This window comes from Watersipora subatra, chromosome 7, assembly GCF_963576615.1.
Source record: "Watersipora subatra chromosome 7, tzWatSuba1.1, whole genome shotgun sequence".
Taxonomy (NCBI): Eukaryota; Metazoa; Bryozoa; class Gymnolaemata; order Cheilostomatida; family Watersiporidae; genus Watersipora; species Watersipora subatra.
In genome coordinates, this window is record NC_088714.1 from 55,732,318 (window position 1) to 55,804,406 (window position 72,089).

At 36.0% G+C, this 72,089-nt stretch overlaps 3 protein-coding genes and 1 pseudogene across 4 annotated transcripts in view; 1 reads left to right on the forward strand and 3 right to left on the reverse strand.

The window, feature by feature from the left end:
- The first annotated feature begins 4,866 nt into the window (after positions 1-4,866).
- LOC137399311 (D-aminoacyl-tRNA deacylase-like) lies at positions 4,867-23,311 on the forward strand. 2 transcript variants are annotated; one of them, XM_068085367.1, is made up of 6 exons: positions 4,867-4,989; positions 10,234-10,324; positions 12,435-12,534; positions 13,267-13,399; positions 19,363-19,463; positions 22,967-23,311. In XM_068085367.1, the coding sequence occupies exons 1-6, from the start codon at positions 4,947-4,949 to the stop codon at positions 23,030-23,032; spliced, it is 534 nt and encodes a 177-aa protein (XP_067941468.1). In that variant the 5' UTR covers positions 4,867-4,946; the 3' UTR covers positions 23,033-23,311. The 2 variants fall into 2 exon arrangements, with proteins under 2 accessions (XP_067941468.1, XP_067941469.1); XM_068085368.1 differs by having other exon boundaries at positions 4,970-4,989; positions 12,403-12,534.
- A 645-nt stretch (positions 23,312-23,956) lies between these two features.
- LOC137400909 (serine/threonine-protein phosphatase 6 regulatory ankyrin repeat subunit A-like) lies at positions 23,957-39,688 on the reverse strand (annotated as a pseudogene).
- A 1,834-nt stretch (positions 39,689-41,522) lies between these two features.
- Positions 41,523-65,889, reverse strand: LOC137400910 (putative ankyrin repeat protein RF_0381). The gene is made up of 14 exons (XM_068087250.1): positions 65,692-65,889; positions 63,920-64,044; positions 59,920-60,059; positions 58,129-58,229; positions 57,305-57,500; positions 56,552-56,750; positions 51,804-51,937; positions 49,021-49,187; positions 47,406-47,714; positions 46,361-46,564; positions 44,602-44,791; positions 44,165-44,308; positions 42,877-42,915; positions 41,523-41,821 (listed from the first exon to the last, which is right to left on the reverse strand). The coding sequence occupies exons 1-14, from the start codon at positions 65,887-65,889 to the stop codon at positions 41,736-41,738; spliced, it is 2,232 nt and encodes a 743-aa protein (XP_067943351.1). The 3' UTR covers positions 41,523-41,735.
- A 2,783-nt stretch (positions 65,890-68,672) lies between these two features.
- LOC137399847 (cytosolic Fe-S cluster assembly factor narfl-like) overlaps positions 68,673-72,089 on the reverse strand; it is an 18,935-nt gene continuing 15,518 nt past the window's right edge. The window contains exon 10 of the mRNA XM_068086085.1: positions 68,673-69,177. Coding sequence (XP_067942186.1) covers positions 68,945-69,177 — 233 coding nt within the window. The 3' untranslated portion in view covers positions 68,673-68,944. The remainder of the gene's footprint in view (positions 69,178-72,089) is intronic.

The window sequence follows — 72,089 nt, forward strand, 5'->3', positions numbered from 1 at the left end:
CAAAGTAGAGTAGATAGTTCATAAAAAGCTGCGATAGTCTATGAAACCTCGCTACTAGATGGCTAGAATATTCATCCAGGTACTCCAAAGGTGTCTACTGCCAATACTACATTTATCCAGCAGTTCCTTTTAATTGCTTAAATATGCAGTAAATTGCATGTTGACACCGCACTGTATGTTGACACCGTACTGTATGTTGACACCGTACTGTATGTTGAAACCGTACTGTATGTTACACCATACTGCATATTGACACCGTACTGCATGTTGACACTGCACTGTATGTTCACACTGTACATATGTTTTGCCAATACATGTAATCTTCAATTATAAGCTAATGGAAACCACGTTTTGGGGCTAATTTTTAAGAGGGATGAATTACCTTTAGTTGCATCAGCATGTTGAGCCACAACAAATATCTGCGGCAGAACATACTGATGTATTGGCGACGCATTTCATTGATGTGTAATGAAATGCCATAAGGATTGACTTGAGCCAATTTCTTTGCAATGTAAACAGCGAAGAAAGTGACTGCAAGTTGCTATGTACCAGAAGACATTTAAATATTGCTATGGCCTTTCCTCTGAACAACAAATATGGTCCATGCGTAAATAAATCCAAAAAATACTTATGCGGTAAACAAATTTCAGACATTTATTTTGGATTTTATCGACCTTCTTGATATCTTTTTTTAAATGTGGGTCCCACACCTGGCAAGCATATTCAAGGCCTGATCGTATCAGAGTCATGTACGCCACTAATCTCGTCTTACTGTCAGCTGTTTTAAGAACTCTATGTAACATTCCTACTAGTCTGTTAGCTTTTGATGTAATTTTATCTATGTGCTTTCCCCATTTTAATTTACCACTCGGCTCAACTCCTAAATATGGATTAGAGTCAACATTTATTAACTTTACATTATGTAAATAGTAGTCTTGCTGAGATTTAAGTTCACCGATGGAATGAACTGAACACTTTGAAGGATTAAAAGAAAGTTGCCAGATGCGGGACCATTCCTCGCGAGTCATTAAATCTTCGTTCAAAACTGCACTCTCACTTCTTAAATTGTACACAAGGGCATCATCTGCAAACAGGCGACATTCCGATGTTATTTTGCCTGGCAAGTCATTCACATAAACAAGAAACAGAAGCCAAAACCGATCCCTGAGGGACGGTTTTGGGTCTGCTTCTGACCGATCCCTGAGGGACCCCAGAGAGAACATCGCAAAAATGTGATTCAACCTCTACTGAAAAAAATTGCTTCCTACTAATTAAAAAATTTCTAATCCATGATATAAATATAGGGCGAATGCCAAGGCTTTCTAACTTAAATAGCAATTTCCGATGATTTACTGAATCAAAGGCCTTTGAAAAGTCCAGTATCAAAACATCTGTGATATGATGTTTCTCTTTATTTAAAGCTAAATCATTGAAAGTATGGATCAGTTGTGTCTCACATGATCTGTCTTTACGGAAACCATGCTGAGAGTCACACAATATTTTGTTTTTATCAAAAATTGATGAATGTTGGAAGCTATTATGTGTTCCAGTAACTTGCAAGTAATACAAGTCAATGAGACAGGACTGTAATTGTTTGGTTGCTTTCTATCGCCCTTTTTAAAAATTGGTTTCACCTTGGCAAGCTTCCATATGTCCGGAAGAGAGCTCGAGGTCAGAGAGTACTTAAATATTTCAGGTAATGAACAATACAAGCAGAAAAGTCTTTAGAGGTATGCCAGTTAGATTGCCTTGACCACATGATTTAGCAACTTTAATGTCATTGAGAACTTTCAGAACACCTTCCTTTTTTTATTTCAAAAACAGAATCATCTACATCATCTTTCTCAAATTCAGTTGGCAAAGGTTTATCGTCGTCAACAACAAACACTGACTCAAAAAAGCAGTTGAGCATATTAGCTTTTTCTGTTGATGACTTTGATGTAGATCCATTTAAAGTTAGGTTGGGTATAACATTACAACCGTTGCTCTTTGCTTTTTTAAGGTGTCTGTAAAATGCCTTGCTAGCCCCTGACAGTAACGGTTTTAGATAGGCATGTCTTTCTAGCTTGTAACACGAGCCTTTTGTTATATTTCCGTGTGTTTTTGTACATTGTAACATTATAGTTGGTTTCATGAGTTTTCATTAAACGATAAAAAAGTTTCTGTTTTTTTATAGCATTTGACAAGCGTTTTGTAAACCATGGCTGTTGTTGTGTAGTTTTTCTTGTTCTAACTGGCACACATGTTTGTTTTAATGCCTGCATAACTGCACAGAATATATTGTAAATCTTATTGATGGACTCACTAGCTTTAATACAACTAAGTATATTTGTCTCACACTCCGCAAAGACCTCAAAGCCTTTTACAAGATCAGCCTTGTTGTAGGAAAATACTTGAGTTTCCCTGAAAACCTCCTGAATTTGTTGTGTGAGATCAAGCCTAATAGTTATCAAACTGTGGTCACTATATATAGGGGTAGAGACAATCACATCCTGAACAAAAGACTTGTTGGCAAACACTAGATCCAACGTATTCCCTTTGTTATGGGTAGTTTGGAAGATGTGTTGTTCATAGGAGAGTTCAGCTATTTTTGATAGAAAAGGATTATTGATATTATAGTCTCCATCTGCAACGAAATCTACCCAATCAATATTTGGCATATTAAAGTCACCACAAATCAACAGAGTTTGATTTCTAACCACACTATCAACTTCAGAAAGAAGTGATGGAATAAGCATTGGATATTGATTGCTTGGTGGTCTGTATACTATGAGCAAAAATATAGAGAATATGTTTGTCAAAGAGAATTTTATCAACAAGGATTCAGAAGACTGGAGTGGAATAATATCTGAATGATAGTCATTACGAATATATGCAGCAACTCCTCCATGTTGATTTCTATCATTTCTATGCAACCGAAAGTTTTTAATTTCTAGCTCTCCAGTATGAATATCTGATCCCAAATGGGTTTCAGTTAAGCAAATTGCAAACATATTTGGTGACAGCTAGAGCTCCCATTCTAGAAAATGAACCTTGTTGCGGAGTGAACAAATATTTGTGTACAGAACATGCATGCTAATATCATCATTTCCCCTATTTTTGCTGATGGCTCCTCATTTTGTTTATGTTATTCATTTATCTCAACCAATCTTCCCTTACTGATTTTAACATTTCCCCTTTACCTCTTCGTTCTCTCACCTCCTGTCTAAGTTTGAACTGAACCTCATGCTCTGACTTGGTAAGGCCAGGATTGACAAAAACATATTTCAGTTCGTGATTAGAACCACTTATTCTCCTAGCCTTTCCAATCAGAGCCTACTTTTCACTTTCATTTGTCATTGTTACAATAAAAAATTGCTGTTTTGTCGGAGTGGTTATTTCGGTTATTTTAGTAGGAGATTGGCCTTTTCAATAAACTGATAAAAATTATCTTTATTATCTGTTCCACTGAACACTACATTCATGGAGCGCTTCTCTCTTTCTTTCAGCTCATTTGCAATGTCGGTAACCATAACAGTATTCTTTATAGGAAATTCAATTGGAAAGTTTGGTGCCTGCACACCATCACTACTGTGATGTCTACCAGAAACAAAAGATTCCAGTTTTGCAGTGAGACATTTGACAGCCTCTCCTACTTCATCCACTTTGTTTTCTATAGCAGTGACTCTGCTGTCAACCACTGATATCAGTTCAAACATTTTCTTAGAACTATTGTCACACGACCTGCAATACCAGTGGACTGAACTTTTCTTCCCAGCAGGTGATGTAAGAAAATTTGTGGTAGGCTCATCAGCTCCTGAACATTTCATATCAAACCATCGTTTGCAGAGACTACATTCCACAGACAAGCCTTTTATGACCTTGTTACAGCCCCACAGTTATCCATATTATTAATATGTTGGAAAAACAAAGAAAAAGAGAAAAAGCAACAGAGATGCACAAAAAGTAGGTATAAGTGTGTAGGCTGTGCGAAAAAAGCCTGAAACCTAAAAGAAAAACAACACCGAATTATATTTAGCAACACAAAACAGCTCAACTCAATAACCATTAAGACAAAAGGTAAACAAGACAAATGAAACAATCGGCTACAATGCAATTCGGCAATGAAGAAAACAAATACAACTAGGCCTATTAAGACAAAAACATCCAAACAACAGAAACAAAACCAGAAAAATCTCACAAAGTGGTGCCTAAAATGGCCGACCCACTCGAATTTCACACTATTATTATTGTGTTATTTTAGTTAGTGGCTATATAATGTAGACAGTTTTAGTTGGAGTTATATAATGTAGACAGAAAAAAGATACATATAAGAAAGCAAGAGGTAGTAGTAGCAGTATAACAATCACAAGTAAAGTCAAAAATCTGTAGAAATTTGAGAGCAAAAACATCCACGTCCTACTCCTCTACACATATGCCGAAAGATAATTGATTATAATAACATGTTGATGTGGTGTATAAATAGCTATTGCATAGACAATACAACAAAATATGCAACAAAAATAATTGCATCAAGAGACCATGAGCGAACGATTACTAAAGTTGATGAAACCTAGTTGGCAACAACAGAAGCGTGGAACGCATTACGCTGTCTTGAAACAATTTAAATCAAATACAGATGCAACAACCAATGTGTGTTTCATTTAATATTGTGTAGACTTAACTTTTAAACGTAACAAATATGTTATTACCATAGCTCGTAGTCTGTTCTGACCGCAGTTTTAATGCACGAGGCAGAAAGAGTCTTCCAGCGGCTATTTCAAGCGGAAATGGATACGCTAGTTGAGACGCATGCGGGTTGTCCTTTTCAGTTCTTCTTTTGGCGCTGACGCGCAGTACCGCTGTCGCCCCGCAGGCTATTGTAAGATTTTAGGTTGATCCTGTTCGGACAGCTTATAACAACAAGGTAACTTGAATGACCGAAAACAGAATAATAGTACTACACCATGAAGGCTATTATTCAGCGAGTTACGAAAGCAAGCGTCACAGGTAGTATATGCAATAGCCACAGTGTTTACGCTAATAAATGTGAACCGCTCCACAACTTGGGAATATTAGCTTGATTCGCAATGGACATGTCCTCCATGCTGCATTTTTTGTCTAGCTCTTTCTAATCACCAGTCTTACTGTTGGAAGCTAACAACGTTGCGACTATTTTACATGTCTGTCGATGATTGCATTAGTGTTTACTTAGATTTTTAGCTTACAGTTCTTTTGCCTCCAGAGTAGTATGGCTCTATTATAAGATCATTATTATCAGATTATCACAGATTATCAGATTATTATGATCAGAAAATGCTACTTGAAAGCGGTTGCAAGCCACTCAGGGAAAAATAGCACGATAAAGCAAAACCATGATGCGCACCAGCACGTTGCATATGGGTATATCCATAATCATCATTGTTACAGTTAGAGGAGACATTTAATTATAAAATATTGGTATTGCGTTTAAGATCAATTTAAATGTGATATTCTATCAGAATATAACAATCTCTCTCAAATGATGTATAATATGTAAAGCTAAAGTTAATTTTGGAAAACAGTCCCAACATCGACCAGTCTGAACCTAGACAAGCCCCAATCTCGACAGAGGTTGGTCCGAATCTAGACAAAGGTTAGTCTGAATATCGACAAAGGCTGGTTAAGAAAAAACGGCTAGGAAACGCTTTGTCCAATTGTTTTTGATGTGTGTATGTTTCACAAGGAACTGCAACAAAACAAATTCTAACGTCTTTCATTTTGATGTCAAGGAAAAAGAAGGCAAATTACATTGCGGTAGGTTAATACAAGCAAAAATATAAAGCTCACAATTGGACGCAGAAAACAAGAAAAACTTAGCAAAACTACTTTGTGGTGTTAAAGAAAGAATGCATGACTACAATATAATTGAACTTATTCTATTATTGAACCTATCAGTATGATTAGTAGTGTATGGTGTTTGTGATCAACCCGTTTCGAGATTGGCACTAACCGCTGTCGAGATTGGACCAACCGTTGTCAATATACAAACTTGTCGAGCTTCGGACTATAATCCGTTAATTTTTACTCAGAAAGTTTCTAGTTTGTCACTTGCGTTACTTCGGAGAAATGCGCTATGAAATTCTCTAATTGGTCAGAAGCATTTCAATAAAAACTAATTTGTCTAGTAACACATGCACTAAAAGTCCTACAGATATCTGATGGAAACTGCGAACTGCATGTTTTCAAACTTGACATCGCTGTTACATATGATTGTTACGATCTTATATTCTGTAAACTTGAAAGCATTTACTGCAATGAAATGAATAATGGTATTTAAGGTTGACTTTCAACAAAATTCACATTACAGTTATTTGGTATCAAAATATTCACCATGTCTTACTCTGTTGTGTTGTAAGTGCCAAATATGTGGAAATGGGATTACAAGCTCTTAAAAGCTCAAAAACGAAAAGCGGCCGTAGATTGGAATCTCTTTATTTCGATGACGTAGCCACGAAATTTGGTTATCGTTTTGTCACATATGTTCTCACGTGAATTGAAAGGCCAATACAAAGCTCAATTTAAAACTTATCATAGTACTTGTTTATTACATACACTTCGGGTTTTACCGAAGAACCCCTAATCAAATATAGATGCTCGCTACTTTACAGTTTTGTTTCGGCATTATTCAATCGTCAAGTCGTTCTCTGATCATGTGACCCAATACTTCGCAAATAATTTTTGCAGCACTTTTCAATTATCACAGGTGACCAACAGGCTCGTCATGATTATCAGACAATGATATGTACTCCTTCGAGCTAAGGTTAAAAAGTTTAACGATTTTTTACGGTAAGTTATAAGATATCAGTGCTAAAAGTGACAGCAAATTACAATGACGATAAAACAGACGCCTAAGAACAATAGACATAGTTTCAATGAATGCGTGAAGTATATTTGTGAAAATATTTCGACGAATAAGGTTGCAAGAAAGTGTAAACAGAAATCATATCTCACAACTACATCACATTTGAGCCGTTTTGGAAAGCGAATCCAAACTACGGCGGTCTCGTGTGGCTGTGATTTTCTGTTCGTTTTTGAGCTTTTAAGAGCTTGTAATCACCTTTCCACATATTTTGCACCTACACCACGACAGAGTAAGACATGGTGAATCTTTTGATACCAAATAACTGTAATGTGAATTTTGTTGCAAGTCAACCTTTAAAGCTAATGGTTACAATATATATGGGCAAGCATTAGCTTGAAATGTTTTTATTGTTTTCAAAATGTAAAATATAATTACAATGTATATAATAGTTGTAGTAATAATAAAAAAGTAATAAACATGATTAAGCTTAAACCATAACTGCCTCGAACAAATTTTATCGTATTCATTAGGTAAATCAGACACGCTGATTCCGATTTTGTATTCAAAATAAAGATTAGTCCACTAACCTTCAAAGTCATTTAGGCTTTTTTAAAATGTTTCAATATCCGTTTCGAAAACAACACAATCGGCATTACAAGCTCCGCCCATAAATATGTGACGAAACCTAGCTTTTTCAGGAACGGAAGTTAGGAGTGTTTAGTCCGATTTAGAATAATAGAGATGGGTGTCTTAAAACCCATTATTATCTAAATCCAGCCTGTAAAAGAATTTCAGTTTTTATGAAAGGTATATAAACTATTTAAAATTGCTCGTAGCTTGTTACATGACGTTTAAATGGGCTGAACGCCGAGAAAAATGGGCTCAAAAAGCGCGGTTTTATCACAAGCTAGCGTTGTTATCGCGCTTTTTTAAATATGCAATGCTAAATAGCTTATCTACCTTTCAAAAAAGACTGATATTATTTTTAAGGCTGAATTTAGATATTAATGGATTTTAAAACACCAATCTCTATTATTCTAAATCGGTCTAAACATCCCTACGTAATTTCGGTTCCTAAAAATCTAGGTTACGTCACGTATTTATGGGCGGAGCTTGTTATGCCGATCGTGTTGTTTTTGAGATCGATATTAAAACACTGTGAAAAAGCTTTCATTACTCTGAAAGTTGGTGGACTAATCTTTATTTTGAGTACAAAATCGGAATCAGCGTGTCTGATTTACCTATTAAATACGATAAAAGTTGTTCGTGACAGTTATGGTTTAAATAAGGTAAGATACAAATTACGAGTACTGCCATCTTCTAACAATAATAATAATAATAATGAGAATTTAACTGTCATAGCTAGTTTAAAGATAGCCTGGAGACCTTTCCTTTGGCTCTAGTCAATCTTTTTGCAGCTTCACCTTCAGATTGTCAAATCGGGCAAGTTGCTACAAAAAATGAATTTAAACTTTAATAACACGACTTTCTTCACAAGGTACTTGAGACGCTAACTTTAAACACCTATAATGCATATGGGTAGTTTGCATTATAGGTGTATCACAAATGTAGCAGAACATTAAGTTTAAGAAAGAAAATGTATATACCTGGTAATTTCACTTCCAAAAGTTTTTGCGATCTCTCTATTGCTGAACTCTAATTCTAGCTTTTGCTTGTGTTCCCTGCAATTACTTTTCTGTAAGTTGAGCATTTCTGTTTGCTCTACCTTTTTTATTTTGGTTTATTATTGCTTGTGCAGTCAAATATTGAGCATGTTTTTTTGAATTTTGACATAATTTATTACGGTATTTACATGTCCGCTCTGCAGATGTTGTCTTGCCTATGTTGAAAGCAAAATTGGTTGAAAGCAGAAATGACCGGCATATTTTCTATCTAACAATATTCTGTTTCAAGCACTTGTTTCAAGCTACTTTCATAAGTAGATTGGATTAAATTTTCTACTATACTCCGCATTGGAGTCGCAATTTGGTTAATACATTTGGGAGGAAGCAGCCATTTTATCTACCAAAAATGTTTGCTATGTTCTCTCAATGGCTTAAATCTACAATATAATGATTAACTTGTGAGGGCATCATTGCCCTACTAACTATCTTTAAATGTGAATTTCACTAAAATTAATCCTATAATTATGTGAGTTGAGGGGTGTAACCATGGTGACAGTGTAACAGCAAATACTGAAACACGCACAGCTTTGAGCAAAACTGAAATTAGTTATAGGTACATCATAAAAAGTTAACTTTAATAACAAGTTACTACTAATTTTGAACTAATAATACAAATGTAGCGGAAACCTATTAGTGTTTTCTGTTAACATTGTTACATGAAACATGCCAACGTATAAAAGAGCCCGACACCAATGGATCAGTGCACACAATACCAATTTATGCATTAATGGGCAGCAAAGCCACTGTGAAATCTATTACAATTAGACATTTGTGTTCAAAGGAATATGTATATCATATACAAGCATCTCTATCTTACCATTATTGCAATAAAAATATTTGCACTCATACACTAACTTTAGCAAACTATTAAAACATGATAGAGGAGCACTATTCTCACAATTATTTGTTATTTTAGAGTTTGAGGTGAATACTTCATATAAAAATCATTTTTTTAATGAAACTCTTGTTTTGAAATTTTGCCAAAAAATCCATTTTTTTATGGATATACCCAGATGCTACTTAGATGATCCTATAGAATACATCTTACTTCTGTGGGGCTGGAAACTTGGAGATCTTATGATACTCATGCAGTTTTTCTTTATCAAAACCTAGTCAGTGCTTTTTTGTCTGCACTCCAAATGCATAGAAATGTAATCGTTAGGATTTCTAAATTTACAAAACTAGCAACTAATATATACAAAGACTACCCTCTTTCTTATTTGTCTGTCAACACTGCTTTTTTATGCATTTTATTATTACTCATCTGTTGTTCACGCTACATAAGCTGCAGGCATAGGACATACACAGCTTATTACCTAGATATAGTCTAGCACAACTATACACTGACTGTATCGTAACATCTGCCGGAACCAAACCATTTAAGCAACTGTTATAGATGGAATGCAAGGATACACGTGGTTACATTACAATAAATTATTCTGTGCGGATATTAGTTTGCATGTCAAGACTGTTGCATGTTGAATTAAGTATTTGTATGAGAATACATAGCATTTGGTTTAATTCGTTCTGCAGGTCAAAAATCCAATGATAAATATTCAAGTTAATCACATGTAACACTAACATAAATACACCAGTCGCATGGCATCACTGCGTCTTTGCAAGTAAGATTCTATCTAATTATTTATTAACCTTCTCTGAATGGTTTTAACTAATTGAAACATACATGTAGACATTGAAGGGGTAACTCCAATCAGTTGCTTGTAGTTGGAGATGAGCTGGTGAGCTCTATCGGACCAGGTCTCTGCGTCCTACTGGGTATCAGCAGAGATGACACACAGAAGCAGGTTGAATATATGTGAGTATCAATAAATGTAATATTCTTTCCTACTGTTTATAAGTACGAGTGGTTTATGGCTGGCTAGGTGGAAGGTATCATACGAACATGAAGAAACTTGTAACATGACTAAATACTAACTTATAGCTTCAGCTCAATTCAGATATTTGCTTATTCTGATTTGTTGTGCGATCAACTTGAAGCATGAATTTAATAAACCAACAGCTCAAAGTTAGAAGGTTTTCATCTAAGTTTTTGAAGAATGCTGCCTTAGCTGTTCATATTTGTCTACAATAGTAAAGTTTAATTTTGTGCTAATGCTTTAACCCTTTTGCGGGCAAAGCGACATTTTTGTTGCTTTGCGATACTCCTTCAAATGGGCAGAGCGACATTTTTGTTGCTATAGTAACATATTTTTTTTATTGCGGCTTTTGGTTTGCTAAAAGCTGTTTTTTATTTACTTCTTTGATCGATAGCAAGCTCCGATATATCGGCTTCGGTTAGCCTCTAAAAATTTTTTCTATTTGCACAAAACGATCATTTTTAGCAGCGATAAATAAATAAAAATTGCGAAAAAAATTAGTAAATTTGTTCTAAATAATTTTTAATCATTTATTTCTTTTTGGTTCTGTTTTAGCCGTTATTTACTGAAAGCTTCGAGAGTTTTAATTTAGTTTATCGTCATTACGCCTTCTAAGCGAACTCTCCGTGATTATTCTAATACAGCAAGTGCTAGTACCGGAGTTACTAAGAGAGTCACAGCTGACTGTGACTTTTTAGATTTAGTAGCCAAAAATGACAATGAATCAGGTTCAAATTGTGATTGTAATTATTTTACATCTGGAAGTGACATTGATGAAGAAGCTGGTAGCAGTAATGATGAGGTGATGCCAGTGCCTGGAAGAATATTACCAATATGAAGAGAGATAAATCTCCTACCATTCATCAGTTTGTAGTAGTGACAGGTCCAGTATTTACTCCAGTAGATGCTGTGTGATTGGTACAAAAAGACAAGAATAAGCACATGGTGCAAAGACTGTGATGTAGGCCTTTGTAAAAGAGAATGCTTTTGGATATATTACACAGAAATCGTGCTTATTAAAGTGAACACTTGTATCATAAAAAGATGTACAATATATATATTTATCTTGGTAGATCTACATTTATAAATATTTTTATGTTATACATTTTTATTCATTTATAATATATAGATATATGTACATCTGGACATATACATGTATACATATGCATGTTTATACATAGATATATACACACAATAATATACAAAAGAGTGTATAAACCTTTTAAGAGAAATTTATTTTCCGAAAAATTAATTTGCCCAAGGGGGGGGTCTGATATAGTCCTGAAAATTCGCCTGCAAAAGGGTTAACAATATGTACTACTAATATAGCTTGTGTGTTTAATTGCTAGAAACAAGTTGCTGTTTCTGAAAAACTTCTGCTTTAAATAAATCTAAGTAATATCGCTTGGCAATATCTTGGTTTGTGAGAACTTCAGTATTATGGCACCATGATAAAGTTACTTATTAACACCTATCATATTGCCGATATATGCTACAACAAAGTAACTGCAGTAAGATACCATTTGACAAATAATTATTCAAGTCTATGTAAGCACTTTGGAGTGTCGGTCTCCTCAAACTGCATGGAAAGGTGCCCTAAATACTTCGGAGAAAAAGCAACTCCTGCGAAGGGTGCTTTCAAAGTGTAAAATTATTTAGGTTATCTTAATTTCTTCCTCTTTGGTTCGAAAGCAAAGTAATTCGATGTAGAGACGGTAAGCAGACACCTGCTACACAGTTTTGCGTGGCTCCGTCCTTCAAACAGGGGATGAAGTTAACATCACTCTTTTTCCCCTACTTCAAATTGTTGGAAGCAATTGACTGCCACTATCATTCTCCAGCTTTGTATCAAATGTTGACAGATGCCAGGTTTTACCTCTTGGCTACACAATAGAAGCATTTAGAAGCCGTTGCACTAGCTATGTTTCCTCTCATAGAGTAGTAATATGTTGGTTAGGCCTCATGCCTATTTTCATCGCTTGCTTGAATAGTCTTCCATATTCTTATTTTATATAAGATGAAAGATGGAAACAGCCATGATTGTTCCAGGGTGCGGAAGATCTTAAACTTGAGGGTGTTTGATGAGGATGGTAAAGGATGGGATAAGAATGTGATGGATAAGAATCTAGAGGTACTTTGTGTTAGTCAGGTAATGTCGTTATGCATTTGTTGTTCATTTAGGGTTATTAGTTATGGAAGTGTTAGCATATTCGCAGAAACAATCGAATGTGGGGTGGGGGATGATGCTAGACTTGAAACACAGTTGCGATGAGAACAATACTTACATGTAGCTGAGCAAGGATGTAATATATCTATTATGAATACCTGGTAAATAGTTGCACCCGTAATAAATCTTACCAAGGGAGTAATTTTGAATCGCAATTTCTTACATCAATTTGATACCTTTCTCGTTGCCAATTTGGTTGTTGAGGATCAGGGTGCAGTTTTGTGTAGTTTGGTTTAGCTTGTTTCAAAATATCCAATCAGCTTTCATCAACACAATCCGTATAATAGTACGGATCATAATAACATCGTGATTTATCAAATAGATATGCTTCAGTGATACTTTTAAATTCTAAATAGAAAATGGATTAATAAGATGACAGTTATCTCAAAGTATTTATTTCTGCGACTACATAGCTAAACACGTGCACAGTCTTGTGGAAGGGGAGCATTTTTATAATACTTTTATAGAAGGTGCTTTTATAATAAGACGAAATCATCGCATGCTACAATAATAATATTGCCTGCAGATTGCACTCATGTGAAAGTTTAACTGCAGATCTTAGCATTCTCCCCCTTTATTTTGTTGATTGTTTTTTGTTGTCCAGTAGCAAAATATATTTACGTATGTATGGTAAATATAAAATTATATTTGCAGTTCACCCTTTGCTACATCCTGAAAGGTAACAAACCTGACTTCCATCAAGCAATGGCTGCAGAGCAATCGCAGCTTCTTTATAACTCCTTCCTTGAGCAGATGAGAGACGCCTACTGTTCCGACCGTGTCAAAGGTGCTCTTATTGCTTTCTCTCATAGCATCCCCTCTCTAGCATATTAAACCATGTTTTAGAGTTGTCCTTTCATGAACTTTAGTTAAATTAAATGAAATACAAATAAAAGTAGTTTGGTGCTGACAACTTTAATTTATGTTATTCCTTTAGTACAGTGCACCCTCGAGATACGATGTTGATCCGTTCCAAGGCTGGCATCGTATGGCGAAAAAATTGTGTGTCGGGGTATAAAAACCATTGTAATTATACAGTGAAAAAAAATGGTAAAAATCTTCCAAAAATTTTTTTAAATGCTGTACATTTTGAAAATTGGTAAAAAAATGGTATGTTAACTTTAATAACTATAGTTACCTACAGTAGCTGCATTGTATTAAGTGCACCTAGTGATCATAATCTGCAATACTGTAAAATTGTAATCTGTGTACCAAATGCAGTTCGTACGGTAAGAAGTTCTTACCTTCAAAAGGTACGCCTAACATAAACTTTGAATTCACTTCAAATAAGCTTAGTTTGCCAAACTCACCCTTAAAGCTAAGTTTTAGTGTGTATTTTGAACTATTTTAATGAATTTCAACTTTTTATTGATGAAATTTTATCCTTCATGAGTTTCTATCTTCACTTTCATTATAAAATTTAGCATGTCTGGTTGAAACTTTTTTCAACAAGAATTTGGCCAGAAAAGCTGAGCGATGCAGTTATCGAAAGCGGTCCTGATACACCTGACCATTTAATGGCTACCGAAAAGAGAAATGAAATTATATTTACTATTATACAGGACATACATATCTTTGGAGTACGGTGACTTTAGCTGATACATGTAGTGAATAAAGCAGGGAGAAGGCAAAAACGTATCAATGCTAATTATGTTGCTGTACACTAGAAGATTAATTTAATACGTAAAGAAATGGAATCTTTAGCAGGTTAAAGAAAGTTGTCTAGTCCTGTCCAATTTTTCTTCTGGTTTAAAAGAAAAAAAAATGCTGGTGCAATGCAGAAAACTGCTAGCTAGCTAACGCCTGTAGGATCCAGAGAAGGTGCTACAGTAATTTTTCTTGTATGAATTGTGCACAAGAATCAATGTAACCATACGTACAATGTTTGTACGTATTTATACCCTAGAGGGCAGGGCTTTAGCAAGTTTCAGAAAGTGATGTGAATGCGTCAACTATCTTGAGTAGCTAGTTATATGAGTTACATACATACGATGAATTGTATTCACGTAGGAGATAACAAGCCCACCTGCAAAGACATGGTTAAACCAGAAAATATAACATAAAATGAAAAGTAAACAAATAAAATATGAAAAACATGCCACACAAGAGATATGTAAATAATATATATTATACATACATTGTTTTAATTTACCAGTCCACGTCAGTAAATTAAACACTTGAAATATTTCTGCCAATGTGGGGTTTTCTCTATCTTTTACTTCCTCGCCCTTACCAGGGTCGTATAGTTTCACAGAGTCCCGTGATCAAAGACCGGAAACAAAAACGCTTGATTCCAAACAAACCCGATCGACATACTGATCTCTAATGGAATATTCTTACCTCGCTCTCAACATCTCACTCTTTTGCATTTACTTTACTTTATTACAAAATATCATTTGTAGTTTCTTGTAGGAAATTTTGTCCTTTTTCAAATGGTGTATAATACAACAATCAATTTTGAAGCGACTGCTAACGGGAGTAGTTTTTGTTGATTAATGGTACGGCTTTTCCATTATAACTTATATAAAACTAGTAGGCGTGGCCTGTTTGTTTGGAATCGAGCGAGCTCCCGTATACGCTTCTGTTGGTCGCGGGACTCTGTGAAACTATACGGCTCTGGCCCTTACTAAATGGTTGCTCCTTTTGAATGCTGATCGCATGCATGGCCTTCTAGCTCCTTCAAATCTTCAGTCGTATGCTCCTTCTTGTGTTTGCTTTAATGGAGTTATTTTTTAATAATAATTGCAAATGCTGATTGGTTGCGATCGTATTCGTTGACAATGGTAATAATACGGGTGCCTTCTTCTTATTTACGACATCCAACTTTGTTGACGTAGAAATCATTTTTCCTTTGTGTTGTAACGTTTATATCGGTCTCAGATTCCACAGCTAACGAATTAAATGTAGATACTTGTAGTTATATACGTATACTGACTTGAAAGTTTATAGTAAAATATATTATAACGCTACAAATGAATATTTGCTCTTGTTTGTGTATTTTACACGTATCTTTCCACGCGGAATGCTGACATGAGGGAAGTCGATTATCGTGTTTCTTCTAAACTTTTGAAAATGTTTTCGGCAAACTATATTTCGGTGTCTTTTTTTATTTCGACGTGCGTTATGAGCACACCGACCGCTAAATTTTAACTCGGGCGAAACCTTTTCTCAAATCGTATGGTGAAATAAAATTCGTATAGCGAGGTGAAGATCTCACGATGTTTGACTTCGTAAGGTGAAAAAATCGTATATCAGGGTGATCGTATCTCGAGGGTGCATTGTACCTTCCCTGGTTTTTATTACAAACTCTACAAAATCTTTCTCCACTAGACTCCACAATAGCATTATGGAGAACAAAAGGCAATAGACAGTTTTTAAATCTGCTGTTTCCTATCGTTTTATAATAGTATCCTTTTTTAGTGGTTTTTATTGTATATAGTTTGTAATTTACTGTATATAGTTTGTAATTATACAAATAGTAGTGCAGGTCTAACTGTTATAGCTATCTCCACGGACTACTGAAGCACTCTGGGGAAAATGTTGTTTTTGTCGCTCAAAGATTTGAAGAAATTTGTCTAAGATAGCCTAATAGTTGCTAATATAATAATGGTTGTGTTGTCATTCCACCCTGTACTTCTGATAGGCATTGTTAAAGGATTTAAGTCTATTCTGATCTGCTGTCTATGAATACGAGCGATATCATATTACGATTACAACAAAGTGTAATATTGGTGGAAATTTTTTTGGGTTTTTATCAAGGCTCTTTAAATATTATAAAATAATTCATTCCAAATCTCTAGTTTATTGCAGCACTGAAATACTCACTATTTATACATCTGCTTCTTGAGTATTGCATACTCTGCAATTTAGAATGGTTGCTATATATAGGGACTCTATATATAGCAGGTATTCATACTTGGAAATTAAAGTCTGTGGTTCTCAGTATTTCAATAACCCATAGCGCTAAGGGAGGCAAATATATAGTTGATTTTAGCATAAATTCAACGTGAAATTTATATTAGAATTTAATATCTAATAAAAAATTATTAAATATTCCCATGACACCTCTCCTTGTGATAGAGGAACGGCTTGTGAGACTTAATGTTCTCTCTGAAGTTTTTTGTGTGCCACACATGTTTGTATTTCAGTGCTAACTGACAGCACAAATATTTATTAATAGTAGCAGATAATCCATCATTTTTTTATGTCACCAAGCCGTTTGCACATGCTATATATGCATAACTAGAGGCAGTTGTAAAGGTTGACTTGCAACAAAATTCACATTACAGTTATTTGGTATCAAAAGATTCACCATGTCTTACTCTGCTGTGATGTAGGTGCAAAATGTATACAAATGTGATTACAAGCTCTTGAAAGCTAAAAAACGAACGATTAATCGCAGCCATTACGAAATCGCCCGTAGGCTGGAATATTTTTATTTTGCTGACGTACTCAAGCCAACCTGGTTATTGTTTCGAAAACATGGTGTTATCACGTAAATTGAAAAGCCAATAAAAGGCTCAATATAGAACGTCTCATAGCACTAGTTTATGGCAAACACTTTGGGTTCTACCGGAAAGCCTGTATCAAATATAGATGCTATGTTACAGTTTTGTTTCGGCTTGGTCTAATCATCTAGTCGTAATCTGATCATGTGACCCGTACATCTTGCCAAATAGCGCGAACAATTTCTGCAGCATTTTTCGACTATCACATGTGACCAACAGGCTCGTCATGTTTATCAGAAGGTGACATCCACTCCTTTGAACTAAGGTTAAAAAATTGTACAAATTTTCTCGGTAGGTTTTGAGATATTAGTGCTCAAATTGACAGCATTACAATGATGATGAAATAGACGCGTAAGGACAATAGACATGGTTTTATTGATTGTGTGAAGTATATTTGTGAAAATATTTCAGTGAATGAGGTTGCATGAAAGTGTAAACATAAGCCATCTTGTTCAACTACGTCCTATTTGAGCCGTTTTGGAAATGAATTCCAATCTATGGCGGTCTCGTGTGGCTGCGATTAACTGTTCGTTTTTTAGCTTTTAAGAGCTTGTAATCACATTCCCACATATTTTACACCTACAACACAACAGAGTAAAACATGATGAATCTTTTGATACCCAATATATGCAATGGAAATTTTGTTGCAAGTAAACCTTTAAGATGCTACCAGTCATAAAACAATGATGGAGGTTGAGCTATGTTAGTATTAATTCTTCGTAAATTCACAACAACAATATGTAGAGTTGTAGAGCCAAAATTGCATTTGTGGCCTTAGTCCAACAGTCTATATACATCAGTCGACGTATATAGACAGTATATATACAGTGAAACATGGATAACTCGCCCACGGATAGCTCGAACACATGGTTAATTCGAACGGTTTCTTTGCTTCGTTCCCACGTAATGATAAATTGCTATAGATAACCCGAACTCAACACTGTTAACTCGAACTGTTTTTTCCCAACAGCTACCGAAACGGTTGTTATCGCTTTAGAAAATCACTTTATTCCAAGCCATAGAGGTAAACCTCCACTTTTCGTAATTCATAAGCGTCGTTATTACCACCATCGGCAAAATATTTTTGTCAACGACATTTCTCAAGGTTTGGTGAAATCTGATTTATACCAAACATCCGCTTATATTAGCGATATTATATTAGCGATCACCCTTCGGAAGCAAGGTAAAGTGAGGTAATCTTTGCATAATCTTCAAGAAAAATTGGCAAAATTGATCGTGGGTAAAACACTCAAAAGAAAAAGATGTCTTCTTTTGAGCATTTCAACAACGATCAAGTTTTGCCAATGTCAATCTAAAAAAACGTTCTGGCAATAACGTCACCTCAAACAACAAACCAATCTCAAGTGATAGAAAAATCTCTATACTTTTTGATAAAAACGTTTTAAACTTTACATTTGAAGCATTTCATTTGAAACAAGCCATTTGTGCTTCTGGTTTATATTATAGTTTGTATATGTACATGTATCTACTAATAAATAAGTAAATACATGGACTTGTGACAGTGCTCTGATAACTTGAACGCTCTGATAATTCGAACACTTTCGCTCGGTCCCGTGAAGTTCGAGTTATCCATGTTTGTATATATATATATATATATATATATATGTAGGTTTGGTAGGTTTAATATATATATATATATTAAATTACCACACCATTCGGTGTATGTTTGAGTGTCAGAGTGGCCTCGTTTAACAATCTATATACTTGTGTATGTTTACTATGCCTGTTATATATATATATTAAATTCCTGAATAAATGAATGGGTGCGTAAATAGCAGCCGATAGGTTCCTCTTAATCGTTAGATTAATCAACAGCTTCTGAGCTTTCTGATCATTTCAATGGAATGAGTTTACAAAATTTCCACCGCAGCAACCTTTTAGCAAATGATAGGTAATGACTCGACAAATCTTTTGTCCAGAATTGAATTTATGAATGGTGACTGGCCAGTCCATGCAAGTTTACCTGACAGGGACCATTAAAATGTCAAATACTTCTCCGATAGACAAATGAAATTTTTCAGATGTTTTGGCTTGTAGCTGTATTTCTTGGATACTACATGTAGATGTTGCTGATATCACTGAGTTCCCTGCCTTATTCTAATGCCTAGAACTACACCATTCGGTGTATGTTTGTGTGTCAGGGTGGCCTAGTTTAACAATCTGTATACTTGTGTATGTTTACTATGCCTGTTTGGTAAGGACATGGACAACTTATTTGCAGATGGAAGGTTCCAGGCATACATGCAAGTGCATATACAAAATGATGGACCCATAACAATACCTTTAGAAAGTCCAGTTGTAGTGCAGGATGAAAAACAAGCTGTGAGTATATCCTTCACCTGAACATACAATAAGGGTTTGAGTGAGTCCGTGGAATGTGACTGTTGTTGTGCTAGTAGCTCCTTGGCTAGTTTGAAGACTTGCAGTCGCTCCGATGAAGGTTCAAGCCCTGTTGGGCTACATCTTTTTGTGTAGTTGACATTTTCATGCCCTTGTTGAGTTTCTTTAAACATATCGGAAGTTGATTTTGTCTCATTATTACAATGAAAATTCTGCTAAATATGCATGGAGACAGAATATCTGCACACCTTATTAGATAATTTTGAACTGAGATCAACATCAATTGGTAGATTACAAAAGTCTTTCTGATTTTGATAAAAAACTTTGTATAAAAAGTAATGTGTAGGCAACTTCCAAAATGGCTAATGATTTGTTTAACTGGCTTCTAAACTAAGTTCAACCTGTTTTTAAAATTTAATGCTTTCACTCAACTCTTAGGCAGCGCCTGTGATTTCCAAGTTTTACCAGCTTTTGAAAGGAAAGTTCACTTGGTAAATATCTCGGAGTTATCTTACCTCACAGTATATGTTTCTTCAGTATTAAAATGTTACAATAGTGGTGTGTTTCAATGGTTATATCTAAGCAACTATGGATATTTTACTTTCATCAAAAACATTAATGCTGTTTGCGGGTCAAGCGGAGACTGTGTGGTAGGAGCAAAATAAGTCAGAAACAACCTTGCCTCTTGTAGAGGTTGGCGAACAATTAGCAGTTCTAAACAACCATTCCTAATCTCTCATGAGATATAAAGGGGACTAAACTCCAATTGTATGCCATATTATTGATGTACTAAACCATGACTTTCATCTAGTACAGAGATCTGGACGCTAGTTAATTGGGATATAATGGCTACTAAAAGAAAAATACATCAAACCACAGTCACAATAAAACACATTCTATTTTTATAGGATATATCAGATGAACTATGTTGGTTACTAGCAAAACTGTGCATTTGTGGGTATGCGGTGTAGATATTGGTAACATAATTGAGTTGTTTTCGTCTGAACTCATTAGTAACTTCCTCACTCATTTAGTTTTTGCCTTGAAAGCCGTTAACTATGGTTTTACCACATTGAACTAATAGGTCTCTGCTGCCTATTAATCTACTGCTGGTTTATGACTCAGGCAGAAGTAAAGCCTGGTTTCCATATACACCGCAAGCACTGGCGACAGCACCGCAGGGCTATCAGCGGTAAAATGTGAACCTACGCACCGAGTACCACCGGCAGTTGCTGGCGGTCAACGCCAGAGTTTAGCGCGGTTCAAATTTGCAAAAATACGCAGGCAAAACCTTCTCGAAATGCACTGTATAGGTGAAAGTCAGCATTATCGAAACGGCACAGTGAGCGAACATTTTTATGCGATCATTAGTGATGCAACTTATGTGAACAGAAGTCGCTTAGCGTTGCAAGTGTTTCGCCACACAAGATTACCTCCGGGGTCCTGCAATCGATACGGGAACCAGGCTTTACCCTTGTGACCTTCTTGCAGCCATGCAACGTAAATAGCAATATTTAGTATTACTCATCCGAGTCCTATGAACATGACAGCATATCATGACTATGTAACTAAAAGTTCCAGTAGTCCTTGTGCTTACTGTGTATATTCTTCTTCACATGTTATGAAGATAATACCAAAAACACCTCTAATTGAACGCCATTGCGCTCTATTTTTCAACCTCTCTCTAGTGGCGGTCAATTGGAGACAGCGTTCAAATAGAGGCTAGTGGTCTATTTTTCAAATGGCTCATCAGAATTTTCGGCAGATAAATTTGCGGATAAATAAGCGGATGTCGCCTATATACTGCCCTCTTTTTCCGGTGGACCGATATTAAACATTTTGAATGCAATAAATCTGTCAACTTACCTCTAACTTGTCATAGATCTCTTAATAGATGTGCATTGAGAAACTGAGAAATATCTCTACCAGTTTATATCTATTACAGTACTTGCAATTGACCTGTGATGATATTATAGCCTATGTTCTTCTTTGTAATTTGTTAGAATTTTCAAATTTTATTTCATTCTAAATTAGAAGACATATTTATATTTACCTTGTTGAATAAAAGCTCATTGCATTCACTGATATGTTTGCTGAAGTTTGCAGCCAAAACTAGTTTTTTATGTGTAAAAGAAGTAGTTATGAGCACCGATCCATTGTAAGCTGTGTTAAGATAGCTGCAAGACTGCTATTAAATAACATGCTATAAATCTGCATATTTATAAGTTATACAACAATAATCTATCAAATGATACAAATATATATTCATGGACAAGTGACATAAACGGACCATACTTATATTACATGCAGAAACAAAAATGTACGTTTGTAAAACAAAAATATTTCCATTGTTTATTCGGATAGCTGCGTTCTGATGGTTGCTTTCGATGGATCAAACATCTTCTAGTTGTCCAATACCTTCCACAATATGTTCTAGTCGCAACTCTTCTGCACTGCTGAACTATTCGTTATTGGCGTCCAAACAGCTTTTTGACAGAGCAAAATCTTCACGTGCTGCATTTATCACTAGTGCAACGCGTAAAAGTTTGCTTGCATAACCTTTGGTCCGAAACTTGCGAACCAGTTTTTATATGCATGTCCTTCAAAGTATTAAGACCACTTTAAACAAGAAACTACTATCTGTCTGAGACAGCTAGTAGTTATTTTTAAGGCGTTGCTTCCAAGGTTCCATCTACTACCGTAAATTTGAGCCGTTTTTTATAAATGTAGGCTACTTCGAAGTAGAAAGACCGCGATAAACAGAGAACTACCACTAGCCTGAGATCACTATTGCTGATTGCTACGGCGTTGCTTTCAAAGTTTCAACGAAAAAACGAAAAGCTTTGGAATTGGACAACGAGAGAATTAACTGATATTGATATAAACGATTCATTATTAATACGATTTTGTGGACACTTTTTTACTGATCAGTTGATATTATAGGCTCGAAAAGATCAAATAATGTCAAAGGGGTGGTCAAATGGAGGTGGCGTTTAATTGGAGAGTGGCGGTCTATTTTTCAACCCTTCTCTCAGGGTGGCAGTCTTTTGGAGGTGGCATTCAATTAGAGGTTTTACATTAATTAGTTTTCAATCTCATAGGACATCATTGAATGATATCCATAGAACACATTGACCTCTAAACAACTTTCAAGGATTTTTCTAGGCATTATAGAGTATTTTGCTCTGCAATAACTGATTATTAAAAAAAATGATAATTAAAATTAAGCAATGATAATAGTTTACTAATTTTAAATACAAATAACTGAAACTGCTGATAAATGAGGTCAGCATAATTGCATGTCAATAAGAAATACAAGTTTTAAATATAATAATAAAGACATAATCAAATGCCGGTAATAGAGTTATTACTTATTCCTACTTCATTGTTAGACACACTTGCTCTTCTTTTTCTTATAAAATTATCACAACTACCGGAAGACTTGATCAATGTAGATGTTTCAGTTCACTCTCGATTGGTTGCAGATAAAGGCAGCCAAGGCAGCGGCATGGCAACCCAAACCAAAGACTAAACCGGTTGAGGATTCATAATAGTTAGTTTAGGTTCTAGGACTTGGCTATCACCGCTGAAGAACCCATGAATTGACATGGTTTGTTTGCTGACACTCATTGGCCATTTATGGCTGGTGTCCTGGTGAGCACCTAGTGTGTAGGTTTATCTTTGTGACTTTATATTATTCAGTGGAAGTATATGTGCCATTTATACACATGCAGATACAATTATATCTATGTAGATACATCTATATATATGTGTAAACTTTAAATGGTTGGCATATAAATGGACAAACAAACTGCCGTCTTTTGCTTCATATAATAGTACTGAATGACGTCACTGCCACTCAAACAGTCTAATTGTCGCACGATCTGGTTCAAGCATTTCTGGCTGATCAATTTGTGCTCATAGGTTGACAATTCATAGACATATATATTTAAATGCATTTGATGTTTTTCCACAGCTGTAATGACATCAGGTGCTAGCAAGTCTTGCCTGTACAATATACTATGCATAGATGGCTTGGTAACACTTGAGAACACCACATGTACCATCAGATGCAAGTATTGTCTAAGGTTTGATGATATTAGAATGAACAGAAGTAAATGAATACGCTAAACTTTATTTACTGACATAATGTATGATACTCAAAAAGGTGAAAAAATAGCTATATTGTTGTAAATACGTGAGTTGTGGATACGTTCTTAATGTTTTTGATGCACAGCCAATGGGCTAACTTTGGATTTGCCCTTTGGATTCTTGAATACTTAAAGCACTCACCCAGCGCATAAGCAATCAATGAAGTCGCAAATGTCTGATAAAATGAGGTAATATGTCTTTGGTAAATTATAGTCTCGATACACCGTTACTAGGTGGGTGATGGCCTTTCCCTACCACAGCGACGCAAGGAGCTTAGACCATCATTTTTTCTGTCTGTCATTAAATTTATGAAGTTCATTTTCTCACAATATTGTGCAAGATTTGCTCTTGCCTTCCGCTTCTTCATCATCAGATATCATCTCTTCCGTTTCCTGCCAGCCTTCCTTAGCCTTTTTTATCGTTTTTTCAGCCTCCTTGAACTTTGCATCCTCATCGGTGTCGTCCCTTCTCTGCATGCAAACAAGTTCATTATCTTAACTACTGACAGAAGCAAGCATCTACATTTGTATATATCAATATCACAGCTGCAAATACTAATATATAATCACTTGCAAGGACATGGCTGATTCAAGGTTTGTTAATGTTTTGTAGCTTTCGTGTTTCACATTATCTTTTTGAATGACTACTGCTCACCTTTTTTGATAGGAAGTCGTTCAACCTTAGCATCTTGGCTCTTTCTACTGCCACAGGAAACTTCATGATGCTGCCATCGAACTGAAAAAATATAAAAACCATGATTACATCTACCCAACTGAGGATTTGTAAATCTACTGAATTCCGGTTGTGGTAGTTAGGGCACTAGTTACGGGGATTTGACTTACAACAACGTCTTCCCACATGTTGACACCGTTGTTGATGAGGTACCTTGCAATGTTCTCCCTGCGGTTGTCCAGACATAATTGTAAGAAGCCTGGAGGTTTGCCAGGGGTGTTCCTGTACATCTTAGGGATTATATCTGACATCTTCACATCTTCATACAAATCATCTCTTGTATCTAACAATGTACATACTAGCAATGTATCTAACATTATATACCAGTATCTGGTGTCAGTTTTAGTGTCAATGTTACTGTATGGCTACAACTGGCCACTTATCATCGCAGCTCCAGGGTCTAATCCAGTTGTTCTTAACTGCTAGCTTTCACTGAGCTCTTCTTTATTGAAAAACTAGCGAAATGTTAGGCCTTGCACAGGTATTAAAAACAGCTTATAAAACAGTGGCAGGTGATGTATTTGCCTGCCACTTGCCATTAGCCTGGCACATTGTCAATGGCTAATTTGAGTAGGCTGTAACTAACTAATAATAGCCGTTAGAGCCGGTTAATCATGTTGTGTAGCGTATAGCGGTATTTTCACCCAGATATTAACTCATATCACCTAATGAATCTAACAATCTTGTGTAGCTCAATGGTTTAGCATATTGGCTGTAAACAGGAGGCTTAAAGATCAAATCCTCTGTGATGTGGATTCTTTACTCCAATACTTTAATAACTATAGTTGGACATACTGAAGGACATTTACACACAAACTTTGAGATGTATTTATATAGATTTTTTTACATTCGATACAGGTACATGTTCTACTGGTGCACAAAATGAACGGTGCATTAACATTACTATGTTCAAAGGACAAAAACAATGCATGAACTCACAACAAATTACATATAGTTTCATAAAGGCATGGCCTTGCAAATCAGTTTGACTTCCGCTGTTGCCTTTGAGAGATCTCTACCTGAGACTGACTCACTGAACTCCCAAGTTTTAATCGAAACCAGGTAAAGAACCACTGGTCCGATCTAACATAGGGCTACGCATAGAGCCATATTTTAGGCAATTCAATTTACATGTTGTTGTCCTGACTACTTGTATGGTTAAATAATCAGTGTACTACTTACATAAACAGCATTATTTAATCAACAAATGACTTTCACAATAGCTGTAAAAAGTTATTTCCTTTATGAAATTTTTATTTATGACCGTGTGATGAGTACCCTAGGTGCTTTATGATTAGCAGATTTATTTCATGGTAACATGATCATTGTCATAGGTATTGTATGGTAACACAATTATCTTAAAAATTAAATAGTAGCAGGATTGATATCATAAGTATTGTATGGCAACAAGATTAATAACATATGCACTGTATGGTAACTTGATTGGACTCATCGGTATTATATGGTAATTTGAGTCTTATAAAAATTTTACATGGTAACAAGATTAGTATTGTAAGTATTGTATTGTAACACGATTAGTATCATATGTAATGTATGTTAACATGATAATATTTTAAGTATTGTATGGTAACATTATTGATATCTCAAATAATGTATGATAACATAATTAATATCCCAAGTATTGTATGGTAACATAGTTGCTATAATTAGTGCTCATCTGTACTATATGATCTCATGATTGCTATCATGTATGGAATTGCTACATGCTATTACTAAAGCTATGGTATATTATCATGCTGATAATACAAGTTTCCTATACTACTGCCTTTGTGTGACTCATATTAGCTCTGTAGCTTTTACAAGCACTCGCAATTTGTAGTTAAAAATAGACTTCTAAGAGTAGTGGGATCACTTTGCCCACACAAGTTGCTGGTGTGAACAAATACGTAAGACGCATGTTGCGGAGATGATTCATTTACCTCTGACCAAGTCAAAGTCGTCCTCTATGATCCCATCAGCAAAATTGAGGTAGACCTCAAGTAGGTAGATGTCAAAAGCACATGTCTTGTTTCGTTCCGTGTCGATGAAGTTGTCATCATCGTTCAGCTTGTAGTCCATGGGACACTTTTGAAACTGGTTTCAGAATAGCAAATATTAAATTAAGGCATGGTAAAGATCAACAGAGTATATCAACCCTTTGGGTGCCATTTTTAAATTTTGGCCAAACGCATAAATAACCCAGGTGCCAATTTTTGTGAATCCGCAATGGCTCAGAATCGATGAAACTTAAGTACCGGCAAATGGGCATAATATGTTTACAAAATATTTACAAACCTGATATATTTACAGTAGAAATATATTTATATTGCCTATTCAGCAGTTTTATATAGTTGGGACGAGTATTTAATTAATAATGGTAAAAAAATGAATAACAGCAAAATAGCACCCACTTAATCGCGATGTTGCAAGCACTTTTTAAAAATTATCGACACTTTCAAAACTTTGTGACAGCTTTCTTAACCAGAGTTCCAACACAGTATAAACCTCTATACATTTATGAAATGGAAATGCTATTTTGCGGGGTAATTGTTTTTTTCACCAATAAAAAAACGATTTGCAAAAGTCAATAATCCGAAACCATTTTATTATTATTATTTTATTTAAAGGCATACATTTTTATAATGTTTTATGTCTAGCTTTGTTACAATGGCTTTTAGTTTAAATTTGAAAGCTGTTTTTGTTGGAGCCTTTAACTTTTAATTGCCTTTAATCTTAGAAAGTTTTCTCCTGTCAATAATCATATTCTGAATGATATATATTTATTTGTTAGATAATCTTACGTTTTTTGAGCTCCATTTTGTATTATACTCATCTTACTTTATATAACTCTGCAGTATTTTATTCTAGCTTTTCCAAAATGGTTTCCCATCGTAGCATTTATAGCAGCAAACTAAAACAACTAGCCTTTATGAAATATGAACTAGAACTCAGCCAGTTGTATTGTTATTTCAAAAGACATTCATTTTTTGCATTTGGCATCATCTGGTTTGCTGTGAGGTTACCCAAAACCAGTCTTATTGGCTATATTCTATTGTTGAAAGGGTTCTAATAATGTTTTATTAATTTGGGCTAGATATACCAAGTGATAGCAGAGCAAGAGCCAAAACAAAATGCCAAGTTTTTAAGTGAAAGAAAATGCAACACCGTAGCACTTGGCGCAACGGATAATATGGCAGTCAAAGGGTTAATATACCTGCTCAACTATCGAATAGAAGAGACTTGTGTTGCCAAGCTTGTGAAAGCTACGAGCAGTATTACTGAAACAGTTAATATGATATCCATGAAGTTTATCATGCTATTTGACTAGTATGATTCTTTCTTAACTCACATCATCCTCTGTGGTGTCGTCTGCTCCGTTCTGTGCCAACACATCTTCGATGTCTGCTCCATCTGAGAGAGCGCAAGCATAGTGCATGGCTGTCCTTCCATTCTGATACATAGAAAGACAGAAGGCTAGCGATGTGTGCTGTTTAGTTTAATCTCATAAAAGAGCTATGCTGCCAAAGCAATAGAAATAACAAACAGAGTTATGCCAAAAGAGCTGAGCCAATGGAAAGTAAGATCAAATGGAATTACTTAATTAGACTGTGTATCAGTTGGAATGAGAAGGTATCAAGGAGTCTCTAGCGTATCAAGCGTATCATATGCCAAACAATGTATAAAATAACTGGCTATACCAAAAAATGAACTCACATCATCCTTGAGGTGGATCAGCGCAGGGTAGGCCTTGAGTAGGAACTTTATGACGAATCGTCTCTCGTACAAGACGGCCATATGCAGAGACGACCGTCCTGCTCGGTCTTTGATAAATGCTGTTTCTTCGGTCAGCAGCTCACGAGCTTTGGCCAAATTGGCCTGACGGATATACTCGTGCAATATGGTTATGTTTTTCTGCAAGATACAAATGTTCAAAGCTATGAATTCCTTTAAGATTTATGTGTAGAATGTGTAGGTAGTTTGATACTGAATGATTCTTCAATAAGCAGCCTCATGAATATAGCAGTCAAGGCACAATCGATATCTTTAAAAATTGGCTTCTAACAAATGTTAAAAGATAATCTGTTGGTTTCTGAAAGACAGTATCTACTTACGAATGTTTCATTGACTGAATCGATCCAATCAGAAAGTTCTTTGTGCCCTTCTTTTCTTGCTAGGTAAGAGCATGGTCGTCCTTTTTGGTCTCTGACATTGATGCTAGTGTAACCTCCATTTACTAGCTCCTCTAGCTTTTCCTTGTTACCTAAAGATTAATATGTAGAAGTTATCTTGTTTCCAAATAAAACTTTTGGAGTTGTTAATCCTAAAAAATGTGTACCAGATCAATAGCCAATTGGACAATACATTGAGCTATTTTTGTGAAAGGTTTTGTTGAATAGCAGCATTATATTACGATTATTCGGGTTGATTCAATTCTGCTATTAAATGTTTAAACTGTTTGATAGCCTATAACAACCTTAATTTATCACAGACGATAGCAATTCAACATTTCACAAACACAGTGCTAACTTTCTTACAAAATAACCCCTAGCTAACATTATTTATGTATGAATACTGCTTCTTTTTGAAATGACGGCATCGATTAACGAGTATTTCCAGAATAAATTGTGATCAAATCTTTAATTACAAATACTTGGACACATGCATTTTTAATGTAAAATTCCAGCAAATGTTTTGCTTTGCTTTACATAATTTTGAAAAAACAGCGCTCAAAACTTTGCAAAAACATCACAGCTTTTTAAATGAAAAGATGGATGAATATTAAAAGAAAAATGAAAAAACTAAATATATATATATAAATATAATAATAAATAAGCAAACTTGGGTTGCTCATCAACTATAAGAGTAAGTTACTTATATGCTATACATATCTCCATCACCACATCAACTAGGGAAGTATTATACTCTGATACATGACAGTTTTGACATACGGAGATGTTGGAACAAACTAATCTTGTATGTAGAGGTTTGACTGTAGTATTTAGAGGTTTGAATGTAGTATGCAAAGGTTTGACTGTAGTATGCAGGTGTTTGATTGTAGTAGGCAGAGGTTTGACTGTAGTATGTAGAGGTTTGGCTGTATTACGTAGCAGTTTGACTGTAGTATGTAGCAGTTTGACTGTAGTATTTAGAGGTTTTACTGTTTTTGTAGAGGTTTGGCTGTAGTCTGTAAAGGTTTTACTGTATATTTATATAACCCTTGTTCAGATAAAAAACTGTGTTAGAATTTACCTTCAGACGCTAACTTGATGATGTGCTGGTCAACAAACTGTAGTTTCTCTAAACGCTTCTTTCTTGGATAAAATGCAACCTGCAAAGACATGTTAAAATTTAAACACATCTTTGAAGTGCCACTTACAGCTACATCATAAACAAACAAGTTGAGTTCTTATGCTATGAGCTTTGATGAGAGAAGAATTTCACCATTTTTGCTACTTCAAAACTGTTAAAACATGGTGTTTAAATGCCAAAAACATAAAACTAACGACCAAACCTTGACTTATGATCCACTCAATATGCCAAATTTTTATTGTGTGATATAAAATTTAAGAAAATATTTCTCAAAACGTATTCTGTAACTTTAACATATAAGATTTGAACTTTCTCAAAATATTACACTTTAACAAGTAAAAGTAGAAATAATGGTGACACTTGAAAATAAAACAAAGATAGCGACCATGTATATAAATTATATATATATAAATTATACATATATAAACTATATATATATAAATTATACATATATAAATTAAAAATTGAAGCGATCTTATAAAATGGTAAAATTATTTTATTAGATAGCTCAGCATGTGCTTCGAGTGCTCTACAGCTCATGCTGGTACCAAAATTATATATATATATATATAAATTATATATATATATATATAAATTAGGCCAATTTGAACCAAATTTAAGTTGGAGTATGTTGGACGGAGTATTTGTATCACTCACTTCGCTAAAGTAAAGGTAAGGTAAGTAAAGGTAAAGTCACAACAAAAACTTATATTAATTGACAATTATGTTATTGGTTCAGCTTTTACATATAGTTTGAGTTTTTATATTTAGTTTTAGTCATAGTACTGGTATTCTATGTGTCGAGAATGAGGTCAAATCTATATATATATACACTACTTCTACAACTCTGATCGCCTTGTAATCTTGCTGAAAACCATTGCACTGAAGAAAGGATATACATGTAGACAGTAATTAACAACCTTATATATATTATTTTACTGGCAATAATTTCATTTATTTCAAAATGACATTCTTTTCTTCAAATTATGCCATACAAGAATCATAAAAAAGCAAATTTCAATCCAATCAAATGAATGGTTTGACATATAGCGTCTAAGATATGCTGGAATATGATGTAGATTTGCAATTAGTAAGAATTAACCACATTAGTTCATAGGCAGCTTAGTGTAAACATTGTGTTGTCAATATTAAAACAAATAGTATTCAAATAGCGAGATGAAAAATATTCAGCCACAGATGTCCTATACCCAATATAATTAAACTATTGATTGCCAGGTATCTTTGTCAAACTGCTAATCAACTTGCACAACCATTTATGGCTATGTTTTATCAAGTCATAAAGTGTAAGACAGGGATTCACAACCTTTTTCATTCAGTTCCCTCTTATGTCTTTTCATAAACTGGATTCCCACGTACTTTTAACTCACATGACTAAAAACTACCGATACAAATTATAATCCCATGTTATTGTACATACCTAAACATGTAACAACATAATATAATTTTTATTCAGCACGCATACAGCACACAACAATACGTGATCTTCGGCGTGGCGGTGAAATGGTTTATGACTAGGTTAACTTACTATCCAATCAAAATCTGGATGGATGTGTTCGCATATATCTAGGTTCTGACTAGTAGCTCATTATTAGCGACTAGTGTTATAGATAAAACCAAAATGTTAAATGATGAAACCCAAACTCACACGGCCATGCAGGTCATAAATTAAAGATTTATCAAATCAAATACTTTTCTGTTCCTCCTTGTGTAATCAAAATTCCTCCCAGGAGGAAGTTTCTCCCTGGTTGGGGACCTTTAGTGTAATAAGTTATTAAAACACTCCTGTCTGCTTCAGGCGGTTTATTTTGCATTTTTTTGCATTCTTTTTTTTCTTAATAAAACAGTTTTGCAGTTGAACAGATAAACGTAACTCTGGCTCGACCTGTAAATCTGTTTCAGTGTATTTTTCACAGTAGCTAAAGTTTAGGGTTGGTCTAGCTGTTTGTCACCTAGAAAAATAAAGTCAAAAACACGGAACTCCTAAGACAGGCTGGCTCCTATTTACAGCAAACATTTTGTTAGAGAAAGGAGTAAGATGGCTGGAACGTGTGCGCAGAATGGGCCATGACCGATCGGCAAGACAATTATTATGTTTACAACCTTACGGAGGAAAGAGGAGTCAAGGCAGACTGAAGTTGAGATAGAAAGATGGAGCTAAGTGGAACATAAAGTTAAAAGAACTAGACAAAACAGATTACAAGAGAAGATAGAAAACAGGATTGCATGGAAGTCAGCAATAAAGCCTAAACCATGAGGCAATCATTGCCGAAACGACTGACAGCAAGAGAGATAGAGTTGTCAGCTCTCTACCTGAACAAGGATGTTGTCTCGCAGTGTAAAGCCATCCTCACTCCTGCGTGATATGTCCAGACCACACTCACAAAGTTTTTCCACGACTTCTGTAGGCCAGGCATTTGTATAGGCAGTGTAGAGGATTCCAACTCTAAACATGAATTTTAAGATAACTTAGAACCAGCAAAACAATTATACTATTCTAAAAATCAAATTATAAAAAGTAACCACGATAGAATCTGTTTCTATCCTAGCTACAGTACTATTAGGATATAAATTCTCAAGTGACTGACAACTGACAATAAAATAGATGAGGCCCTCTGAAAACATAAATACTATTTTCCCTTTATGCTCATGCTTTATGCTGTTTTATACTTGAGTAAAAGATGTTTATTGAAACTCGGATTTTATTACATTTAATTTCTATTTGAGTAAAAATGAAACTGAACAGATCTTGCTGTAATTTCTATTTGAGTAAAAATGAAACTGAACAGATCTTGCTGTAATTTCTTTTTGAAGGCAAAATATATTTTAAGCAAATTTGCCTTTTAACACAAAAGTTCTATTTTCATTTATACATGTTTTATTAGAAAATGATAATATATTTTTCATTGAGTTGCTTAAATTTTTACAATTATTTGAAAAAATATCAATCCTAAAAGAACAGATGGTAGCGTATTAAGATATGAGATGGATCAGTAAAATTCTGCTTCATGAAGTTATATTCTCTTGCAGTTGCTAATAATGGAGAAATATCAAGGAATAGTAGAATCTATTAAAAATCTGCAAACTCCAGCAGCTGACATAATACAGCCAATTAAGAAAAATTAAACCAAACTACCTCTATTAGTTTCTTGCACTTGCTAACAGCTTGTAAAATGTGAATGATACATCCTTAAGGTGCAGACAACTCTCAATTTTACTCAAAAATTGAAAAACAGTAACTTAAAATTCTCTCTTTTGATCTATCAAATACTCAAAAGTTATTTTACAAACAACCCACAAAGTTGCCAGAAGGCATGATAAAGATAGCTAATGATACGTATAAAGGTATTTAAACACACATACGTGAATCTCTTGACAAGCTTGAGGTCAGTTTTTTCAATGAGACTCAAGAACATGGGACTATAGACTATGGATGGGTTGTTCTTCATCAGATGAAAGTAGACAGGCTCCTTGACTGTTCCAACTTGTATAGGCTCATTGAGAAACGCTCCTCTATCCAGCAAGAACTGGGCCGACTCAAACAGATTTAGCATGAGGCACTCTCCTATAAATCAAGTTAGACATTATGAAAGTTAATTAGGATTAATTAAAAGGTATTGAGTAGGAATCTACGTACCTACTTGTACGTTGAAACTTGTATGTAACTTTTACCAACTTTAAATATTATCTTTTTGTTTGGATACTAGTAGAATACCTACATGAAAGTTAAAACAGATGCTTATGGTTAGAATTATATACAGAGTTATTGTGACTGTGCCTTTTTACTTTGCAGCGACTGCTGAGGAACTTACTTAGGCTTTCTTCTGATTTCTGTCAAAAACATCTACAAAGTGGTACTTAATAGTTTTATAACAAAGTTGGTAAGACTAGGGAAAAATCCACAGCAGCACAACTGTAACACAAAGCTGCCGCCATCCTATATTAGGTTTACTGTTGAAAACACTTCTCATTAAATTTTATTTAATATCTAAAATTATAAAAAATATACATATTTAAATTTGATTCTAACCCGCTACACTTGGTCATTTCTGTGACTGTGAGTCTAAGTTCGTTCTATGTGAGCGAGTCTAGGAACAGTGTGTGCCTGTTTAGACTAGTCAGACACAGTATGGACAAGTATAGGCAAGTCAGATACAGTATGGGCCAGTCTAGACTAGTCAGATACAGTATGGACAACTCTTGACTAATCAGATACAGTATGGGCAAGTCTAGACTAGTCAGACACAATACGGGCAAGTTTAGACTAGTCAGATACAGTATGGGCAAGTCTAGACTAGTCAGACACAGTATTGGCAATTCTAGACTCGTCAAAGGCAGTATGGGCCTATTTAGACTAGCCAGGCACAGTATGGGCAAGTCTAGACTAGTTAGACACAGTATGGGCAGGTCTAGACTAGTCAGACACAGTATGGGCAAGTTTAGACCAGTCGGACACAGTATGGGCAGGTCTAGACTAGGCAGGCACACTATGGGCAAGTCTAGGCAAGTCAAACATATCAGGGTAGTCTAGACTGTGTTATTGTGTTATAGGACTAGCCAAATCTCCAAGTTTAATAAAATAGACTCAGTTCATGTGCTCAGTCTAATACCCATCTACGTTATTAGTAAGTCTAAGGCCATGATTACAACCTAGTAGTGTGTTCTCCATTGGATTTCCATCATCATCCATCAAACTTTTGTCTTTCACATCCACTTCTATCTTCTCCTTTTTCAGAATTTTCTTCATCTTTTTCGTGTCTTGAACTAACGCCGAGTAGATGAATTGATTGGTCGGCCAGTAGTTCTAAACAAAAGGAGAGAACTAGTCTTAGTGTGACAGCGTCAACCGACTATTATGAGCTTTTAAAACTTCTGAATAGAAATTAATAGCAAATTAGTTAACAATTTCTGACATCTGTTAACGCATGCTACAAATTGGCATGGCATTTTCATGCATATTTTGGTGTGCACATTTATGAAACCGTCATTGCTCACAAAAGCTGCATGGATATAGTTTGTTTATAATTCTAGTTGTAATTTGATCATTTGTAGGCAATGATCACAAACACTAAATACTAGTAATTTTGAGATGGCTTTGGTGAAAAAAAATATTATGCTAGAATATATCAGCTATGGAGAACCAAGTTTTATCCTTACTCATCAATATAAATTTTGTTTATGAATTATGTATATAATATATTATATATACCTAATTATATATATAATATAAATTATATATAGAATATATATATAATTTATATATGTATATTATACATATAAATATGAATTATGTTTGTCTAAAATTGTAAACTGAAGCAGAATTTTTTTATAAAGCTACAATAAATATAGTGTACTAATAAAAATACAGCGATCGAATCGCCGATCGAATAAATCGAATGATGTTACAGTCTGTCTTTTCTTACACTATACCAGGAGAACAATTAAATTTTATCTTATAAAGACGTCACAACTCCAAATACTTGAAACCAATACAAAACCAAGAATCAGACAGAGTTTTCTTAAGAACCAGACCGAGTTTTGAAACCAAATAATTTTAGCAAACTGGCAAAAGTCACGGAGCATCCGTGCAGCATGCTGTATGAGTGGTTTGGATAAAATTAACCAAAAATGTGGAAACTCATAGCGTTCATGCAAACTAACAGACAGACACACTGACAAAGTGGTATTTAGTATTATAGGTGTTCACTACTTTGAGCTATATATCATGCATGCAGTGTTACTAGGTCATTAGCTAAACCAGAGTTTGGTTGTTTCTGAATTAGTAGCAACAATATGCAGTAAATATAAGAATATACTAACAGAGAAGGCTACCTAACCTGCATTGCACAAGCTTGAAAACATGAAGAGAGACTATGTTTAGACTGTTTTTGGTGCAAATTCTCAGCTTATTCAAACAAGAACCTGTCAAAAACTGTCATTCTTATTTAGTGGCTAACCTGAAGCGCTGTAATGATCTCCTGGTCTCCCTTCTCCTTAGCCCTTTCAATAAGCGAGACTCCGTCAACTGAAATGTCTATCTTTGACCACCCTTCTAGCATTATAGTTACTTTTTCATAGTCATCTGATTCCACGGCATGCCATAGTCCCGGTATCATGGCACCTGCACAGACAAGAACATATTTAATATAATTTTTGTCGGCTCTTAAAAATTTTGACATATTTTATCAATCCCAACACAAGAAAAAACTTTTATCATTGCTTTGAAATATGTGCAGTGGTCTACACTTGGGCTGGCGAGTTTCAGGTCAGTAAGTCTATTGTCGCTGTGGGAAGTCAAAAAGTGCATTTTCTTTTAAAGGTTGATTTGCAATAAAATTCACATTACAGTTATTTGGTATCAAAAGATTTACTTTGTTTTACTCTGCTGTGTTGTAGGTGCATAATATGTGGAAATGTGATTACAAGCTCTTAAAAGCTAAAAAAAACGAACAGTTAATCGCAGCCATCACAAAAACGTGAATGAAAGATGTGAAACCCAAAACTGCTTAAATGGGACGAAGCTGAACACGATGCTTTCTGTTTACACGTTCATGCAACCTCATTCGCCAAAATATTTTCACAAATATACTTCACGCATTCAATAAAACCATGTCTATGGCCCTTACACGTCTATTTCATTATTATTGTAATGCTGACACTTTGAGCACTGATATCTCAAAACCTAGCCTAAAAATTAGTTTAGTTTTTTAACCTTAGCTTGAGGGGTTGCATATTATCTTCTGATAAACATAAGGAGCCTGTTAGCCACCTGTGATAGTTGAAAAATGCTGCAGAAATCGTTCGCGCTATTTGGCAAGAAGTATGGTTCACATGATCAGATTGCGACTAGATGATTAGACCAAGCCGAAACAAAACTGTAAAGTAGCGAGCATCTATATTTAATATGGGTTTTTCGGTATAACCCGAAGCGTTTGTCATAAACTAGTGCTGCAAGATGTTTTATATTGAGCCTTTTATTGGTCTTTCAATTCACGGGATAACATCACGTGTCAAAACAGTAACCACAATGTTTGAGTATGTCATCGAAATGAAGAGATTCCAAACTACGGCATTTTCGTGATGGCTGCGATTAATAGAGTACATATTGGTACATAAATATTTACCAAGAGCTTTCACCATAATAGGGTCAGTAGTTTTAGAAATGAGGTCTCCAACTTTCTGTCCACTCTCATTTAGGATGGTCAAATCTGCCCCCAACTTCAGCAGCATATTCACTACCTAGGTCATACAGCATCTTAGTTTACTCTTGCGATAACCGCAATATATATGTACTTCTGCTGGCCTATGAACCCATTTCTGTAAGTTCTGATAACTTGCATTCTACTGGCAACAAAACTAGCATTGAGCATAGAAGGTTGAACTCTCTGGAATCTGGTTGCTTTTATTGTCAAGTTCTCAATCTCAGTATTTACCAATTATCATTGTCGGCCATTGCTGTAGGTGACTAAACACTCTCTTTCCATTTTGTACATTTTGATGCTAGGTGAAAATGTGAATTAATCTCTTATAAACAAAACCTCAAAATTATAACTGGTCAGATGGCATCAACCAGATTTTTATCACAGAAAACTTCAAGGGTTAAATTAAAATTAAATTAAGAAAGTTTAAATGTCATAACTCAACTTAATATTTATCTTTCAACTCTAAAAGAAATGTGAGGTTACAATTTCGTACATATAGAGTGCACATCTAACATTGCAGCTGCTATGATACCATATGCGATTCTTATTTTTAAAAATTCAAATCTAATTTAACTCGGGCTTTAGTGCTTCTTTTCAGTAAGTTACTCTAAAGTGTTGTTAACATCCAAGACAATGTTTAACTTATGTTTATGTTCAACGAGCTTAACAAACAATCCCTTCTATTGATTGATGTGGTCTTTATCTGTGGATAAATGGAGTTACTCTCTCAAATACCCAATTCTTCTTTTTTATTATTTGTTATTGCCACACTAAACTAAATCAAAATTTTTTTATTTGTTCAATGGAATACAGTAAAATATTTAAAGAACCTTTATAAACCAGTTTTGGATGACAAGCATATTATATCTGCAGATAATTTTTTTCTGGTTGTTCGTCGAAATCGACAATGACTTGCGTCTTAGCGATGCATGCTTGGGTCAAGCAGTATGATAGAGAAGAGGTTACTCAGTTCTCAGTATATACCACTTCTAGAACTGTCAGATTAACCTGAAGAGATGCATTTCCAGCACATCCAGTCTGACAGAGCCAGATAGCTATTTCACTTTTCCAATGTGTGAAGGGCAGAGGTGGGTCTTTAACAAGCCCACGTTGTCAGTGTGCTACACGGGTCCTCCAAATTATGGTCCAGATCCGAAAGACCCAGCAATTTAGGGTTGAATGCTTGCTGAGAGCTTTTTGTCCGAACGGCATTAAGCAGGACTCAAACAACCAACCCCATGGTTGACGTTCAAAGATACTACCACTAGGCCACCCTGACACCCAATAAAATTATCTATTATCTGCAAATAATATGTAATAATAAAATTAGCTAAATAAACAGATTGCTCTTTTGACACTGCGGTAAATATTTTATCGATTGCTATTTTTGAGAAAATTGCTGTTGGAGACAAACTGGTCTGCTTTAATGACTCACAAATACTTTACAAGTCGGTCTTCAGGATTGGTTGTACTAACTATTGATAGGATATTTAATAGACTTAGATCTCAACACATTGGCGCAAAGGTTTCCCTTTTATGTAACCTTCCGGATTCCAATAGCCGTAACAAATGCTAAAACATACATGTATGTAACTACTCTATTGGTATGTTTTAGAAAAATGATTGATTTTCAAATGTAATGTTCAAATACAAACAACTATAAAACCACTCTCTTTGTATCTCTTTCCTGTTAGCCACTCACTGGCAGGTGTTCTCCACAGCCGAGTCATTCACTAGCAGGTGCTCTTTGTTATAAAGCTGTAGCAATTGAAGAGGAAGAGGCTAGTGGCAAAATTAAGGATTCAAGTATCTCCGTGAAGAAATGTTTTTAAACTTGCATATTTCTGAGCTTACACCGTTAACAAAAATATAACATTTTGCTACAGTAAATTGTTTACCTTAGCGCCAGAGTCTAATATGAATGCGAGGTGGAGGGGAGTGTTGCCATCAGTGTCTCGCAAGTTGATGTTAGCTCCTGCAGATACCAGGCTAACTAGTGACGGGATCATTTGTGATTCCAGAAACTCATCATCCCTCGGCGCTTCAAAGAGCTCTACAATCTTGTGCACAAACCCTCTGCCTGCAAAATATTTTTCATTTGGCTCTCGTCTGATTGCATCAAGTCCGATTTTCAACAAACACTTGAAAAATGGCGCTCTCACTTTCTATGCGCTGAGTAGTATATGAAAACTTTGAAATTAAAGCTGTCTTTTCTCATAATCTTTTCAACCTGCACAAAACTTATGATATATTACATACGAGCCTAATACGTATACAGAACTGACATTCATTTGCACCATCATCAGACTAACAAGAACTAACATTGGCTGAGTGTCTGAAGTGTTTCCTCTGCCACCAACAGGCTGAGGTCACGCAAAGGTTATTGTTGGGACAAGGGACGGGATCTGCACAACAGGGGTATACTTGAATGATGAACGGACTTTCCTCATCCTTGATGAGTTGAATAGCAAGTAAGAAGCAGAGGCATCCAGAAACTCAACTAGCAACTCATATCAACTCAAGTTTTATATACATGTATAAACTGTTTCTGCCAGAGCTTTCACTGTCCGGTTTGATATGAGAATCAATAGTACCTTTAGTTTAGACAATGATTACTATGGTTATTTATCTTTAAAGTTTATAAAGAAAACAGAAAGTACATCAGGTCTTACCAGTAGACTCGTCCACCATTTCAGCATCCACTCCTGTTGCAAGGAGATCCTTGACCTGTGTGGGTGTGTTTGCATCATGCTTGTCTAACACTTTAAAGATTTTGCTCAGCCGGAATGTCATTTCTACAACAATATGGTCGGAAAAACACATTCATTTCTAAAACCACCAAAATTTTATGAATATTTATATTAAGTTTTTCTTTTTCTAAACTTCTTGTCAACAACATCATTGGTTACAATCAAACAAAGTGAGTAGTTTATCTGGCCTAAAACTTTTAATGCTGGTTTTGCCAATTTCTCCCCATTTTTACTTTTGCCTTTTATACAAGAAGCAGCGACTCTTTGGTGAGTTCATTTCTACCTTGTTTACAATACATTAAAATTTCCTTTAAAAAAAATTCAAACATTTTGACATGACCAGACAAAAAGACAGTTTGAAAAGGTCAAGGTCGGCTGTAATCAAATCCTAGCACAAGATCTACACTAAGTCTCTCATGACATTGATGGAGGGTAGACATTAAACTTGTTAATGACACAACAAAAACCTTCATAAATACAGCATCGTTTCTAAAACTAACATTACTGTATAGCTTATGCGACTTACTGGCCTTTCCTTCTAGTTTTGTCGAAGTTTCATTGACAGCAGCAGACAGACCTCAAGGAGATCTATGCACAGTTGGAAGAGAGGTGTGAAAGAAGATGCGCCATGACTTGAAAGTGACACATTGATGAGGGCTGCTATTGTCTGGATATCTATTGACGATGCTATTGATCCTTCATTTGTAAAAGTATTGTTTTGTTTGCTCCGTGAGCAAGGGAACTAAATATTTGATGAATAAAAATCAATCTTCTTTATTTCACACATGATTGAAGTGTATAGAATGACCATGAAAGAGTATAATTGTCAGCCTTAGGCCCTTGAATACGTTCAGGGTTACCGGTGAAACAACCGAATGGGTCATAAGGCACCCAAATATAGTCTAACAGGATTTACGTTGCTTGTGATGCAATGTGTAACTAGGTACTATTGCATGGTGAGAAGATAATTCCAGTTATTTTGAATATATTGTGGTGCCACCAGCAAGAATCCTTGATCAAAGGCTCCTTGATACTAGCTTGAAACTAAATTGCTTACTGCAGATAGAGCTAGCATTTACTCATGGCGATAGTTCCCCTAGGTTTACCATCATTAGGTCTGGAATAAGGCACTCAAATCTATTTTAATGTAAACATACTGGCATACAGACTTCCACAATTCTGCATATGGAAGTCCATATGCCAGTATGTTCTGCATATTCTCCTCAATGTCACCTTTCTATTAGTAGTATTCCTTATCAAACTATGGTGTGTGCGGGCAAACCCTCCAAGACCGAGTATGAGGTCTTCTTAGCTCACCGCAAACCGAGGCTATGTGCGTGTTTTAAAAGCCATTGTACAAACAATAGCTTTGTCATCTTTGCTGGATGTGTCTGAGTCCAATGAAAAAAAAATTTTGACGGCCACCCAGTTGCAAAGAGCAGTTGAAGGTAGGATTCCATTACTGCTATCACCAGTGGCTGATGTGGGAATTGAAGACCAACCTGTTGTTGGCTGGCCAGAGTTCTAGATCATTAGACTATGGTTTCTGCTTATAGCTGTCAATCAATAGGTCAATAAAAGATATATATAGTACTCAGGATGTAGGTGTTAGCCATTGGTCCACACCTGCTTCTATAAACTATTTAGCAGGTGGTCACTTTTGCGTCACAAGGAAACTACCTGAAAATTAAATGAGTTCAATGTGTAATGTAGCCAGCCATTTCAAACTAAAATAAACTGCCGAGGCCCATATAAACATAAAAATGTTAAAAATAAATATATTTAGAAAATAATTATACAAAATGTTACTGAGCTTTATAGTTTCAACTCATATTCCATCATCTGTACACATCTTAGATACAGTGAAGTTTCTCTCTGTAGAAAAAGATATTGTAGAACTGTTCAATCTCTGTAAATACATCAGTAATGTAAATTTGTATAAAAATATTGCTTTTTACAATCCACAAATCCTTTAAATCACCAGTCTTACAAAATAAATAGTGAAAGCCTGGCTTGTGAGAAGCATCAAGACCAAACAGACGCATGAGCTAAATTAATTTACACTGCTAAATTAACATAGCAATTAAATGTTACTGTTTGTCATTGCTGTTGGGAGGGTTCAGAACCAGTCCCAACCTTGGTCTTAATCTGCCATCAAATCCCTGTGTGAATCCAACTGCAAAGAAGGAAGCAGACAATGAGTAGGTTTCAGAGCAGTCAACAGTTAGTTATACTACCGGATCAACAGAGGGCTGGCACCAGTTCTAACAATGTTGTAACATGTCTTAAGCAATTGTTTGCAGTTTTCTATTTCCAACACCAACTAGAGCACGCGTTCAATTAAAAAATTGTGTACATGCGTCTGTAAGGTAGACACATACCAAAGTTACTTCGGGAACTTCAAGGACACAAGCGCTAATGCAAAGTTTGCTTGTAACGTAAATAGCTGTAATTGAACAACTTTACAAGCACACAATTGCAATTTGAGCTTGTAATATTGAAACTGTTGAAAGACGGAGAGGTCTATGGGGTCACGCCTTAGACCCAGCAAGCAAGACTTAGTTCTCAGCTGTAGCCTGCTGCCTTTTTTCCTTACCACATGAAGGAGGGCATCATGAACTAGTGGGCAATACTGAAGTCAGCTTCCATTTATCTAATTATATTTTATAACCTTGCTACAAACAATCTCATGAATGATACACCTGACCCTATGAATCATTACAGCTCCTTACCACCATGTGCTTTAGGTATGTGGAGATAACACTCAAGAAGTCAAGTCATTACCAACAGGATTTTGTAAAAGATTTTCTCATCCACACAAGATATGTAAAGTTTAACCATTTGCAGGTTGTTTAGTTTTCACTATAAACACACAGTTTGTTACCATCTGTTATGCGAATGTGCTACACACAGGTGTGATTTGAAATATCAAAAGATATAAATGGAAGATTATAATCTACCACCCATCTCTGGCTCTAATAAACACAACACTCTTTAGCAGTATGCACTTTGACTAGTTGTTACAGAAGTTCCACTACTAGCATGAGCTCACACTGGCTGACCAAACTTATGTCTGGGTGGAGTAAGAAATGGCCCGCATTGAACCAGCTGGTTAGCACAGAGTTAGCATAGTCTAGAACAGAGTCTATTTTGCTTAGATATAAATGGCTTAGAAGCATTGAAATATAGGTTATTAATGAAAGTAAATGACCCACAGCATTCCAAGCATACCTGTATCATGTGAATTCGCATCCATTACATATAGAATTCCTACAAGAGTGGTGATATACGTACATGCAGCCTCACTAACAATATGTACTAACAATACGTACTAACAATACCTACTAAAAATACATACAAACAAATCGTACTAACAAATCGTACTAACAATTCGTACTAAGAATAAATACTAACAATACGTACTAACAATACGTACTAACAATACGTACTAACAATACCTACTAAAAATACATACAAACAAATCGTACTAACAATTCGTACTAACAATACGTACTAACAATACGTACTAACAATACGTACTAAGAATACGTACTAACAATACATACTAACAATTCATACTAAGAATACGTACTAACAATACATACTAACAATGCGTACTGTTAGTGCGCATTGCTAGCACGTATTGTTAAAAATATTTCTGAAAAATCCTGTGTACGTATGAATTGCTTTTTATTGGTATTTGTAACCATCAACAAAATGATATTTTTGTTCCATGTCAAAAGAAAATAAAGGAAAGACGATGTGAATGTAAAACCAACTGACAATGAGGTTGAATGAATGAAACAATAGAATAACAATAGACTGCCAACAAACATCCTTGCATGAGAAGCCAGTTGGTTCATCTTGCAGTTTTGAGCTGTGAACTGAAGAACTGAGTACAGTACATTCTGTTCTGTCTGCTGACTGTCCAACTGATGCCTCTAGTGTCCGATAGAAGCACTATCAATTTCAACTTCAGGAGATTCTAAGACTAATATTTATGTGATGTTTCTGATAAGATATTATAAGCATTCATGCGCTGATGATCACTCTACATATTATGAGGTTATGCACCTTTTGGCATGAACAAGCGGGTCAGAGTTTTAGCTGTGTTGATTGGACTCCAATATAAACTGCACACAGGGATGCCGCAGGTGTAAATTATTAATAACAATAAAATAATATGATGGACAACACTGATGTCATATAAATAGTGATAAGCTGATGTCAGCCACCAAGAGACAGCTAATATCATCTACTATGTAACAGCGGACGACTCCAAAAAGTGACAGCTGATGCCATAAAAAAGACGACAGCTTGTGCCATCACCCAAGTAACAGCTGATGTCACTCACTATGTGACAGCTGACAGTCCTAAAAGGTGTCAGCTGATGCCATCAAAGAGGAGACAGCTTATGACATCCACCAGGAGTCAACTGATATCATGCACCAAGTGACAGCTGATGCCACCGACAAATAATGCTATCTTTAAATTTAACCGCCAAAGAGAGCCAACTAACCATTTCCTTTGTTTTTATGTAGATCCTTAAGTAGCTCAGGGTCATTTTTGCGTATCTGGGAGTTGTCCCGCACTTTTGTAAAACCCCCTCTGGTGGCAATGATTGTGTATGTTGGAGATTGATCTCTGTTTGCTGTTGATTGGCCTGCAGAAAAGTACATACCTTAAGAGCAAACGAATGGTACATGTAACAATTGCTTAAAATAACGTAAGATGAAAAACTACAAGAATTCTTTATAGTATATTTGACAATGTAATGAGTTTACCAATATGTTAACCATTTGTGATAAAATATTGAAACTCTAAGCCAACATAATATCACAACACAAACTCCACAAAAACATTTTGTTAGCACAAAACTAGACTGAAACAAAATGAAATTTATGATCTGCCTCCAAATAATCACAAAAAATATATAAAAGTTGGAAGCAATCTTACTGTGAGAGGCAGCCATGTGACGACTGCTTCGAGGCTGCAGTGGAACAGGCCGGGCAGAGTCCGCTCGTGGTCCTTTAAGGTACTTATCTTGCACGTTCCTGGCAGCGTCCCTGATTGTGTTGTATTCAAGCACACTTTCTTGAACCTTGTTGCTTATTGGCTGTGATCCATGCTTCTTCACGGGAGCCGTCTGCAACATGTAATAACATAGTATGGTTTTAGTTTGTACAAACTTGTTCATTACGACCCTCTTGCTTGTAAATATCCTAACGTAACATCACCTCAGCTGAAACTAAATGTATTCCCTGAAACAAAGCAATTATGAAACTGGAAGATTAACTTTTAAATCTTTTTAAATTTTGATTTTTCATCGCAAAGGTAAGTTTTTGTAGATTTGTCGTATTACAGATGGTAACAAACCACACATTCATCGTGAAAACTATAAACAGACACAATCATAAATATAGCGTAATAAATATCAAAATAATAAATGTTAATATAATGAATTATAAATATACTAGAATGCATGAATTTCAAAATATTTTCTAAAATTATTTTGGTACTAACGTTCCTGGTTGAGAATTATCTCCTCTTGCTTATTACGAGCATAAGGAGTGATTGAGGGTTTTAAGCTGATGCTAAAAAAGACTTGACAATTGAAATTAGAAAGACCTTCAACAGTTTTTCAGAGCAATAAAAAATTATTCCCTTTATTTGAAATTGAAGGGTTATAAACCACCCACATGAGAACTGCACGCTTTAGGAGACGGAGATTCTTGAAATGCAGAACAATACCCTTTTAGAAAATAACCTTTGAGATCTACACAAAGTTAATGGTTCATTCTAACTCTTTACCAGCGCTGAACTACCTTAGTAAAGATTTCAGAACTAGAAACTACCAAAGCACGTAGGGTACAGTCAAACCTCAAGTCAAACCTCAAGTCAAAACCTCAAAAGTCAAACCTCAAGTTACAATCACTTCAACATACAAGTTTTCCAAGATGTGAACTCTGCGCAGATATCAGCTCTACAGCCATGAATCTATAAGTTATGTTAGTTTAAACATCTTATCACAAACCTACTACCTGTTTCACTTCTTTTCCATTCAGGACAACTGCCTCCAGTAAAATTACAGCCTTTTAAATAATAATTAAAAAAAAATTTTCAAATGCCATAATGTGCAAAAAAAAATTACCGCCCTCTATTTACCAACAATCATTCGAAAATATCTTTTGATTTTATTAATTAAAAGGGAAAACTGTTCTACTGGAGACAGTTGTCCTACAGAGTCTATTGTCGAGGGACAATTGGCAGGGGGTAACTGCCTGGGGTGCTCAATTTTACCGAGGCAGTTGATACTTTCTCACCCTCTTTAATAATACCAGGTTCTTTCTGCAGATTACATTAATAATGTTTTTTTACAGAAGTTAATTCATTATGCTTAGATTTTTACAGAATCTTTTATATAATATATTTGTATTAATAATATGCATATACTGCTGTATTAATTAGTTCTCATAGGTTTCAGGCGTTGAAATAATTTACATAAATTACCATATAATCTAACAGGAACATTGAATTTAACATTCAATGTTTTCAGTATACCAACAAGTTTTGGTATGAATTAGCTTTGTGTGTCGAAATTTGACAAAGGCAGCAATATCATGGTTAAGCCGTCAGCAATGAACAGGCAGTTTGAAGTCTCATTAAAACACCATACAACTCAGAAATAATTTAAACCAAGGTTAGTTACACTTGCCTTGGGACGGCGGATGTGGGCACTGACATTGACAAACGAGGCGGACCTAGGTCTATTGAACGGCAGCATTGTCTGATTATAGAGTGCAACCCGCTTTGCTGTCTTTTCTTGCTTTTGATTGGTCAGCACTGGCAGTGTGGCTTGTCTGCTAGTATAATTCTCTTTGGAATAGACATCTACATGTACGTGCTCATCTATGGTCACCTTTGAAAGCATTGTGACATATTTTAGCGATATACGTAGATGTCAACATAAAACCTTCTTTAATTAGCTACAAAGAACTTTATCGTATTAACCTTGACATTGCGCTACTTTATGAGCTCGAATAATCAGTAGCTCATTGGGAATGCTACAATTGTGATAAGTCTTTTGAAAGACGAACTTTACTCATTTTGGTCATCTAAGGCATGAAAATACGTGGAGTTGACAGCATTCCATTGCCATGACATCAAAAATAGGCAAACATGACTTGAGTTATTCTCAAACAGATCTCATCAAGCCTACAATGTAGATGAAAACTCTGGCTATGGTTTGTATATCAGATACAAACTTTGAAATAAACTTTAATACAAGTATATATAGTTTGCTATGTTTTCAATTTTTGACCTAAATGAGGTGAGCAGGACGTCATCAGCTAATTGAGTTAGCAACAAAACACACCTTTCATCGCTAAGTACTTCTTCATCGAATTACCTTCTCTTTTTTGTACCTCTCTCTCTTTGCCTACTTTTCCATGGATTTACCTCTCCCTGGACTTACCTCCCTCTTTTCCAACCACTCCTTAGACTTACCTCTCCCTGGACTCACCTCTCTCTTTGCCTACCTCTCCCTGAACTTACCTCTTCCTAGATTTACCTCTCCCTGGACTACCCTTTCTCTCAACCTATGTATTCCTCCCCATACCTCTATCTGAGTATACCTTTCTCTCTTTGCACATCTTCCTGTATGCACCTCTTCCTTTAAGTATCTCTAACTAAGCATAGCTACCCTTCCACACACCTCTCCCTCCTTCCTTTTTGTACCCGCCTACATCCCCTCTGCTTACCTCCTTCTTCACATTGTGATTAGAGCTATTCTGTCTTAATGATGATCTACGCCTGGCTAGGTTTTCCTCATATGGCTGTTTACTGGGAGCTTTCTGGTTCTGCTTGCCTGATGGACTCTTTTGACTAGCCTTTGAAGCCGGGCTATCAAATTTACTAGAGGAAATGTGTGGAGCTAGACACTGCTTGCTACTGGCAGGTCTGGAGCCCGCTTGTCTCGAGCTCTCCTTGTCATACTTCTCGAGTAGTTTGGAGCATGCTTGATGACCTCTCTTGTCGCATATGTCAAGGGCACTTACTTCGACTCCAGTCTGTATATGACAGAATGTATTAGATATAATTGTTCATGGGAAACTTACTCGATAGAATAGAAAGACTTGAGAACTCAAAAAAACACAGGACTGTCTGATTGCATTGCATGTACAGCTTATCACTTGATTTTTCAAATTGAGTCAAATCAGAGTTGCAATGAGCTAATCTAGATCTATAAAACGGAAACATGATATTGTGTATCTTTGGTAATATAACTAAAGATTTTAAAGATATTGTAAAGATAGCTTAAGTTTTCATATCTCATCGCATGAAGATGTCAGCAAATGGAAAACTTGACTAATTTGCGATTGTCTCCACCTATTTTCTAACTTGTTTAGCCAAACAATTCATTTAAAAAATCAAAAGTAAACAAAATACAAGCTTGTTGCCTTATCTAAGCACGTAAGGTCAAAAATAAAGCACTAGAAAATTGGTAAAGAAAAACTCTGAAAATGCTGCAGTTAAAAAAACGAGGTTTAGTTTTCTTCATAATGTTGGAAGATATAAACCAGAGAGTGATTAGTGATGAATCCTAAAAACTTACAAAACAAAGTTCTCAAAGTTATGCTCCAAGTTTGAGAAAAAGGAAAAACTAAGTGTACAGTGCATGAGCAAGCCTCCAAAAACTGAATATGATGTGCGGTTAGATTACTGCAAGCAGAGGCTGTGGGTGTTTCTAAGAACAATCATTCACTATGTTTCCATGATGCGCATAATTCGCAAATTTGAGCAAATCCACAAGCTATCCCTGTCATGGAAATGGCATGAATCCGCAAGCTAAGCGAGTTTTGCGACCCGCAAAACTTCATCGTATCCATTGTGCTTGCGAATCATGGAAACGGCGCTTGTGATGTATGCGCATTAGAATATCGATGGCTATTACACTGTAAACATTTTCACACTTCAGTCGTTTTTATTTCGATTTGCGCAGTCTCCAATGCCCAACGTTCCGAACGCTCAACTGCAAAATAACTCAATTTGCAAATCATTCAACTTATTCGAATCATGCAAATCATGGAAACATAGTGATGCTCAAGCAATGGCTCTATGAGACTCTATGATCTCGTCTAGACATGCCTGAGTCCAGTAGAAAGAAAATCTCAATGGCTAGATACATTTTCTATCGCGGAGAACAATATAAGGTTCGACACTATTCCTGTCACCACTGATAGTTTGTTTTGGGAATTGAACTCAGTTGTTTACAGGTCAAGTGTTTAGACCATTAGGCCACAACTGCTCTGATATGTACAGTGTCATGACGTCGAGGTCATGTCCCTTAGTGACATAAGATGTCACTAAATTTACCTTTGTTGTGTAAACCGCGCCGACATCTGCTGACTTGTCTATCAAATAGTTGACTAGATCCTCACTGCCCATCTTACTCGCGAGGTGAAGGTAGGTTAGGCCGTCTCCGTTCCTCTCATTGATGTCTAAGGAGTTGTCTGCTCTATCAAACAAGTGAAAGCTGGACTCTAAAATGAAAATGCAACTCACAAACATTATAGTTCAATTCATGGTACACTTTTAACAACAAGACACTGCCCTGACATTGTGAGGGTTATTGAAGGAGGTTAAAGAAGAATACGCCAAAGAAATCATGACCAAATTTTTATTAAACCTGTGGTCAGGTACTTGTACCTGCTACTGTATAGCCATGAAGACCGATACAACTTGCATCATGGGTCGGATTGTCCGAGACTAAACTGGCAAGACCAGCCTTAAACTGGGATGCTGAGGGGAAAGAGAACATGCTGGGGGGTGAACATCTTTTTTGGAAAGAAGTAAAATGCTGAACAAAGACTCTGACCAGTCTTACCAGAAAGTGTGCCGTGGCTACACTCAAAGGTGGGAATAGATAAAATTATCATCCAGCTAGCCACTGGAGCAATCTCAAAAACCTTCATGTCCTGTTCCTGCTCAATGGACACATCTGAACTACCAACAGAGGGACTCCAGTAATGCAAAAGCTATCGATCCTTAATACCTTTTGCAAGCAGTTTCAAGGAAATTTCTCAAATCAATACTCTCCGTGATACAGCCCAAACCATTAGACAGTTATTGTCGAAATGACTGACTGCAAAAAAGAGGTCACCAGCCAATAACACAAAACTCTTATTTAGGTATTAGAAGCAAATCAGAAAATCTTTACAAAAAGACTCAAGCCTGGTTCCCATATCGATTGCGAGACCCCGGCGGTAATCTTGCGCAGCAAAACACTTGCGGCGCTTGGCGGCTTCTGTTCACATAAAGCTGCATCATTAATAATCGCATAAAAATGTTCGCTCGCCACGCCGTTTCGATAATGGTGGCCTTCACCTGTACAGTGCATTTTGGGAAGGTTTAGCCTGCTACTCTTCGCAAAGTTTGAACAGCGCTAAAATCTTGCGTTGACCATCGTCAACTACAGGTAGTACTCCACCCGAAGGTTTACATTCCACCGCCGATAGACTGCGGTGCTGTCGCCGGTGCTGGCGGCGTATATGGGAACCAGGCTTTAATCATTGTTGGTTGGACACAAATTAAATGATTGGTCGGTCAAAACTGGCTGAACAATTTATTTTGTTTCACTTTATCAAACTTCCATGAGACTGGTGCACTGATGATTATACTGATGATATTAAACTGATGGTATTGATTAAGTGAGTCAAAAAAAGGTTGGTTGGTGTTCATCTAAGTTCTTTAACGGACATACATTACAGGTCAGGGTTGACCTTTGAAGACCGGCTCTGTATTCGTAAATAGAATCACAAAGTTCTAGATTTCCCTACACTCGCATTAATAAATAGATACAAATTTACATCATGCAAAAAATTTTATACTGGATGTTAAAAACAGTTTTCTTTTGTGACCGTTGTAAAGCATTATGCTGTGCACAGTTAGCTAAGCTCTGACTGTATGCCAACCAACTTTAAGCGAGGAAACTTGTATTATCAGACTTATCATTTCATGATAGAACTTTTGATAGCCTATACTGTTTTCTTATGGAAACTGTGTGATGAAACGAGTTGGACTTGAGTATTCAGTGACACGAGCTGATCAAAAAGAATCCAACATTCGCTGGCAGTTTCTTCTCATTACTCTGGAAAGCGGATACTACCTTGTGGTAATGTCAAACAACAAGGGAACCGAACAGAACTTTGAGAGTTCACTCAACTTTATCATCACACATCAACCCTATCAGTCAGATTTGCATTGTCAATTGAAATCATGGGATGAAATACTTAGCCAAAAGGTTAGTCGGAGTTGATTGGCTAATTTTTATCCAAATAACATCTAAAATATAGTAAAAATTAAATTTCTTTCGTTGAGTTAGACTAATGTTCTTATCAAAGTCAAGGATCTCAAATGCCCCCCTCCCCGTTGCATTCCACTACTAACACTGGCTATAATTTGGAAGGTACATCACAGTAAATAGTCTATGTATAGCTAACTATATTGTTAGTCTTGGTCCATCCGTCCGTCCATTTATTCTCTGATTGGCCCAATGGTTCTCAAGGCTTTGGAAGGTGGTTGACTAGCTCAGTTGGTTAGGGCGTCAGCCTAATAAGCTAAATTTCATGAGTTCAAGCCCAGTGTTAGGCAACATTTTAGTCGTCTCATTAACTGCATGTACAGAATTTTGTGATTGTATGAAATTTGGCGCATTTAAAACAACTGATTCTGTAACGCAAAAATAAACCGCTTTGACATCCCAGCAGCTCTTGATCATTTCTTACAATTTAAAATTGATTCAAAAGTCACTTTTTATTAACGAAGATTCTGTGAATCCTTGTAACCAAAGTTCATTTTAGATAGAAATTACAATATGTGATCTGTCCAATGAGAACCACTCATTTCAACGAATTAAATAGACATAAGCTATTTGTGATTCGTCAATTACGATGGCATCATATTATATATTACAACACATTGATCTTGTATTTTATAGATGTGTAGCTACACACACTGAAACCTGGTTTACATATCCGATTGCATCAAAAAAGAGAAGGTAAAACTCATATGAAAATAAAGACTCCGAAGTACTCATTGGCTAGACTACCAGTAGTCTAGCCAATGACCCGCAAAGTTCTGGGACAGAAAATTGGTACCTGAAAATTGATTGGCTAATCCCTCTTGTAAAGGATATTCGTTCCTGTTGCTCTTTATCCAGAGGTCAGCTCCTCTCTCCTCCAACAGCTGCAGCAGATCAGTCCTTCCCTGTGCGGCTGCGCAGTGACTCGCCCTGTCGCCATATGTAACCATTATTAAAACCAAGCAAAGCCATAGCTTTTTAACAGCGCTGCCTCTATCCCTACTATAAAGCTGATAAAAGATAATTTTACCTACTTAAACCTAAAACAATAAAAGGGCATATTCCTGAGATAGTATCACCAGATGAAATCACCAGATGAAATGGTGGTATCACCTGCTAGTAAACCTCATGTCTAAGCAGTGCTGAGGAAGTTCAGCGAGCAGCATGGCAATATTCGGCAGCAATGCATCCGACTTAAAATGACTAGTCCAAGATAATAACAAATTGTTATTCAATGATTAAACAGCTCTCATTCACTGCGTCTCCACGCTTCAAATGGGTTTGGAACTGCTTTCACTCCGAATCATAAAAATTCAAAATCAGAACATTAATGGAAAAATTACTTGAGACCTCTTATAAACAATTTCATCTACCTCCTTCTTGTGGAACCTTGGCACTTACCTTGGAAAGTTTGTGTTATTGAGATCTTCAAAAGTATGTCAAAATGGCTAGCGTCTAACAAAAACAGCCTGCTACCGGGAGTTCTATCAAAGAGTGCTAAAGAGGACCTTCGATGTTACTAGGGCAGTTGAGTCAGCTAGAGATGTTACTAGGGTAGTTGAGTCAGCTAGAGAGGGATCAAGTGGATATCGTATAATATTTCACCTTGTATACAAATGGCTGCGGCTTATCTTTGAGCCCAGTGCAAAAAATATCGAATTTTCATAATCCTACGGAAAGAAATATTTACATAAATCAATGTCCTGCTAATGTTAATCAACAAAACCAATTCTTACTCCGACTCGACTCCGGTATTCAAATATTATTCCATAAAAAATTAATGCAAATCTCGATATTTGAAAACGAAAGAATAACTTTGGTCGTTGTTTTCTGCTAGCTTCCTCTAGTGGGGCAACCATTACCGACCTATTATCGCTAAATTAATCCATAGCTCAATTGAAGTCAGGGGCTAGACAAATAAAAACAATTTACTCAGTCAATTGGGTGCCAGATTTCAGTCTAGCTCAAGTAGCCTTTTCACGTCCTTTACTCAGTTGCTACGCCTCTATACAATAGTACTCTATGGACTATGAAACTGTTCACGTCATCCATTCTCTCAAATCTATAGCTGTACACAGTATAGTGAGCTCACTAGCCTCTTCTCAACACTGGCCATAAGTGGCTGTACAGCCGTACAACGGCCACTCTGACATGTAATGACAGGTGGTTGTATACCCTTGCAGTCGCTAATAAGCACACACAAGCATAACATAGAGAGAGGCTAAGATACACTGGAGGTTTTACACCTAAAATGCAGATGAAAGACCCACTCAGTCTACCTAAGAGAACTTTTAATGAATAATGATGGAGAGAAATTCTGACTTTCTTTTCAAGATGAGGAAAGTCAAATATATGCATCAGTTATTTTCCGGCAACTGTCACAATTGAATAGCTGACTTATGAGCAACTTTTTCTCAACAATATATATCTTTTAAATTGTCTGGAACAATTGTTCCAATCCAAATTTTACCAATATTAGTATTCTGGCAGTCTAGTGTGCTGTTAAAGATGACCAGGTGTAATAACTATACGTACAATTATTCTGCAATCCCAGTAAGCGGTTAATAAATAAATAATAAATAAAATGAATAATAAAGGTCTAACAAATAGAAAATCTTAAGTTAAAATCCCATACAATGCAATCTTTTTTCCAGTTTCTGACAGTGGCTTCAGACAGTCGGACGAACAGACAGACGAACATTGCTTTTATTACAGTAAAGATTTATTCATGTGATGTCAGCCAAAGGCTTCTAAGATATCAGCTGTTCTTTAGGCGCATTTGTGTCTAATAGTGTGGTTCGTAGTACTAGCTATGTATAAATCGTACAAACCACAAACAGTAACGACTGGTCCTTGAAAATTGAGCAAAACTTTAAAGCAACCAATAAAGTTAATTTTAACAAGAATAAACTGATTGCATCACAAGCTAATCTACAACAGGTTTTATAAATTGTTGTAAATCGTTTATAAACACAACAATAAATAAATTGTTGTGTTTTTATATTGTTGTGAAAATAAACACAGAAAAGATTCAGTACAATACTGAATCTTGTATTCAGTATTGTACTGAATACAAGATTCAATGTTGTACTAAATCAATACAGTTTCAGTACAAAGTTGTACTTTGTAAGACTTTGTACAAAGTTGTACAAACTTTGAACAAGTTTGTACAAGACTTGTACAAACTTGTACAAGTTTTTGTAAACTTGTACAACAAGTTGTAAAAGGATTCAGTAGTTGTCACTTTCACAGACTTCGCCACGAACTTTCTGCTTTGCTGACTTATTTGTTAACCAACACAGCTACTGTTTTAAGAGAGCAAAGAAAATTTCTTCTGAAAATCCCTTTTCAATAGAACTAAATCTCAGGCATACTTCTCTATCTTTGTGCAGAAGTACACTTTAATAGAAAAAAAGAAGGCAGACAACTCCTACTCTACATTCACACATGGTCAGAAAGGCACTAATAGCTACAGTATACAGCACTCTTGCTTATCGAGCTTTTACAAAGCAAGGAGTTATTACCAAATACATTTAAAAATTAGGGTGATCAAAAATTCCCCACATACAAGAGTATGCATATGAGGTGCGTATGAACTGGTGAATTCTACTCGTATACAATCATATGTGTAGACAAATAACGGCACTTTTTGTGATAAAATGCATAGACGGTGATACACCGCAGCTGAGTCACGCAGGTCTTACTGGCAGTAGACAAGAACACACTAGTAAATGCGTAATTAAAAATCATAGCCTGAGATCATTATAAACAATAAATGTTAGTAGGCTACAATGACCAGTTTAATGATTGATAGAAACATTATTTGGTTTGCTTATAAGTAGTCAGCTGATTTTTAGACTAATCATCATGCTGATCTGTACTATAAAGATTAACTGTGGCCTAGCAGTCTAGAGGGCGCAAACAGCGGGTTGGGACTCAATTCCCAAGAAGACCACCAGTGGTGATTGGAATGGCACCCGATCTCTGGCACCCGAGACTGTTCTCTACAGCTGGTCATGCCTTCAGTCATTGCTGTTTCCTTGCCACCAAGCTCAGATATATTTAGCCAATATTTGTGCTACGATATTCTTACAGACACACAGCGAGCGAAGCAGATCTACTCAATCTTGAAGGATTGCCCAGATGCATTGAGAGTAGCAGGTAGAAGATACCTCCCAGTTTAGGTTTATGCGTAGGGGTATACAGTTGGTTATTGTGTACTAAACATACAGTCTATTAATATGTACAACTCTTCTAACTAGATCAATATTAAAGAACAGAGACAATCTTTGTAATCTGATTATCAATTTGCAGTAGCAATCTTTTATCTGTGTTCTAACAGTTTTAAAGTAATGATATCATTGCAATAAAGCATGAAAGTTTTGTGGGATTTCATAAATACCTCTAGAGCCAAGATAATTCCCAAGATGTTAATGGCTATAGGTGAGACAACTCCAAATATTCACCTATTATAAAAATAAAATTTCTTCTGAATATCCTTATTTAGTAAAAATAAATTTCAATTGTGTATCCTCCACTTAGTGATAGATGGCATCTTTAAAAAATTCTTTACCCATGCAGCTCTGTAATAGCTGAATGGAATTCAAACACACCACATATGTGTTATCATCTTTTATTATAATTACAATAAAAAAAAATGACGGCGTAAAAGTTAAATGTCTTGGATAATTTTATTGTACAAGTACACCAGTATCCGCAGAGTACATGATTAAAACTAGCACTAGTTTCAGTACTAGTATGGCTGGTAGAGATATGCAGTAGTCTTTAGCTAAGATGAGGCTTGAAAGATGGTAAGTTATTGGCAGATCCTAGACGCGATAATTTTATTTTCTTCAGAATATTGATCTGTTAAATAAATAAACACTGAGAAACTTAATTTCTGCAATAAATAATTATTTGCACCCTCACACAGACAGAAACTAGATACAGTGGAGCCCCACCAAATGACCTTAATTCATTCCAGTGTTGGCATCGTAAGGTGCAAATGTCGTATAGGAACTTAAGCTAGGTTTTAGTATGTATTTTACTAAACTTTAATTTTGTCATCGTCGTAATCTTTATTTCTTTATTAGCTGTTTCCGGTTTTGTTTTCACTGTAACTTATAATGAATAGAACTGAACTGAGAGAGAGAAAGAGAGAGAGAGAACAAGCATCGTGGCTCTTTCATGTGTGGCAGGAGAGATTTCGGCCAATAGCAGATTATCATTTTCATTATTCCAATGTATTTAACATACTCACTGCCAAATTTGAATTTCCAAAGACATTTTTGCTGACGGCCGTATGGGAAGAAAAATGCCATAAAGAGGGAATGAAAAAGTATTGCGTTCCACATCGTGCCAAAAAATGTAAAACAGGGATGTCATAACTCGAGGATGCGCTGTACATTACATAATGCTAGCAAAGCCAGAATTTAATGATAACTCTACTATCTCTGTTCGAGATTAAGCCCGCCTTACCCGTACACCTATCAAAGGTACTACTAACAAAGAGAGGACAAACCTAAGATAACCTGCTCAACTCACGTGCGACCACGAGCGTCTCTATGATTAGGATTGGCTCCATATGTGAGAAGCTTTTGTAGGGCTGATGGCTGCCCGTGACTAGCTGCATAGAACAGAGGAGTGCAGCCAAGCTGATCAGCACAGTCCACTTCACAATTGCTTTTGCTGACTAGCACGTCTATTACCTCTGAGTGCCCATGACTAGCAGCACAGTGCAGGCCTGTAAATAAGTAAAACTAGAAAGCTAGTGAGAGAAGACAATGATGGTCTCCAAAATTGTTGAGTGATGAAGCGAGAAATCATGATAACTTGCACTGAAAATTGATGCCACCTGCAACAAAGGATATAGGAGCTAACAGCAAAATGCCATACAGGCTTACGGAGGCTATGATTGTTGGCAGTAAAAGGCCATTACAGCCGGTAGCAAAAAGCTATGGCAGCTGACATCAATAGGTTATGGCAGCTGGCAGCGAAAAATTATGGCAATTGGCAGCAGTAGAGTAAGAAGCATTTAAACTCCCAATAGAGATCTATTGATTGGCCAGCAAGCAGTTCTGACAAAGTGATCTGCAGATATGCTCTGACAAATTTGAGCATCTGCCTAACTGAACAAACAAGTATTGGCTGCAGCTAATGAACTACTCTTATCAAAACAAAATATAAGGTTCTATTTTAAAGAGACCTAAAAGAAACTCAGAAGAATTTCAGCAAAGCTGGCAACTTTCAATTTGAACAACAATTTAAATAAAAACAGAAGGAATGCAGTCGATGCACCTGTAAGACCATCACTGTCGGTGAGGGTAACATCTGCACCAGCTTTGATAAGCATTCTAGTCGCTGTGTGACTTCCTACTGAGCATGCCCAGATGATAGGAGTTCTGCCACCAGAATCCGGGTGATTGATGGATTCGGAACATTCTAGAAGCAGCTCGACTGTCTTCACAGATTCCTCCTTTGAGTTCTCGCAGATCTGAAATAAGAAATGAGGTAGGTAAAACTCAAGTGATGAAAATTCTCGATAAACTTATTGTTTTTAAGAAATTCTCAAAGAATCTTTTACAGTCTAGTCAAGAAATTGCCACCCTCCCAAACTGTTTAGCCGAAACCGAATATTTGGAGTTGTCTCACCTATAGCCATTAATAACAACTTGGGAGTAATCTTGTCACTCGAGGTATTTATGAATTCCCACAAAACTTCCTTTCAATGATATCATTACTTTAAAACAGTTTAAACATAAATCAAAGATTGCTACTACAAATCGACAATCAGATTACATAGGCTGTCTCTTTTGTTTACTATTGATCAAGTTTGAAGCATTATGCATTGTATTAATATATAAACTGTATGTTTAGCTTGGTCATTTTGGAGTTTTCTCTTCCTGACTTATTTCGATTCGTGGCCTTTTGTCTATGAGGGAAACTAAGAACTTCGCTTCCTGTTCCTGCATTAATCTGTTAAAGCTTATTTTGTCTGTTTATTTTCTGCTAAATCAATATAATCTTAGAGCCTCTTTTTCGTGCCAATCAAAATAAAATACATACTAAAGGTCAGACATCTAACAGATGTTAATGCAAGCACTTGCGATATGATGACAAACCTGTACAGCATAATGCAAGGGAATAGCTTTAAATGAGTCTTCCACAATCAGGTCAGCTCCTGCCCTGATAAGCTCACTCAGCATATCAGGGTTGCTCTGCACTGCAATACCCATTATACACTCAATAGTCAGCATGAACAGTCAATAGTCAGCGAGAACAATCAATAGTCAGCGGGAACAATCAATAGGGAATTAAGAATGCCTCTGACACCATCATTACAAATACTCTGTAGCTATCAGCACTATAGACACAGGAAACACGGCAGCAGTAGATTACCATTAGCGAATTTTGAGAAAAGTTCCTAAGTAGAAAGCAATTTTATTTTGTAGCGAAACCGTATTCTTGGTGAAAAAAAATTCTTACAGTAATAACTTTGGATGTGTTTTACATTTCAAAATATATTATTGGCAATAATTTAAATTCAAACAGAAATGTTTTTAAATTATGCCATACAAGAATCATAAAAGAAAAAAGAACAACAGTTGGCTAATAAATCAAATAAATGGTTCGACATACGGCGTATAAAATACTTTTTTGTTAAGAGAATAAATATTAGGTAGAAGATTGTTGAAGCAGCTAGCAGCGGTATTTTGAAAATAATAATTCTTACAGGTTGTATGCAGTTTGCTTATATCACGCAAGTTGAAATAAGCTGAAAACTTGTAGATGTCGCATAAAAATGGGGAACACAAATCTTGAAAGATCTTGAAACCTATAATTTATGTAAAATAAACACTCGGCATAGGCAGAACAAAGATGCAAAGATTTGGAACAATCATCCGTAGGAATAAGATAGGCTGGTAACCATGGTAACATGGTAAACATCTCTTGGACAAAGCGATGAGAAACTGTAAAAAGTGGGCCAACCTGTAAGAAATGGTTAAAATTAGACTGGGATCCATTTAGGTCAGACCCCCGAGAAACAAACCTTTTTAAGATATGCTATCACTCTGAAACATAGTTTGCTCCAGAAAATATTTCAGTCTACGGTTCACACTTGTAATATATTGCAGCAAACTTTTCTACTTTAACCAATATCCTGGAAATGAAGAGCTAGCCGGACAATGAGGTCGTGGAATGCGAAATACTTGCTTCCCGATGTCAAACAAAGATAATAACCAGAAACTTGCAAATCATTTCTGCTTCAATATTAATCCATCTATAGTGAAGGTCTGACTAGACAGTCAGAAGTTTTCATGTTTTATAAATATCTTTTATAGGAGTTGCTATTCCTTGTCAGTGAAGGCCGTCGATGTTCAAATAACATAACTCCTAGTTGATCATCATGCTAACACCATGGTAGTAGGCTCACCAACTGATAGACAGCTAAGCACACTTACCATGGTTGTTAACTTATAGCTGTTGTTTATCGTTATAAATTTAAACTTTCAAAAACAATTTGCAGTTGTTTATGATTAAATGTTCGGTTTGGAAAACATTGGTTTCAAACTAAAGCTAAATGTAAAAAACAATTTTATTATAGGAAACGAGCATAAACAACTATGGGAAAAACCTCTCCAGCTTGTCCTCAATACAACTTGACATAATGCTCAGAATGATTGAAGTCCCTTAAAGGGTCCTTCAAATTAACACCCAGTCGACAAAACATAAAGACAATCGGAAAAATCTCTTTGAAATGATCAAATTCGAATCGCGCACTTGCATGCATCACGCATATAGCATGCTACCAAATACGGCAAAAAGGTAGTAAATTGCGGAATGTTCCAGAAGGCTCTATTACCCTAACTGATACAGAATTACCATGTAACGCTATTTATCTTACAGCATACCTACAGCCCAGTAGAGAGGAGTGTGATTATCATCATCTAAATCATTTACGTCAGCTCCCGAGCGTAGCAGATAGGATACCATTTCCTGTTGGCCATTTTGGACAGCCAAATGAAGAGAACTGTAGCCTGATGAATTCTTGCTAAATAGATATGTACATCATAGAATTAAACACGGCACTTTTCTCTACTTTAACATTCTAATCGCGTGTCAATGAAACTATTTAAAAAACTATCAACTTCTGCCAGCCATTAGAAGTGTGAGTTGACGATCTTAAAAGTGTATTTATGGCTGATAACTTCTGTTACTGATGTAAGTTAATACAACATGTACGTATCATACAAACCTCATCTTCTTCCCAAGTGACTTTCACAGTGCAATGCAACTACTTTCATTCGGCTAGCAGACTAGTAAATAATTAACTAACTAGTGAGCCGGTTTCCAACGGCAGCATAAACACAACACCAGACAGCATAAACATAACACCAGACAGGAGAACTCAAGAAAAATAAGCAAATCATCTTGTAAATTGATTTTCATGTGAGCTAATCTAAAGTTGAATAAACCACACTTTTCTAGTGATTTTCATGCTGAGCTAAAAGTATCAGTTTAAAATGGAATTAGGGACGGTCACCATACCACCCATAGCAAGACAAAGAGAGAAGACTTTGATGATAACCACCCAACCCGTTGTTTCTAAACTAATGAACAGCAGCATCATCGGTATTTTACAGTGTAAGTTAGTTGATGAACAGATTATTCTTGAAGTTTGTCAGTGCCCAGTGCCCCTTGTAAATCAACTTTTAAAAACAGCTACGATGTTTATGAGTCTCTGAGCACAAGTACAGGTGCAACTACGGTATTTACCACAAATAGTCTCTTTTTCTTAGGCAGTTTAAGTTGAATTGAGAGCTATATCATTCTCTGATGACGAGTCTTTGGAGGTCTTCCCTGAATTTGATGATGATGCATTCAAATGCTGCCAATTACGTATTTTTACTTCTCCCTATAGAATACCTTATGTAAACATTTATATTAGAAAATAAAATATATCTTCAGCCTACCTAAAATTAAGAAATTCTGAATTTTTATTTTTATAATTAAATATTTGCTAAATAAATAGAAAGACTGAGAAAAAAGTGACATTTTAAGTTGCTGAATTTAGAACTATCATTATCAAAATATCATAAATCTCATATTAATAGACAGCCATATGCGATATAATTGAATTTATGCATGTATTTTATTTATATTGGTATTCAGATTTGATGTACTGCCAAATATGAGGCTATCTTAGACAATATTCTACAAAATATGCAGACACGAGAAATAAGTGCAGTAATAATGCCCTACTCATAGCATTAAGACTTTACAGTGAACTGAGTAAACAAATATTATAACAAAAGTTAGCATTTGTCATTATTGCATGGATCACAGTTATTGGATAGTCCAAGGGAAAGCTACACTTCTGAACCATAAAGTTGTCTGCCCAGTGACAAGTTTTGAATAGCACACCTAAGGCATACTTTTTATTGGTTATTCAATAGTTAATTCAATTCACTAAATTCAAGTATACACTTACATATACATACATATACATACATATGCAACCATACACACCTATATGGATATACATGGACATACATGAATATGTGTTTATATATTCATATACACACACCTATATGTACACATATATATACACTCATACATGCACTGTAAGTCCTCATGCTCAAGCCGTGCGGCTTGTGCTCACAAACAGATGACTCACGAAAGAAAAAATAATCCTCCAACAAGCCGCCTGCGGTATCTAGCTGAAGACTGACGTTTTGCCATCCTTGACCCCTTTGAAAGCGAAAGTGTTGAGACGGGTTTCACTATACCCCCGTCCTCTTGAATAAATAAACAGGCTACATCAGTACACGTGAAAAGAATTTTCTTTCGAATTAAAATTCCTGAACCCTTGCATCAAGAACTTACTTGCCTTGTCTCAGTTAGATTTTTATCTGCTTCGATGTCAGCAGGTATTAACACGCTCCCACCCGCTTGTCTCTCACTCGTGCGTCACGAATTCATATCGAATTAGAGCGATAAATTCTTCTTTAGTCTAAAGTATTCCATAAACATGACCTTGAAAATAAACGAGTAGGTCGCCAAAACCCTGTACATAAAAGTGTATCATGACTGCGATTCTATGGTTATAGTGCGGAACTGTGCAAAGACCGCATTTATCGAGAAGCCGCCCTAAGCCCCACGTAAGTTTTAAAAACTTGGCTTTAGCCGCGGTCTATGACCTTGCACCAGAAGCTGCACCCAAGGACAAGCCGCGTGGCTTGAGCATAAGGACTTACGGTATACACATATAAATGCACACAAACATACATGTATACACAAATTTATACATAAAACATATATACATTTATATATACATAAAACATATATATATATATATATATATATATATATATAACTCTAAGTGTTTGTCTGTCATCTGTGGTACGTGTGTCCAGTTATGTTCTAGTAGTACAGTTCGTGTGTCTAGTTGTAGCGATTGAAATCTAGCAGTGAAAAACCAACTTTGCATTTGATTTGAACTCCAAAACTCCAGTTCTGCATACAGAAACACTAACCACTACACTAGAAAGCCTTTATGCCATACTATGGAATAATTGTGCACATACTTACTGCACCTGCCAATCTTTAATGTCAATTGGTTAAAATAGCACGTTTCAGCTAGCCCGCTTGAACATCACGATTACATGAGAGGTCATGACACTATCATTTTTCTAACGCTGGCTTCAGAGGGACGGACACAGCTCTTATTATAGTAAAGATTTGGATTAGCTTAAGTTACTCCAATTTATCGCGTAAAGGAACTTAGCGAATTAAAAATAAATTTTCTATGCGCAAACCAGTAGTATATCTATATATATTTCTCAAAGTCCGTCTGTGGATCTGTCTGTAGGTTTTCCGGCTATAGCTATTATTAGAACACCTGAGCTGGACAACAATGCAGACTCAAAGTCATGGCTTACCATCATTGGAAGCCTAACCTTATTAACTAGCTTAGTGGAATTTTCCATTGGTAATATGTCAGGCTACTAGCTTGAAAAGTACGTTGTTTGACAAAGTTTTAGAACCTTTACAGTTGTTTTTATTTTTCTCATGATATGTAGTTTGAAAGTCAGAATGGCAAATGTTGTTATATATTAAATACAAATCAATTTTCTGTCCAAATACTCTTCTATTACACGGGCAACGCCGGGTGGTACAGCTAGTTTACATATATACACACACTAGCTAGATGCCCTGTGCTGCACAAGTAATATAAAAAAAATTTGTGCCAAAGATTTGCTTTTAATTAACATATTCAACACCAAAATTTACCATTCCAACTTTTAAATGAAGGTTTGTTTATTTTTGTTAACTGGACTATTTCTGTTTACTGCGATTATTTCTGTGTAATTCATATCGTACCGGCTGTATTGACGGCTACAGATTTATACTGATTACAATCGTCTTGTTGGCAATGTGAGTTTACGCATTCTTTTTAACTATGGGTATGCACTTTTCTTCTGGTAGGGCTTTACGCATAAAGCTAGCTGCAGTGTTTAACGTGAAGCCACGAAATATTGGCACGTGTTCCAAGTAAGCTATGTGCCAAATTTATTCCATGATATAACCAGTTGGCCAGTGTAGTGTATTTAATACATGGATGTACGCAGAACTGGAGGTTGTGAGTTTAAATCCTGTTTACGGCGAATATCTCATTCTTAAAACTATCGCTATAGCTGGACAGATGGATGTACAGAAACATGTATGAATGGACAGACAAACAAACATTGAGATTCATATATATAGATATAAGATATATTTATTATAAATATATGTACATACACAGTTTTTAATTTGCTGACCATAAATGCTAGTGGATGGCATATACTTACTAAACTACAGTGTAAAATCACTTTAATTTTAATAACTTTTAATAACTGCTATCCATACCACTTCATGGCTTGTGCTCCCATATCAAGGCCTAAAGTGAGTTCCTTGAGACATTCAAGACTACCACCCTCTACACAAGCGTTTTGGAGGCCATCCACTCTCAAGCCAGTCTTTTCCTTCTCAGTCTACAAACGAACAAAACAATTTTGAAGGAGATTTATGTTTACCTTTTTTATAGACATAGAGTATATGTATAAGCATTGACTTAATGTCAGTTTAAGAAATAAGTTCTCCGACATAAGATATGAACAATAAATAAGTTTGACTCTACACCTGCATGCGAAATAATAAAAAACCCAATTGTTCTACCCACATAATTTTTTAAACTTCTCTAAGTGTTACAACTTTGGAGAAAATTAATGATGAAGAGGTTGCTAAAATCTAAAGATACACCGTGATAAAATATGATAAATATATAAGGTAAACTAGTTTATACAGCACTTATTCTAAATTAAAAGTGGTTCCACCGTTTCCGCCTGAACCTTCCCTTTGCTAAGACTACAACTACACTCGTGTATCCAGCAGACAAAGTAACAACGCAAAGATTTTTTGTTGGCTACTTCTTCAATATTTTTGTTTTAGCATATATTGCCATTTTTATGTTTAATTATTACCTATCTATTATATATAATAGATTATCATTAATGCTACATGTGATCATTTGTAGTACCCCTTAAAAAGTTATAACAGCATTGCAAGCTCTAAAACTACTTATACGAAACACGTCATATTCTTACAAGAACATTTGCTACACCTACTACAGTGGGTTTGACATACGAAACAAATATGCTAATAAAATAACTTTGTACATTGGAATGTGACTGTAATATGCATGGGCTTGACTATACTATGTAGAGGTTTGACTTCAGTATGTAAAGGTTTGACTGTAGTAAAGAGGTGTTTGAGTGCAGTACATAAAGGTTTGATTGTAGTATGTAACACTACGACTGTAGTAAACAAAGATTTGACTGCAGTATGTCAAGGATTGACTGCAATGTGTAGAGGTTTGACTGTGGAATGTAGAGGTTTGACTGTAGTATACCGAAGCTTGACTGTAGGGCATAAAGGTATGACTGTAATATGCAGAAGTATGAATGTAGTATGTAGAGGTTTGACTGTAGTATCTACAAGTTTGATTGTAGTATGTAGAGGTTTGACTGTAGTATCTACAAGTTTGACTGTAGTATGTAGAGGTTTGACTATAGTACCTACAAGTTTGACTGTAGTCCGTAAAGGTTTTACAGTAGTTTGATTAGGCCTACTACCTTTGAAAAATTGAACCAGGAATGATACTCAATTAGTTTTATGCAGTTCACCAGATGACGTCCGCGTCTTTACCTAAAGTTAATAGTCTATTTAATCACTTCTAACCAAATAATAAGTCCAAGATGAAGAAAATAGGGCAATACATGTGGAAGCATTTTATGGCATAGAATATGCCCATTGCCCGAATGTTTAACACAGTTCTTTTTTTCTAAGCAAATACAGATTATCTTATTTTACTTCTGCGAGACTGATCACTACCAAAGCCAAAGAATGATCTATTGTTGTATGTGCAAATACGCTATTAAAAGTCAAGTATTATATGGTACACTTGAAAGAAAAGTCAACATTCCCGATGGCAACCGGTGACACGCATTCTCTAAAATTAATACGCAATATGATACAAGCGTATGACACATATAACACACAGAGCTAGTGCTTACTATGCATTAAACTATCCAAGTCATAGACACCGTGGATTAACAAACCAAACTTTGCACCAGACCTACCAGTGAAAGCAGAAGCTTTTTGAGGCCTTCGATATCTCCTTTTCTACAAACAGCTATAATCTGCTCTCTAGTAGTTTCCTCAGATGATATTTCTGTGGTTTTATCCCCTGAGAAACTGTTGTAGGTTTTATTCTCAGATGAAATCGCTTTAGTTTTTTCCTCAGACGAAATCTCACTAGTTTTTTCTTTTGATGACATATCGAGTCACTGTTGCCGGCACAATAGCTGCAGCCAAAATGAGTGACAAGATGTCAGTTTAGAACAAGCCAAATGTCACATATAGCATATAAAGCGACCACACTTCAGATTAGCTATTTAGCATGATGACACTGCCTGGCAGGTGAGTGAAGCAGGTACTTCGACCTGTGTAGGTGAGTATGTTGTACATATTGAACACCTCATTAGTGAAGTATTGGATTTTATAATTCACTGGTAAGAAGATATTATTATCTGTATTATAAGAGTATTAATATATAAAATAACTATGTAGGCTTTAGTTTAAGGAACACACCCCAGCAACTCGTTGATAATCATGTTTACAGTGGTCATTAGTTGCCAGGCACAACTCATTAGTAAGTTAAAATTCTTGGTAAACCTACAGTTATATAATCCTGCCGCCAAAGTTGCTGAAACATCTCAACTTTATATTCAATAACAAATTATAACATTAGCATGACACTTAATTAACTCTCTAATAAGAGCCCATTAGAGCACTAATGCAAGGAGTCGTCCCACCATTTCTGACTGAAGCGTTAACTCGAGGGTTCTACATTGTTTTATGCATAGTTTGAAAATGACTTAAGGAGGGAGGTCTATAACTATGGCTGTTCATCCATGGCTGTTTACAATTACTGCTGGTCAAGGAACATACGAAGATGCATCGGCTTGGAATGCACCCCTATGAATGCCCTTTGGGGAAAAATGCTTTTTCGATCTCTCTTGGCGCAACTTCAGTTTTTAAACTACAAGGATGTTTTTCCTGATGCCCACATAAAGTTTTGTATTGATAATCATGACTAAAAACACTTTTCTGGTCACAAATGTAAAACAAAGAAACTCTGCTACTTCATGATAGGCAAACTAAAGCTGAGCCCTCAGCATTCTCTGTAACAACAGTCAATGATAAGGTGAAGTACTTAGGGCTGCCAATAACCTTGAATCTAACTTGAATTTCATATTTTATATTGACTAATAACATATGCTATTATAGGGTATCGTATGTAAGAATATAAACCTGCTTGGAAATAGTAATTTTCTTTTGTATACAGGCCACCACTAATCTGCATGCTAGCAGGCTATGATATGTCTATTCTAGCACTGTTAGTGCAGTTAAGTTTACCTGCTAACACTGCCATTGGTTATGTTATTCACTTCAAAGGGAGAAATAAATTCTCCTACGGAGCCAATGTTAGAGTTACCGCTCATAGATGTCAGAGAGCCGGCATGGCAGCTAGCCTATTCGTATAATAGAAGTGCTTTCAGAGAACGACTGGTCACTAAAACATTACTTTCCTGATATTAGTTGGTTTTTGAACACCGCCATAATATTAGGAAACTTGGAAACCAGTAGTGATGGCTTGCATGCTAGTAGCAGCAGGTACTTATAGATCCAACCTTATATGACATCAAATGGCACTAGCAGCAGGGACTAATAGATTTTAATACATATGACATCAAAAAACACTAGCAGCAGGTACTCGTAGATCCTAATACATATGACATCAGATGATAGTAGCAGCAGGTACTTGTAGATTTTACTACAAATGATTAAAAGACAATAGCATCAGGCAATTGTACATCCTACTGCATATGACATCATATACCAATTATAGCAGCAGGTACTTGTAGATCCTGATATATATGACACGATGAAAGTAGCTTCAGGAACTTGTAGATATTGCACATGATATTCGACTAATGTAGAAAAACATTCATGCCACCATGTTGGTTTCCCTAGCTAACTGAACACGAGATGAAGTTGATCTTTACCTTAAGAGCTGCTGGCCATAGCGCTGACTTAGAAGCTGTCTCACAAGCCTCTATCTTTGAATAACCTTCCAGGAAATTGCATACATGTCACAGAGTAGTTCCGAATAGTCCATAGTTAAGGCATCGATATAAGTAAAATAAGCTGAGCAAATAGAAATTGAGGTGACAATGCGACTATCGATACGAGAGTTCACTAATATTTTATAGAGCGGATGGTGAAAGGCAAAACTGCCGCTAACACAAAAGCGCTGTATTGACTGTAGGAGGCGTGAAGTGTTAGGTGTACGGCTATGATCTTCCAAGGTCCACATTTAGCATTTGTTTATTTGTTAAATTAATCCATAGAAAATGTTCATTAAATCAATGCGTTTACACTGCTAATGCGCACCCCAATGGCTAGGTAATTGAGTTTAATACAAAGACTGTGAAACCAGGACTTTCCACACGGGCCGCATAGATTAGGGACGGCAGCATTTCATTAAACCACGCTATCAGCTAAAACATTCCCCAGAAAGGATAAGACTGTATTGACAGAAATTAGCAAAATTAAAAAAGTCAAAAATATGTTGGTGAGAGGTGTACAAAGCTGTAATGATGTGTTTGCAGATAGAACGTTTATGTTTGCTGATGAAACAGAAATAATAATTCATATATTTAAAATATAACTACATGCATCTTGGGGTGAAAAACATTTGAGAGCACTTGCAGGGCGTGTCAACCTCGCAAGCAAAAATATTCTATAGATGTAGTATTACAAATGTCAAAAAAGTTATGTTCATGTTGTTTTTAGAGCTAGCCATTCATCGAAAGAGAATTGCAACAGATAAATAGCCTGTGGATCAACTAAAGATAAGAAAGTATAGTCTAGATATAATCTATCCAGCTGCAGTTATAGCTTAGCAAACTTATGAGCAAAGGCTAAAGGGATTCTATGTTCAGCTTAGACATGTATAAGGGGGGGGGGGGCGATTGAACGAAAGAAGAAGAAGAATTATAGAAATGGTTTGCTCATCTGACACCTATATCAAAATATAGAGTACTTACAATGTATATATATTTTATATTCATTTAGGAACTATTTAATGATTACCCTCCTATTCAAAATATGCGCATCATTGATGACCGTCAGTGTGTCAAGGCTTTCCTGCCCTCACAGTCATCTACTGCTCCAACAATAGCAGCATGCATATGCATAGACCCAAAACTGCAGACATCTTCCTTGCATTCATATCAAACTGCCAGGCTTTCGAGTGTCTATGGAACTTCACCATTTGATAGTCAGTGGATTATCAATTTTCTCTAGCACATGATATTGCGTGAGAAGCTGAGGGTGGGTGCTATTGCCCTCCAACCATTCAAGGTTTAGTCTCTCAACATATCGACTCTCCTTGGGATCTCGACTGGCGACTGAGTTATACAGGTCTGTCACTTTGCTGAGCAGCTCCTTGCTATTCTCATCAGCAGCGGCTGACAGCTGACCGCCACCATTCAAGCAACCTGTTGTGGCAGCAAGATGGAGGTGCATAGCAGTAATATACTGACACTCAAGGGGAACAGGTAGTAAAAAGCTTTAGGAATTTGTCTTTAGTTCTACGAGGCTCGTTAGGTTGGCAAACAAAAGCATATAAAAGCTGCCAATAAAAATCAAATGCTGACATATGCCCTGGGATTTTGGTCAACTATGTCTGTATATCAGTGGAATACTGCAGCCTTTTAAACTTCACGTAAAGTATCGATGCCATATCGGTCGTGAGACAATGACAATGTTGCGGAGCAAAACATGATGTCAAGAGGCTCACCTAAACTAATAAATCTCATTTCGTCATTGTATGTGTCTGTCTGTTAGTCTGCAATTCCACATTTTTGGACCGATTTCATCCAAACTTGCACGCATATGCTTTGTGCCCTCTGCAAGGTCACAAAAAATATTTGGTTTCAAAATCCCATCCAGTTCCTGAGAACCAGCCTCTTAAACATATACTTGCTGACTACTTGATTGAAAATGAAAAGGCAACGGCAGGCTTACCTACTGCTAATTTTTACAGAAGGCTGTCACTGGTGATCCCATGACCACGTTGCTATCGAAGGTTAAAAGCATCTAAAGGTGGATGTTCTTAGCAAAAAGGAAGTCGATAAGCGTAGTTCCCTAATTAGCTGTTATACTCCAGCGTGGCATAAGCAGTGACCTTGATCTGTACAATGTAATTTGTCTTTGGCTGACTGAGCTATTGTCCTGACCAATGGCAGAGCTCGGAATGCAGGCCCTCATTTTATAACGATAGTCTGCTTCTTGTTGCTAAAGCATGTGGCCGATATGAGAACCAAGTTCATGGTTGCGTGTTCAGTATATTTGATACACACCTAGGCAACCCTACAGGTTGCATATGCGGAGCAGCAATACTGCTCAGTCTGAATGATTCAACTAAATACAATCAACATTCTGGGAAGAAATTGTTGCACAACTCCCCGTTTTCTATACTAGTCTGTTGTGCTTTCAGCTACAGTGGGATGCATATTTTATATCGCGACTGACACTATTAAAAATTTTTAATAGTGTGACAGCCAAGTCTAAGGTCAATCGTCAATGTGTGAAAAATTTTTCTTTCAAATTCAGAGTTGATATTTTTTATTTCAGAGAGAATATTTTTAAAACACATCTATTAAAACAGAGCTGCGTAGAGATGCTGTAAGGACGTCACCAATGAAGACGATGAAAATCCAACCTTCAATCGCAGATTTATGCGATAATATGAATATTGATGTTTACATCATACGCAGTTCTTCGTTGTTGATAAAATGTTTTCAAAAATATTCCCCTTGAGTCAAAGGTTTAAATCTCTTCAAAAAAAAAATATGCAACATTTGAAACCATTTACATACTACGAAGATGAAAAATACAACAAAAATTAGAAGAATGTAACACTAATGTATATGTCATGCTGTCAAGCAAAACCCTGGACTCCCACTGTGAATTCTTGGTAAAGGCACAAATATCATTCCACGCATCTCTATTTTTATCAGTTTCAAAGGTGTATACCATCTTCACTTCAAACTAGCCCAGTTGTCCAACTTGTTTGACTCATGAGATGTAATACATTTATTAAATAAAACAGGAGCACGCTGTAGACTCTGAAACAGATCTCAACGCAAGTGCATATATTCTGAACTGTCTACGGCCACAGAATGTAGCGATCTGCCACTTTAAAATAGCTAAAGCCGACGATAACCAGGAAACACGAAAACCCGCAGTAACATCAACACCCTCTCTTTTGTCCATGCATTCAGTCGAATGTGGGTTATAAAATGTGATCGAGTGTCCGTAAACAGAAAAGGCGCCCGCAATTAAAATATTTAATTTGCCATTTTACTTTATCTGAAAGGATTCCTTCAAACCAGCTTGTATTTGTTCATATTTTCAGCGCTAAAGAAAATTCTGTGGCAAAACCATGCGGTTGGAACAATTCCTGTGAATAACATTTACCTACATAGTTTTGGAGGATGGAACTAGTCCAGCGATGTCTGTTTTCTCAGTCAAGTTTTCGATCTACATACGCTCATAGACTAGTAATTCCCCTTTTTATTTTGTGTAGTATTTCTATTTTTCGATCTTTGTAGGGTTTGTCTTGACAAGGAGCAAAACAGAGAGGATTACTGTATTTGAATGAGACCACACACGATGCAGTCACACTTGATAATATTCTTTATACTTGACATTGTTTAACACCCACAAAATGCCTCAAGTATATTAAGAAATTACAAACGAACCAAAACCCACTTTCAATTTATGCCCATCTGCCTTCTCTGCCAGAGTCTATTCCCAAAAATATTGGCTATAAACAAATATGTTGGGCTAATTGCTAAAAGGCTGATACACAAAAGCTCTTACGCATTGTAAGAATGTAGTCGGGCTTGGGAGAACTCAGGCTTGTTTTTTATAGACTAAGCCAACTCAAACAAAAATATTGGAGTTGTCCCTCCTTTCCGCAACTAGAGGAATATGTGTACTGTCATACCTTTACATAATGCTTCTGGAACTGAGTTTCTGGAACGCGTTCTGGAACTGAGTTTGTATGTCAATTTTCTCATATCTCAAAGCAATATTTCCTTTATGAAATAACTAAATAGAAATTAATTCGTTTCCGTACTATGAAAAACCATCTAAAACAGGATATTATGATGAAAAAACATTTTTGTAATTGTTGTAATTTACTACCTATGCTGATAAAGTAATCAATACCTATTTAGTGGTTATGATCAACGATTAAACGTAACATTACTATGTGCAGTACTGTATTAAGTTCTTACTATCGAGACGAATATGGTGCTAACGGCGGTGTGAGAGAGACTTGACGGCATCGCATTTGGTACACTAGACTTTCGTGACACTACGTAACCACCTTTTTTGTTAT

What these genes read in the sequence shown, in the direction of transcription:
- LOC137400910 (XM_068087250.1), bottom strand. Translation starts at nt 65,889, where the DNA reads ATGTCATCAAAAGAAAAAACTAGTGAGATTTCGTCTGAGGAAAAAACT. An exon ending in AGAGACGCTCGTGGTCGCAC is followed by an intron (nt 51,938 to 56,551) that starts GTGAGTTGAGCA and finishes ATATGGCGACAG; the next exon opens with GGCGAGTCACTGCGCAGCCG. An exon ending in ATTAGCCAATCAATTTTCAG is followed by an intron (nt 49,188 to 51,803) that starts GTACCAATTTTC and finishes TTTTCATTTTAG; the next exon opens with AGTCCAGCTTTCACTTGTTT.
- LOC137399311 (XM_068085367.1), top strand. Translation starts at nt 4,947, where the DNA reads ATGAAGGCTATTATTCAGCGAGTTACGAAAGCAAGCGTCACAG. An exon ending in AGGTACTTTGTGTTAGTCAG is followed by an intron (nt 12,535 to 13,266) that starts GTAATGTCGTTA and finishes TTATATTTGCAG; the next exon opens with TTCACCCTTTGCTACATCCT. An exon ending in TGCAGGATGAAAAACAAGCT is followed by an intron (nt 19,464 to 22,966) that starts GTGAGTATATCC and finishes GATTGGTTGCAG; the next exon opens with ATAAAGGCAGCCAAGGCAGC.